The sequence below is a fragment of the Malus sylvestris genome, chromosome 11 (assembly GCF_916048215.2).
Source record: "Malus sylvestris chromosome 11, drMalSylv7.2, whole genome shotgun sequence".
Classification (NCBI taxonomy): domain Eukaryota; kingdom Viridiplantae; phylum Streptophyta; class Magnoliopsida; order Rosales; family Rosaceae; genus Malus; species Malus sylvestris.
The window spans coordinates 21,110,998-21,183,086 of NC_062270.1; the positions used below are offsets into that span (position 1 = coordinate 21,110,998).

Consider the following 72,089-nt stretch of genomic DNA (forward strand, 5'->3'; position numbering starts at 1 on the left):
CAACTTACATGTCTTGTGATTAGTAGTTTTACACATATATTATCAAGACTATCTTAATAATGGTTTCGGAAACCCATATTATGTCAAAACATTGAATCACCATTTAGTTGTAGCTAGCAATCTTCGAATTAATTGAAACTAAGACTACGTAAAAAATGGTTCCTTTAAAGTCAACCATTCTCTTTGATTGTAGTCACCTTAAGCTACCAATTAGCTTTGAAGGTTTCATTATTTCGAGTCAAATGGTACTTTACCATTTCCTTGAGTATATATCGTATATGCACTCAATGTAGTCATAAGGATTTTCATTCTTATTTCTTTCGAATTAAGAGGTGCAACTCTATGACATAGTCATAAAGTTCAAAACCATTCAACTGAGACGGTTTATAAATCCTTATCGACTACCTTGGAGCTTGTGGTATAGGAACTAGGTTGTTATATTTGTTGATTACTTTCTTGTCTCTCAAAGAACCCATTCTTTGAGTTCTATCTCTCGTTCATTTGCTTTTAGGCAAATCACATTGTAGAATTACAACGAACTACCCAACAAAACAACATTTGTTAGTTGGTTTATAGAAGCGATATCCAAAAGTTATTTTAAGGATATCCTACAAGATTATTATCAAACAAATATTGCTTGTTAGCACACAACCCCAAATCTTTAACATGCTTAAGATTTGTCTTTCTTTCCAACTACATCTTATGGAGTCATGAAAATATTGGAAGATCTTCTCATTGACAATCATATTGTTTTTAGAAGTATATATCATATATATGTAACATCTAACGAACTAAATCTTATTCAAGTTCGTTCTTCTCCTAATGGAGAAATACATTATCTTATGATGCTATTTTCCTTGATATCTTTCAAGGAAACTTATCTAAAGTGTTACCTTTCCTTGGATCAAATCTAAGGAGGTAAATACTTTAGATGTCTTACTCATCAACTTACATTACTTGAATTCTTTGAAACATTTTGCAAAGTATTCGGACTTGTGTTTATTCAAAATAAACTATAGTCCAACCGAGAGTGATCTTCGGTGAATGTTATCCAACATGAGTAGTATTATGTTTGTGGACAAGTGCCACTAACATCTAAGTGAATTAACCTCAACAACTTTGTGATTCTTTCTTCTTCCAAAAGAATAAAGATTCGAACATTTCGCCTCCATACAATTTTAACAAGAAGGTATTGGATCCGGACCTTACGATCCAAAGCGTCCATCTATGACCAACTCGTAATTTATGTTTTAGAGGTATCACAACTTTAGTTGGGATTAGTCACTACCTTGCAACCTTTTGGGTTTTAAGCATCATTATTTTCTAAACAGTTAACACTACCATATCATCTCTACTATAGAGATAATTAATTAGATTACCATAATCCAATCATTGATTAATAAAGAACATTGTTTTGTCAAACAAAACATTTATCCATTTCACATAGTGACGGAATTTAGTTCCTTAAAATTGGAATATAAAGACAATCTATGTTTTTCCAATTTCTTTGGTAGTTCATATGAGGAAGTAAGTACCATCTGCTTTCGCAGAGATCTACATTTGATTCACGCTTCGAATGTGAAGTACTTTCTCTTCTCTCATTAATCTTCTACTTCTTATTAGCCACACTTTTACAACGATTGTAAAACATAGTCACTAATACGGAATCATGCATTCAAGTAGAAGAACCAACTGTTTTGAACTATTCAAGAACAATTTACAACACCTTCGAAAGGTGTGTCCTTGACACTTGCAAGACATTTCTTGCAAATACCCCTTCCAATATCCATCCTTTCATAAAGAAAGTTTGTTCCTTTGGAGTTATTTATCTTCTTTATTTGACTTTCACCTTTGACTACATTAGTCATGGTCCCTAAACTCCCACTATCTCTCTTGAAACCTTTTTCAATTGTGTTATACACATCAAACAATTTTGGAGAGCATGTGGTTTTTTTTTTTTGTTCACTACATAGTTTACAATAAACTTAGTGAACGATTAGGATAGGGAAACAAAGGTGAAGTCCTTGCCTAGTTTCCGTCTCGTTAAGTGGTTTATCACTTCAACACTTAATGATTCAAAATCATCATAAGTCCATGTTAATGGACTATTTTTGTCATCCAACCATTATGTTCTAAACATAATTACAAACTTTAAAGAGTTGTACAAGGCAACTCTCATTTCTTCATACAACAATTGTAAATGAAGAATCATGGCACATTTAAGTGTTCATGGCTTTGTGCTTTCTTCTCAAGTTCCTTGTTCATTTAACAAAGAAACAAGCACTAAGTGTTTGCATTGACTAAGGGTTGTTCAAAGCAACTCCTATTTCTTCATACAACAATTTGTAATTGAAGAATTATGACATTAAAAGTGTTGTCCTCTTTATGATAGACCTTTTCTAACATATTCTTCTAATGATACATTATCATTAGGAAGATTGTGAGGATGAGACTACTTTGGTACTTTTACAAGCCATTAAAGACAATCTATGGTTTTGTAGTACCAAGTCCGTAAACTAAACGTTCGGTTTTGTCAAGTGTTGGATAGCGTTTGCAAATATATTGGTAAACAAATACATAACGAATATAAATTGATTGATTTTAAGCCATTTGATTCGGGTCTTTAAATCAAAATAGCACCACCCACTATTTTTGGCAAATTCCATATCCCTCATAGGAATTCGAGAGTTTTGGATGAAACTCCTAGTAGGTTATGGGAGGCTCACTATTACCAAGCCCACCTCACGATGATACGATATATGGCTAGCAACAATAATAATGAGAGAGTACGCTTACTCATTTGCAACTCATGCAAGTACCCATCTTATTTGGCCTCTAGAGAATGTAACCTCACAATGATATGATATTGGTTCCATTGCACTTAGTTAAGTTCTTCCCACCATGCTTAGTGTGTGAAGGGGTTCAAGAATAGCCTCACGATGATACGATATATAGCTATCCTCGTTGCCTACACTCACCTCATCATATGTATATGGATTCCTCCTGAGTATAAGCATGCACTGTGTACTCCCCCATGATAGGGTGAAGCCGGTGTACAAGTCATAAACGATTGGATCCCACCACGGTGGAAGGCCACGAAGAGATATTCTAAACATCTCTCGCTTATCAACTTAATATTGGTTTGGTTGAGGGTTTTAGGTCTCATCACATATAAACATACATTTTAATCTCTATTAAAACTATTTTGGTCCTATAACAACTATTGGTCCATCTCATTGTTTTAGTTGTACATAATACTCCCACTATGCTTTTAAAACGATTTTTAAAGCAAGAGTATATGATACTACTAACATAAACTTTGCATTCATTTGATGGACTACATAGTTGCCTTAGGGCCTAAGGATGATTATGAACCTTTGTTTAGATTCAACACGAGCCTTGTGTTGAACCTCAGTCTAGGAATGAAGATTGATTTTAGTTACGCGTTTAATCACATTAAGGCGTGTTGTCTTATGGGCGTTGGACCCAACTACTTCATTTTCATGCATATCGTATAAAGCAAGAAAGAAGTACTTCAAAGTAAAGGTGAGCTTATGCTCATTACAACATTTGCATATAACAAATTACTTTAAAGTAAAGAAGAGCTTAAGCCCTTTTACAACATTTGATCAAATCAAATTACAACCAAAATCTAATCTACACATTCCCATGGTTCAAACAAATTTGAAACGCCTTTCACATAGCTCAATTATATTAGGCTTAGGTTCACAATCACCCTTTAATTAATTAACACTTTAACTAATTAATGAATGCAACATTTTCATTTGGTTTTTGTATCCATAAGATTGATTTAAATGGAGCTAAACAAAATGAAAATCCAATTCTCATTTAAAGAGACAAAACAATTTTGTTCCCATCCTATTTGGGCCATCATGCAATTAACCTCAACTTTTGGGCCATATTGCAATAACAAAAACTTTTGGGGTCACTTTGTATAATACACAAAAGTCACAACTTCATGTAAATACAACTAGAACCCAAACTTTTAATAATGCAAAAACATCATTAAAGGATCAAAACAATTTGTCCTTTAGCGTTTTTGGACCTAAACGTAAAAACGTAAACTTTTAGGCCAAAGTGCAAATACACAAAAGTATCAAAACTTTATGTAATTGCATAAAAGCCCCAAAAGTACTCCCTTTGAGGGAGTGGCCGGTTTTAGGGGAAGATAAGGTGGGAGTGTGTGTTGATTTGTGAGTTTTGTAAAAAACAATCATGCAAGTATATGTAAGATAAGTTTTTGAAATAATTCAATCACAATTATTTCAATCATCATTTATACAAATATCTAACACTTTAAATACATAATAAATCATTTAAAAACATATCACATATACTTTATGAAATAAATCAAAACTTTGAATCAAAACACCAAACCTTTTTGTTCTTGACAAGAACATCAAGAACAATGAAGAACATCCATGAAAAACCCAAATTTTTCCATGAACTTTTTCCACCCAAAAACATTCCAAAACCATTCTTACTTAAGGGAAATAACATCTAACCAAACTAGGGTACTTAGGGGTTCCAAAGAACACATTAAAACACTTTTAACAAGTCAAACAAGAACCCAAAAATTCACCCTTTGATTTTGGCCGAATTTTCCCAAAAGCATGGCACCAAATTTTAGCTCCAATATTCATGCTCATATGAACAACATCTACAACATTTGAGATAGCAAATTTTCCAACAAAATTTACTTTCAAAGAAGCAAGAATAAAGCTTGTAACAATTACAACTTTTAGATCACATATTATGAACTACAAAACCCAAAAGGATTCACCAACTACTAGACCTAGGCTCTGATACCACTTGAAGGAATTATTTTGAAAAACATGTTCATTTGAGCAACATCATATAGCATGCAATTAACAATTAAAAGGCGGAATCATGCTTGTATGTACTCAAAAACAAAACATGACCATGAAATTCAAAGCCTAGTAGATTGGTGAACCAATAATCAACTCAAAAATAAGTGAGTTGAAATTAATACCTTTGTAGATTCCTCTTTGCATAAGCAAAGGCTAATCACCCAAAGAGATAGGGCCTTCATTCCTTGCTTCTTAGATCCATGGATTTGGATGGAAGAATAGGTTCTCCAAGTTCCCAAAATTGAGAACCTCTAAGTCTCTACACCAAGGAGAGATTGGATGATGAATGAGTGACCTTGGAGGATTAGATGACTAGCTAATCACCTCCAAGGTGTTGGCCTCTTTAGAGAGAAAATGGAGAGACAATTCTCACCCATTTTCCCCAAAAATAAACCCTTATTTCACTTAATGAATATTTGGCTATAAAGTCATTTATATAGTCACTTCTTTAAGTGACCTAAATAACCAAAACCCTAATTCATTCCTTATGGCCGGCCATTTAGGGATTTTTGGGCTTTTGGGCTTTAATGAATCTTTATTCATTAAATTGTCATACAACTTAAGTTAATGGGCTTGACGTTCGAAGCCCATTGGGCCTTAAGGTCCAAAACTATCCCGTGGTCTTTAACGAACTTATTCGTTTGATTAATTAACATATTAATTAATCCTTGCCATAAATAATTAAACCATTCAATTAATCTTACTCATTTCATTTATTTCGTCCATCTCTACCTTACACGGTGTACGATCCATTAGGTTCCTTTTAACGAGGTAGTGGGCGATTAAAACCATTTTACATCGATTGTGAATTGAAACTATTTTCAATTCTCCCTTTAGTGATTACACACGTTTAGGGCTTCCACAAACCATGAGTGACACCTAGCCGTATGTCATGGTTACCCAAGCTAATCAGAAGAGGTGGAGAACCTATTCAGTCTGGGATTACAAATGCAATACGGTCTTTCTCTAATCTAATACTCTTGACCACATTGTTTGGTTTGATAGTTTATTTTCTCATGTCTACTATCCAATGTGTGTCTTGTGCTTATATGATTACCTTGAATGTGATTAGGAACACATTCCCAAATCTCATTCATACTCTGGCCAGAGATTCAAATCATATCAGAGAGTATTCTCCCTCAAACAGTTTGAAGGTTAGAGATCCCTTGTTGCGCATTCACTTGTCTCCATAGCTAAGCGGCTTGACCCCAACGATGCCGTGGACACCCTCCTGGTGGGATGACTTTGACATAATCAAAGATCAAGGTCTTAACCACAAGACAACTATGATGCCTCAGGTCAAAGGACTACTTTGCATTATCCCAACCATGAGTTCTCATGTGACATGGAATATGAGAACTCTTCGTTGATCGCGTTCAGTGAACTCATTCTCTATTGAGCACCTACCGCACTTGTCTTGATGTCACACACACCAATGATTCGAGACTAATCACTCTCCCTGAGAGAAGACATAGTACGTACCGATCTTGACGGACTGTCAATGCCCAATTGGCAATCCTATGATCAGGAACGTTTAGGATGTGTCTACGAAAGAATGGTCTCAAGAATCTAACTTCATTAGATTACATTCTCCCAATCACAAATTCCTTGGACTTTATTGTTTAAGCATATAACATTTATATGAGACGGCTCAAACAATAATGTATGCCCTTTATATGTAAAACTAGATTAGTTTAACATGTGAAATGTCCGTAAAGTATCATCACATGATTGGCTTTAGGGCACATTTCCAACAATTTTAGCTCCAATATTCATGCTCATATGAACAACATCTACAACATTTGAGATAGCAAATTTTCCAACAAAATTTACTTTCAAAGAAGCAAGAATAAAGCTTGTAACAATTACAACTTTTAGATCACAAACTTATGAACTACAAAACACAAAAGGATTCACCAACTACTAGACCTAGGCTCTGATACCACTTGAAGGAATTATTTTGAAAAACATGTTCATTTGAGCAACATCATATAGCATGCAATTAACAATTAAAGGCGGAATCATGCTTACATGCACTCAAATACAAAACATTTACCCATGAAATTCAAAGCCTAGTAGATTGGTGAACCAATAATCAACTCAAAAATAAGTGAGTTGAAATTAATACCTTTGTAGATTCCTCTTTGCATAAGCAAAGGCTAATCACCCAAAGAGATAGGGCCTTCATTCCTTGCTTCTTAGATCCATAGATTTGGATGGAAGAATAGGTTCTCCAAGTTCCCAAAATTGAGAACCTCTAAGTCTCTACACCAAGGAGAGATTGGATGATGAATGAGTGACCTTGGAGGATTAGATGACTAGCTAATCACCTCCAAGGTGTTGGCCTCTTTAGAGAGAAAATGGAGAGACAATTCTCACCCATTTTCCCCAAAAATAATCCCTTATTTCACTTAATGAATATTTGGCTATAAAGTCATTTATATAGTCACTTCTTTAAGTGACCTAAATAACCAAAACCCTAATTCATTCCTTATGGCCAGCCATTTAGGGATTTTTGGGCTTTTGGGCTTTAATGAATCTTTATTCATTAAATTGTCATACAACTTAAGTTAATGGGCTTGACGTTCGAAGCCCATTGGGCCTTAAGGTCCAAAACTATCCCGTGGTCTTTAACGAACTTATTCGTTTGATTAATTAACATATTAATTAATCCTTGCCATAAATAATTAAACCATTCAATTAATCTTACTCATTTCATTTATTTCGTCCATCTCTACCTTACACGGTGTACGATCCATTAGGTTCCTTTTAGCGAGGTAGTGGGCGATTAAAACCATTTTACATCGATTGTGAATTGAAACTATTTTCAATTCTCCCTTTAGTGATTACACACGTTTAGGGCTTCCACAAACCATGAGTGACACCTAGCCGTATGTCATGGTTACCCAAGCTAATCAGAAGAGGTGGATAACCTATTCAGTCTGGGATTACAAATGCAATACGGTCCTTCTCTAATCTAATACTCTTGACCACATTGTTTGGTTTGATAGTCTATTTTCTCATGTCTACTATCCAATGTGTGTCTTGTGCTTATATGATTACCTTGAATGTGATTAGGAACGCATTCCCAAATCTCATTCATACTCTGGCCAGAGATTCAAATCATATCAGAGAGTATTCTCCTTCAAACGGTTTGAAGGTTAGAGATCCCTTGTTGCGCATTCACTTGTCTCCATAGCTAAGCGGCTTGACCCCAACGATGCCGTGGACACCCTCCTGGTGGGATGACTTTGACATAATCAAAGATCAAGGTCTTAACCACAAGACAACTATGATGCCTCAGGTCAAAGGACTACTTTGCATTATCCCAACCATGAGTTCTCATGTGACATGGAATATGAGAACTCTTCGTTGATCGCGTTCAGTGAACTCATTCTCTATTGAGCACCTACCGCACTTGTCTTGATGTCACACACACCAATGATTCGAGACTAATCACTCTCTGATGTGTAAAATAAGTTAACACACAAAATTAAACCCTCTTTTTGACAATTGTAGTATAGATGTAAGTAGGGTATCGTTCTAGGCCGGGGATTAGGAGGGATTGCTAATCTATTGTAAATTAATTTAAAAATATTAAATAAGACTCAAGGACACAAAACTAGGCTAAAAACTCTAATAACTCGAAACACACTTAAAATGACTCAAAATAATGAAAACAATTAAATTAAACACTAGGAACTGAAATGGACGGAAATTAAATTAAAAGACTAACAATAAAGAAAACTAACTAAATAATATAATTTAATAATGGGTGTTTGGTTTTGATGAAAAGTAAATTAAACTTAATTAAATTACAGAATTGACAAAAACATAAAATTAAGGTAAAATGATAAATGACGGACTAGCTAGGGGGTTCTTCTCCACACATGACACACTTGTACATGAATTGATTTCCAATTGCTTTTCAATAGATTATGAAACTCAACACCCCAGATTAACCGTGATGCACTAATTAATCCTCAGATTTTCCTTGATTTATTGAATTGGATGAATGCATACGACAATTCAAATTATTCTCCAAAAGTCCTCTACATGAATGCATAATAGAGATACAATCAAAGATCATTACGTTCTATGAAAATCATAAGTGTTAACGAGGCATTCGTAACTATGAATGCATGATACGTTTGCCAAGAATTCAATTAACGCGATTGTGACTAGCAACCTTCACTACCAATGAATATAAACTTGTAACGATTAGGTGAAACTCATTTATATCCTAGCATCAAATTCATGCATGAAAATTAAGTATGCATCCTTAATCAACATACAAGAATTAGTTTTGAAGAAAGTAGTTAATTGAATTGCATTCACAACTTATTAAATCACAACTGAAGGTAATCAATTCATATTACAAATATATTCATGGTTTCGAATTAACCTCTAGCCAAAATAAAATTAATTACACATTATTAAAACACAAATAAAATATGAGTTCGGAAAGATTAAACCGAAAGAGGATCTGCTGCGTTCGTGCCCACTTCTCTCTCCCCCTGCTCGCGTCAGACTTCCTTGCGTCAGTCTCAGCTGCAAGGGCAGCTTCCCCCGTGCTCACCTCTCTCCATACTCACCATGCCGTGCTCTCCTTTGGACTCTCCCCGCTTCACTCTTCTGACCGTCCTTCCTTCACGCTGCCCAAAGGCAGCTCTCTGCCTCCTGCTCTATTTGCGCTGCCTTGTTTCCGCTCCAAGACCTGCGTCTCTGCGAGCTGCCCAAAGGGCAGCTCCCCCCCGCTCAGCTGCCTGTCTTTCCTTCTGCTTTTATTCTTTTTTCTACGCCAGGCAGCCAAATGCTGCTTTTCCTCCACTAGCTGCTGCGCTGGCCTGACTTCTTCTTTCCCGCAGCTTCACGCTGCTCCCGTCTCACCCCTTCTGCTTTCCACGCTAGTCCCCACCTGCCTTCAATTTCCTTTCCGCCTTTTCTATTCTTTTATTCTTTCTTTTCTGCTGTCCTCCTGCCTTTCTTCTTATTTTATATTTTCTTTTCCTTGCTGGTTTCATGCTTTGCAAACATCATAATAATGAGAGGGACAAACATTGTTTATAAAATGTAAATTAGTATTATCATGTGACAATAAAAGGTAAATTTGCATAACAGATCCTATAAACACAAAAATAACGTAAATAGCTCAAAAATATAAGGAACTAACTAAGAAAAGACGAGTGAATTCAAAGTAAAAATATATATAAATATGATCCGATCACTCTCCCTGAGAGAAGACATAGTACGTACTGATCTTAACGGACTGTCAACGCCCAATTGGCAATCCTATGATCAGGAACGTTTAGGATGTGTCTACGAAAGAATGGTCTCATGAATCTAACTTCATTAGATTACATTCTCCCAATCACATATTCCTTGGACTTTATCGTTTAAGCATATAACATTTATATGAGACGGCTCAAACAATAATTTATGCCCTTTATATGTTAAACTAGATTAGTTTAACATGTGAAATGTCCGTAAAGTATCATCACATGATTGGCTTTAGGGCACATTTCCAACAGCTTGACCCGTGAAGAGGAAGGTTGGAGCGGGCTATTTGGTGAACATGTCTCTCTTTTACATATGAAATCATTGCAGTATCGTTCCTAAAGAGTATTATGTCATCTACATACAATACAAAGAACATCACTGCACTCCTGACGACCTTTTGATAAACACAATTATCGTCTTCATTTTCTGTGAAACCAAATGCTTTGATTTCAGTGTCAAAATGAATATTCCAATTCCTAGAAGCTTGCTTAATAAATGGATATCTGAAGCTTGAACACCTTAGTCTTTTCAAACTTGGACACGAAGCCTTCGGGGTTAAGCCATATCAAGCTTTTCTTCTATGTGGCCATTTAGAAAGGTTGTCTTCACATCCATTTGCCAAATCTCAAAATCAATAGTACGCAGCTATATCAAGCAAAATCCTAATGGACTTAACCATGGCTACATGAAAAAAGGTTTCTTCATAGTCAATCCCTTCTCGTTGTCTATTACCATTGGCTACTAATCTAGCCTTTTAAGTTTCCACGTTTCCATTAGCACATATCTTTCTCTTAAAAACCAATTTGTTCCCACTAGTACTATACCATCTGGAGGGTCTACAAAAGTCTATACTTGATTTTCATACATGGAATCCATCTTGGATTTCATGGCTTCTTACCATTTCTTTGAATCAATGTCTGACATTGCTTCATTGTAGCTCGCAAGGTCGTCTTTTGTGTCATTGTCAGCTAGAATGTGAATTATCCAAATTTGTCATCCATGGCATACCTCTGAGGTCCCTTGTTGACCTTTTCAGATCTACGTGGAGCTTGGGGCTCAAGTTGTCTATCTATTGAGTACTGGTTTATGGTTCATCAAGGATTTCCTTGAGTTCTATCGTCTTTTCATTTATAACATCTAGAATGAACTCTTCTTCTAGAAATGTTGCATTTCTGGTAATAAAAACTTTCTGGTCATCAGGGTAATAGAAATAGTATCACAAACTTTCTTTGGGATACCCCACAAAGTAGCAGTTTACAGATCTCGCATCAAGCTTGTTGCTTTCAAGCTTCTTAACATATGTTGGACAACCTCGAATCTTAAGATAATTAAGACTTGTCTTTCTATTGTTCTTTATCTCATATGGTGTTTTCGTAACAGATTTGGAAGACACTCTGTTTAGTATATAAACAGTGGTAAGAAGTGCATATCCCCAAAAAGATATAGGTAAATCAGCGAAACTCATCATAGAACAAACCACGTTCATTAAGGTTTGGTTCCTCATCTCTGAAACTTCATTAAGTTGAAGAGTTCCAGGTAGAATCCATTGTGACACAATTCTACACTCCTTGAGGTAATCTACAAACTCGTTACTGATAGTAACCGCTCAATCTGATCTTAGAATCTTTATCTATTTTCCAATTTGTTTCTCTACTTCATTGTTAAATTTTTTGAGCTTTTCAAATGACTCAGACTTGTATTTCATTAAATACACATAGCCTAACCAAGAGTGATCATCGATGAATGTGATAAAGTAGGAGAAGCCTCTTCTCGACATAGTGGACATGGGTCCCCATACATCAGTGTGGATTAACCCTAGTAACTTCGTGATAAGGCTCGTTCTCCTTTCCCAGCAAATGAAATTTAGACATCTTACCCTTTAGATGAGGCTTGCATGTAAGCATTAGGTCATTACCTAATGACTCAAAGTATCCATCTTTGGACATCTTATGAATCTTATCTTGGTTTATATGTCCAAGTTTAAGGTGACATAGTGTTACTTTGTTAACACTTCCTTGTAACCTTTTGGGTTTTAAGGTACCTCCGCTAGTCATATAGTTTAAACTACCATTCATATTGAGATGAAAAAGTCTTTTGATCATACTACCATAAGATATAACATGACTGTTCAAAGATAAAGTACAACTCAGGTTGTCAAACAAGGCTGAGTGTCCATCTCTCAAAAGCTTAGAGATGGTGATTAAGTTCTTTATGCATGAAGGAAAGTAAAGACAATCTTTAAGTTCCAAGATTTCTCCATAGGTGCCTATTACTTTTGCAAAGATCATTGTGCCATTTCTAACTGCACAACCATCTTTCTCTTGAGTAGTGTCCTCCTTTTTAGTATTCCCTGTAATGAATTGCAGATATGTTGACTAGCGCTGAAATAAAAAATATCCAGGCTAAAGAGCTAATTGTAAAAGCACTCTCAGAAATAATTCCTTCATAAGTTAAATTTGCAAAGCTTGCAAGGCTACCCTGTATTTTCTCTTCCAATGATCATCCATTCGACAATGAAAGCATGTCCTTTTGGAGTATCTTGCTTTTTTATCATGCGACCTTTTCCTTACTATTTCATTCTCGCTCCCACTGTTTCTTTTGAAAACTTTGTTCAAACTCATAGCACATATCAATCATCTCTAAAAGAGTATGATTGAATTTATTCATTTTATAATTTACTATAGACGAATTGAAATCATCCGAGATAGATGCAAGAAAAAAGTCTCAGGCTATTTTCCCATCGATGACTGATGCGCAAATTAACTTAACACACAAATTAAACCCTCTTGTTGACAATTGTAGTATGGATAAGTAAGGATCGTTCTGGACCGGGGATTAGGAGGGCTTGCTAATAACCTCTAAACTGACTCAAAAACACTTAAAAACACTTAACTAGACTCTAATGACTCAAAACAAACTTAAAAGACTCAAAACAACTAAATAGACTCAAACTAGACACTAGGAATGACTTTGGATGAAAATTGATTTTAACTTGACTCAAAACACTTAAAAACACAAACTAAGACATATTCTAACCTAATTAACACTTAAAACAAAGGGGGGGGGGGTTTTGGTTTTGATGAATTTGAACTAAAACAAGACAGAAACTAAACTAGATAAAGTTTGGTACGAATTTGGTGATTTGAATGGATGATGGGCTAGCTAGAGGATTCTTCTCCACACATGACACACTTGTACATGAATTGATTTCCAATTGCTTTTCAATAAATTATGAAGCTCAACACCCCAGATTAACGGTGATGCACAAATTAACCCTAAGATTTTCCTTTACTCATTGAATTGGATGAATGCATGCAACAACCCAAATCATTCTCCAAAGGTCCTCTACATGAATGCATAATAGAGATACAATCAGAGATCATTACGTTCCATGAAAATCATAAGTGTTGACGAGACATTTGTAACTATGAATGCATGATACGTTTGACAAGAATTCAATTAACGTGATTGTGACTAGCAACCTTCACTACTCATGAATATAAATTTGTAACGATTAGGTGAAACTCATTTATATTCTAGCATCAAATTCATGCATGAAAACTAAGTATGCATCCTTAATCAACATACAAGAATCAGTTTTGAAGAAAACAGTTAATTGAATTGCATTCACAACTTATCAAATCACAATTGGAAGAAATCAATTCATATTGCAAATATGATCATGGTTTCGAATTTCCCCCTAGCTAAAAGGGGTTTAGTTCCTCATGTTCGCAAAACAAAGATACATAAACTTAAACATTGAAAACAAAGAATGAAAACACCTAAGAATGCTCCAGCAATCCAACTTGAATGGCAAGTTCAACTCCAAGCAATCCTCCTTCTTCTTCTTTGTAGCGGCACAAGGTGTGGGATGATGGATGAGTGGTAAGTTATGGTGGTGGATGGATATAGGTGAGTTATGGTGAAGGGTGGATGGGTATCTGGCAAGGAAAGAAGAATGGCTGGAATTGTGTATGGGAGTGAATGGATGTGTAGAATGGTGAATGATCAATGAAATGCATGGCAATGGTATTTATAGGGAAAGGATGGATTAGGTGAGTTAGGTGAGTGCACATTCCATTCAATTTAGGTGGGTTAAATGAGTGCACCAACAACTCAAATTTTGGTAGGTTAAATGAGTGCACCATCCATTCAATTTCTGGTAGGTTAAATGAGTGCACCAACAACTCAAATTTTGGTAAGTTAAATAAGTGCACCATCCATTCAATTTCTGGTAGGTTAAATGAGTGCACCAACAATTCAATTTCTGGTAGGTTAGATGAGTGCACCAACCATTCTTGCAACTTGCATTTGTTTCTCCAGATTTTTAGCATGTTCCTAGCCTCATTTAAACACCAAAAACGTCCATCCAACTTTCTCCATATGCATGCACTCCAATTCAGCCCAAAACTGCACTAAAATGCACCAAAATGCACTTTCTTGCCAACTTTGTCATTTGAACCTATAAACACACAAATTTAGCTTAAATCACCATAATAAGTAGAAACTAACTAAATAAATGCCAAGAAACAAGCTAACTAAGTCGCATAAATATGCTCCTATCAATGACATGTGGCACAAATCAAGCAAAGGAAGCTTAAAACTTCCCAAAATTCAGCCAAAGAGAGAACACCTCACTTTAAGAAAATGGCAAGGGTTCAAAGTGTTCTCAAAATTGGAAAGAAAGTTAAGGCATCTTCATAAAACAAGCAAGAATTGAAGATTGCTCACAAAATAGGCAACAAAGGCCCTATAATTCAACCAAGGGAGTAAAGATGGCTGAAATTAACACACAAAACATCCCTAAATTCTCCCATGGACGAATTAGAACATAAATCAAAGACAAATCCACCCAAAGGCAAGCTTTGAAAAGCCTATAAATACAAGGTCCTCCCGCAGGTATAGGGGTGGGAAAATCTCTACGCAGAAGAACCTCTGCCAAACCTTTGAAGACTAATACGCTACCAAAGCTCTCTTCGAAGAACATTCAACCAAAGCCAAAGCTTTCTCTCGACCAAAGCGAAAGCACTCCTTTGAAAAATCAACAAGCGCTCGTACCGACTCCTTCAAGACTTTGTTGCAAACTTATAAACTTGTAGCAACGTTTGTTTCAAGATCAAGTTGCCAAGACCCTTGAAGCAACGAAATCCTGCATCAAACACTACCTTTGCCGCACCCTTGAGGTGAAGATCTTCCACGCGTTCTTTTCCAGCTCAAAACTTGAAGCAATCGTTCAACCATTCGTCCAAGATCAAGTCATCGCGACCCTTGAATCAACAATCACACATCTACATCAAATTTGAAGACTAAATCAAAGGGAAAGTTGTAAACAGAGATTGTAACCTACAAATTCAAATCAATACAAATCTACTTTGTACACGTATATTGTTTCATTCGATATAGAATTTTCGTGTTTACAAATTTGGCATACCTAGTGGGACATCTTTGTCTTTAAATCCACGCAAAAAAACAAATGGCACCAAGAAATGATCAAGCTGTTCCCTGCTACCAATGCGAAGGACAAGGGCCTCCTTGCAGCAAGTGGTGACACTTTGGGCGTCACAACCAGAAGCAAGGCAAAAACTATCTCTATCGTGCCTTCCACCCCTCCATCAACTCTGCCGAAGGAGCATGAGCACCTCAGGCACGAACCTGTGATCACCCTGGCCTCACTAAGGGCGCCAAGGGAAGAAAGTTCGAGGAAATACTTTGAGTCTTTGCCCCAAAATTTGATGTGAAATATTCTAACACACAAATTAAGCCCTCTTATTAATAATTGTAGTATATATGCAAGTAGGGATCGTTCTAGGCCAGGGATTAGGAGGGATTGCTAATCTACTCTAAACTGACTCAAAAACTCAAAAACAAACTTAAAAACACTTAACTAGACTCAAAGAACTCAAAACAAACTGAAAATACTCAAAACTAACTAGAATGACTCAAAACAGCTTAAAACAACTAAATAGACTCGAATTAGACACTAGGGATTACTTTGAACGAATTCTAAGTTTAATTTGACTCAAAACAATAAAAAACACAAACTAAGACAAATTTTAACTAATTTGACACTCTAAAGTAAAGGGGATTGGGTTTTGGACGAATTTTAAGTAAAACCAAGTAATAAAAGACTTTAACAAAGTTGAACGAATTTGGTGAATTAAATGGATGATGGGCTAGCTAGAGGGTCCTTCTCCACACATGACACACTTGCATACAAACCAATTTCCAGTTATTATTCCTTTAAACCATGAATGACAACACCCCAAGTTAACCGTGACAACACAAATTAACCATCAGATTTTCCTTATTTCATTGAATTGGACAGGATACGCATCACAACCAAATTAACCTTCTCAAGTCCCCTAACTATGAAAAGCAAGATTGAAAACATATCAAAGGTCATTAAGTTCTTTGAAAATCATAAGCATTGACGAGGCATTCGTAACTATGAAAAGCATGATACTTCTGCCAAGGATTTACTTAACACGATCGTGACTAGCAGCCTTCACTACTTGTGAATATAAGTTCATAACGATTAGGTGAAACTCCCTTATACTCTAGCATCAAGTTCATGCATGCAAACTAAGTATGCATCCTCAATCAACACACATAAACAAGTTTTGATAACTCAGATAAGCAAATCACATTCAAGACTCAAGAAACAATAACTGGATGTAATCAATTCATATAAAACATATAATCATGGCTTCGAATTCACCTCTAACCAAAAATAAATTAGTTCCTTATGTCTTTGAAAACATAAAACCAAATTAAAAGCAACATTGAAACAAATCTAAGGATAAAATGCACCTAGAAACGCTCCAGCAATGGCAGATTCGACTCCAAGGGTCTCCTCTCCTTTCTTCCTTGCAAATCTGCGCACAAGTATGTATTTTCTGATGTTTTGGCTCTTGTATGTGTGGTGCACGAAATTGAGGTGGATGGTGTGGTGATTTGATGGTAGATGATAGAAGCATATTTATGCGACTGAGTTAGCTTGTTCTCATGCATTTATGTTGTTATTTCTTAGTTAATTATGTATTTTAAGCTATTTTCGTGTGTTTGTAGGTCCAAAGGGTTAATGTGGCAAAGAAGTGCATTTTGGAGCATTTTGGAGCATTTTTGGGCATGGAATGGATAACTTATGCTCGGAGCAAAAGGAATGGATGAAATTTGAAGTTTGTGCATCATCATCTCCCTATAAATAACCATTTTAGCACACTCATTTCACCCAACACATCCACTCATTTCTACCACCCAACACATTCACCTACCACTACATCCACTCATTTCACCCAACACATTCACCTACCACTACATCCACTCATTTCACCCAACACATCCACTCATTTCAACCACCCAACACATTCACCTACCACTACATCCACTCATTACCACCACCCACTACATCCTCTTCCTAGTTTATAAATACATTCATCCACCCTTCATCAAAGAGGGAGATCAATCCAAAACACACACACATCATCTACATAATTCTCCACTCTTTGCCGCATTCAATACAACCTTCATCTAAACACATCCATTCATCTTCACATCCATTCCTCCATACAAACAAACCTTCAAACACTTACCAACACCTTGTGTTGTAGCAAAGGAAGGGAAGGAAAGTGCTTGGACGTACTTGCTGTCCAACTTGATCGTTGGAGCGTTTAGGTGTTTTCTTTTTTTTGTTTCTAATGTTTAAATTCATTTCCTTTTGTTTTGTTGTAAATATGAGTGGCTAAAACCCTCTTGGCTAGGGGTGATTTCAAAGCCTTGATTATGTGTGCAATATAATTTGATAAATTCCAGTTATGAACTCTTGAATCGTGAATGCAATTGGCTTAACTATTTGATTGATAACTTATTTGTATTTGTTAATTAAGGGCCGACACTTAATTGGCATGCATAAATCCGTTGCTAGAATATAAGGAAGTTTCACATAATCGTTACAAAGTTATATTCACATGTAGTGAAGGTCGCTTATAAACGATCGCGTTAAGTTCAATTCCTAGCATGAGTGACATGATGTCATAGTTGCAAGTGCTTTGTCAATGCTTATGATTTTCATTAAACGTAATGATCTTTGATTGTATCTCTATTATGATGTCATGTAGGGAACTTTTGAAGAATGTTTTGGGTTGTCGAATGATGTCATCCAATCCAATAAAACAAGGAAAATCTGAGAGTTAATTAGTGATGTCACGGTTAATTTGGAGCATTGTCATTCATAATTCAATGAAGTAGTAACTGGAAATTAAGTTATTTGCATACATGTCATGTGTGGAGAAAAAGCCTCTAGCTATCCCATCCATCATCTTATTTCTCAAATTTGTTTTACAATCTGTCTAGTTTTTCGTACTTACTTGTTTGTTTGTTTCAACTTCATCCAAAACTCAATCCCCCTTTACTTTATTGTGTCTAATTAGTTAGAATCTGTTTTAATTTGTGTTTTTAAATGTTTTGATTCAAGTAAAAGTCAATTTTCGTCCAAAGTCATTCCTAGTGTCTAGTTTAAGTTTATTTAGTTGTTTTAAGCTGTTTTGAGTATTTTAAGTTTTCTTTGAGTCTTGTGAGTCTTGTTAAGTATTTTTAAGTTTAGTTTTATGTTTATGAGTCAGCGTAGAGGTTATTAGCAAGCCCTCCTAATCCCCAGTCCAGAACGATCCCTACTTACATTCTTTACTACAATTGATAAAAAAGGGTTAAATTTGTGTGTTAAGATAATTTTCGCATCAAGTTTTTGGCGCCGTTGCTGGGGATTAGCAAATTTGCTAATCCTTTATTATTTCTTTTTGTTTATTTTCATGTGTTTTTGTTCCTAGTTGCTGATTTTACTTGTTTTCTTGTTTTTGGTGGTTTATGACTTGAAGTTCTCAACCTGTTCATAAGAACATCTTTGACTTTGACGACGATTTTGAACGAACTTTGAGACGAGCAAGGAATCAACAAGATCCTCAACCATCTCAACCTGCACCAGATCTTGAAGAAGACAAAGTAGAAGAGCAAGAGGAGGCCACGGCAAGGACTTTTGAAGAAGTCCAAGATATGGCAGTAGACAATCGAACAATCAAGGAGCTTTCCGCTTCGGGATTGGACAATGCTCTGCCTTTATGCATTCAATATCCAAGGGCGGCCCAAAACAAGACCGAGGAGTTCGAATTAAAGTCCAGTTTATTGCATCATATTCCTAAGTTCCATGGGTTGTCCATGGAAGATCCTAATAAACATTTGAAGGAGTTCGAGGTTGTTTGTTCGAGCATGACCCCTGTGAATGTTGATGGGAGCATTCTGAAAATGAAGGCTTTTCCCTTTTCTCTCTTGGAAAAGGCTAAAGATTGGTTGTACGAGCTAGCCCCCGGAACTGTCACATCATGGGAGAGTATGAAACGGGCATTTTTGGAGAAGTTTTTCCCAACTTCTCGAGTCATTCTACTACGCAAAAGGATTAGTGGCATTCAACAAAACCAAGGTGAATCCTTTCCCACTTACTATGAGTATTTTAAAACCCTTGTTGCTTCATGTCCACAGCACCAGATGAAGGAAGAGCTTATTCTTCAATATTTCTACAAAGGGCTTCTACCAATTGAACGCCAAATGTTAGACGCCTTAGCGGGAGGAGCTTTGGTGGACAAAACACCCATGGATGCCAAGACCTTAATTGCTAATCGAGCATTGAATGCCCAACAATATGAAGGCGTTGGTCAAAGAGACAACCCACGGCAGCAACAAGTTAATGAGGTAAGTGCTATTTCCGAACTTCAAAATCAAATGGCTAATCTTACTACTCTTCTTTCACAGGTGGTTGAAAAACCAAAAGAACAAAGTGTAGCTGCTTGTGGCGTGTGCTCAATGAATGGACATCTTACGGATAAGTGCCCTCAATTGATTGAGAACGGAGGGTGGGAATCTGCCAATGCCGTGGGTTGTGGGAGTTAAAACTAACCAAGGAATGATCCGTTCTCGAATACATACAATCCAGGTTGGAGAGATCATCCAAATTTCAAATGGAGGGAGCCCCAACAAACCCAACAACAAAGTGCATTCAGACAACAACCTCCGGGATTCTATCAAAAGCCGTATGCACTCACACAACCCCAAACACAACCTGCCCAAAATAACTCAGGTTCATCTTTTGATAATGCTCAAGTTATTCAGTTACTAACTACGTTGGCAAAGGGTCAAGAAAATCAAGCCAAAGATATGCATAATTACACCAAGGAAGTGCAAAATTAAGCTCGAGAGGTGACTGAATTGAAGAGACAGATGGGACAAATGGCTGAGTTCATGGGGCAATTTAGTAGAGAGCCAGGTAAGTTACCTAGTTCGACGAATGTGAATCCAAAGGGAGGCTTCGAATCTGCCAAAGCCATCACCTTGCGAAGTGGACAAGAAGTTGGATCTGATCCCAGCCCATCTAAATCCAATCAAAAGAAGGATGAAAAGATGCAATCTGAGGAGAAAGAGCAAGGCCTGCCCTAGACAAAGATTGAGAAATCTTTGCCGCAACCACTTACACACCCTAATTCGACCACCAAAGGTAAGTTGGGTTCAAATTCAATGACTTCTAATTCCATTCCAACCAATGCACCCTTTCCTAGCAGGCTTATGCAATCAAAGAAGGATGAGAGTGACAAAGACATCCTTGGCACATTTAGAAAGGTGCAAGTCAACATTCCACTTCTAGAAGCAATTAAACAAGTCCCCAAGTATGCTAAGTTCCTGAAGGAGTTGTGCACTACAAGGAAGAGGGCTTCAAACAAAGAGGTGGTAAGGGTAAGTGAGAATGTCTCAGCTGTGTTGTAATGAAAACTACCTCCCAAGTGCAAAGATCCAGGCAATTTTACAATTCCTTGTGTTATAGGAAATACTCGTTTTGAATTTGCCATGTTAGATCTAGGTGCATCAATAAATGTCATGCCTTATTCAATATATGCATCTATGAACTTGGGAGAATTAAAAAATGATGGAGTGATCATTCAACTGGCTGATAGATCTAATGCGTATCCAAAAGGTGTTTTGGAAGATGTTTTAGTGCAGGTGAATCACCTAGTCTTTCCGGCGGACTTCTACGTGCTTGAAATGGAAGACTCGAACCATTCCTCTCAATTACCAATATTACTTGGCCGACCATTCATGAAGACTACCCGTACAAAGATAGATGTATTCAAGGGAACATTGACCATGGAATTTGATGGGGAAGTTATTGATTTCAATATTACTGATGCTATGAGATATCCTCATGATGGTCACTCTTGTTTCTCTATTAATGTGATTGACTCTTGGGCGCAGGAATTCCTTGATGATTTGAATGAGGATGCACTTGAAAAGACTCTCACATAAAGCATTGGACTAAAAAACGAAGGGTTAGCACTTAGGCATGCACACGGCAACAACAAGGAACATATTACCGTGCCTATTCAAGAAGAATTGGTGGAGATGGTTGCTGCCCTAAAGTCAAATCCAAGGCATATTGGTAAGTCTCCTAACCTAATTTCAATTCCCATTTCGACTAACAAGTTGCTTCCTTCTGTAATCCAGCCCCCTTCCCTAGAGCTTAAACCATTGCCTAGCCATTTGAAATATGTGTTTTTGGGAGAGCAAGAGACGCTGCCCGTCATCATCTCTTCTTCACTCACTGCACAAGAGGAGGACAAGTTGGTGAGGGTGCTTCGGGAATACAGAACTGCCATTGGGTGGACATTGGCCGATATCAAGGGAATTAGCCCTACCACTTGCATGCATCGAATACTCTTGGAAGAAGGAGCCAAACCATCTAGAAAAGCACAACGCCGGCTCAATCCACCTATGATGGACGTTGTGAAGAAGGAAATCATCAAGCTACTAGATTGTAGAGTGATTTACCCAATTTCTGATAGACATTGGGTCTTGCCGGTCCAAGTTGTTCCTAAGAAGTCTGGAGTCACTGTGGTAAAAAATGAAGATAATGAGCTTGTGCCCACCCGAATCCAAACCGGATGGAGAGTTTGTATTGACTATCGGAAGCTCAACGCTACGATAAGAAAAATCACTTCCCGCTGCCCTTTATTGATCAAATGTTGGAAAGGTTAGTCGGTCATTCATTTTATTATTTTCTTGATGGCTATTCGGGTTATAATCAGATTGTGATAGCTCCCGATGACCAAGAAAAGACTACCTTCACATGTCCCTTTGGTTCCTTTGCTTATCGACGAATGCCATTTGGGCTATGCAACGCACCAGCCACATTTCAAAGGTGTATGGTAAGTATTTTCTCAGAATTTGTGGAAAAGATCATTGAAGTGTTTATGGATGACTTTAGTGTCTTTGGTGACTCATTTGATGCATGCTTGAATAATCTTACTTTGATCTTACAACGATGCATCGAAACTAATCTTGTCTTGAATTGGGAAAAGTGCCATTTTATGGTAAAACAAGGTATAGTTTTGGGGCATATCATATTAGAAAAAGGGATTGAGGTTGATAAATCTAAAATAGATCTTGTACGTCACTTACCCTCTCCCACTTCGGTGAGGGAGGTTCGTTCTTTTCTCGGCCATGCAGGATTTTATAGGAGATTCATCAAGGATTTCTCAAAAATCGCCCAACCCCTTTGCCGTTTACTCCAAAAGGAAGTAGCCTTCGAGTTCAATGATAGGAGCATATTTATGCGACTTAATTGGCTTGTTCTCGTGCATATATGTTATGTTTCGTTAGCTATTTTAGTGTTTAAAGTTACTTTTGTGTGTTTTCAGATTCTAAAGGCAAAGTATGCATTTTGGAGCCTTTTGGAGCAAAATGGAGCTTGGAATGATTATCACATGCTTGGAGCAAAATGAATGGATGAATTGAAGACTTGAAGAAATTAGGATTCCTAATCAACGAAGGATTCCTAATTGACGAAGGATTCCTAATTGAAGAAGGATTCCTAATTAAAGATGGATTCCTAATCACATGAGGATTCCTACTCCAACACGGATTCCTACTTGAAGTAGGAAAGTTAAGCCAAGGTTTCTTATTTTGGTTTGACCTTTCCTAATCCTAATTATCCCTATGTTCCAGCAACTTTGAAGGCCTTTTAAGCATTCTAGGACACAAATTACACATTCCTTGCATAGTCCTCATTCTTGCCGCACCTTTCCCACCTTCCCTCTTCCTTGCCGTGCAAGGGAGGGAGTTATTTCCTATTTCCTTGCTTGTAAACACCTTCCTAATCTGTTTTAGGTTAGTGCCGCACCTTTTGGCTAATTTCCCTTAAGTTTCTGATTTAATTTCTTATTTCTAGAAGCTTTTGACTTAATTTCTGTTTACCAAAATAGTCTAGGGTTTTTAATTTCCTAATCCCTTTAAATAAACATCCTTGTGCAGCCACAAACATCCCCATTCATCCAGAAAATAACCATTCACGCCAGAAACCATTCTCCATCTTCAACAGCCCCATTCCTTCATCATTCACCCAAATTTCTGCCACAAAACCACCCTAGCGGCACCACCCATCAACCCTAAACACTTCCATACATCCTCCATCCATTCTACATCATTCAAATACCCAAGAACCTACCCATAGTCCCTGTGCCGCAGCAAAGGAGAGGAAGAAGAAGTACTTGAAGTTTTTAGCCGTTCAACATCGAATCATTGGAATATTTAGGTGTTCTCTTTCTTATATTTAGAATGTATGAATATGTTTTCCTTTGTTTTGTGAACATGAGGAACTAAGCCTTTTGGCTAGGGGGTTATTCAATACCATGATTATGCTTGCAAGATGAATTGATTACGTCTAATTGTTATTTCATGAATTGTGAATGCAATTTGCTTAACCGATTGATTGATGACTTATTTTTGTGTGTTAATTAAGATGGCCAACTTAGTTTTCATGCAGGAATTTGAAGCAAAAACATAAGGAAGTTTCACCTAATAGTTACAACTTTATGTTTGCAAGTAGTGAAGGTCGCTTATAAAAGATCGTGTTAAGTGAATTCTTGGCGAACGTTTCATGCTTTTCATAGTAACAATTGCCTCGTCAATGCTTATAGTTTTCATGAAGCTTAATGATCTTTGATTGTATCTTTATTGTGCTTTTTACGTAAGGAACTTTTAGAGAATGTTTTGAGTTGTTGCATGTGCATTCCCATCCAATTCACTAATTTTAGGAAAACTTGAAGGTTAAAAAAGTGCTATCACAGTTAACCTAGGGCGTTGAGATTCATAATTCATTGAAAGAAACAATTGGAAATCAAAGTTGAATGCAAGTATATCATGTGTGGAGAAGAACCCTCTAGTTAATCTATCACCCATCAATTTACTTAACTTTGTCTTAAAATCTGTTTACTTTGTTCTTTCTTTGTTTTAATTAATTTCGTCCAAAATCAAACCCACCTTATTTCTTTGAGTCATATTACTTAGAACTTGTCTTAGAATATGTTTTTAGGTGTTTTAGGTCATTAGGAAACCAAAATTCGTCCAAGTTGTGGTAGAGTCCCAAAACTGCCCAGAAAGTGGTTTTTAGGCAGTTTTGAGTGTTTGGTTGCTGTTTTGATTCTTTTGGTTCGTTTTAGTGTTTTAGAGTTTAGTTTTGCATTCTTTGAGTCTAGTTTCGTATTTTAAACTTTGTTTTACAGATTTGAGTCAGTTTAGAGTGTTTTAGCAATCCCTCCTAATCCCCGGTTTAAGAACGATCCCTACTTATCCATACTACAATTGTCAACAAGAGGGTTAATTTGTGTGTTTAGTTAATTTACGTATCATTCAACAAGGAGTGTGAGACCACTTTCAAAACCCTCAAGGACATGTTTACTTCGGCCCCCATCATCATGTCACCAGATTAGAGTCTTCCATTTGAGCTAATGTGTGATGCATCCGATTATGCCATTGGTGCTGTTTTAGGCCAAATAAGGAACAAACAGCCCCACGTCATCCACTACGCTTCCCGGACACTAAATGATGCTCAATTGAATTATTCTACCACTGAAAAAGAACTTCTTGCAGTTGTATTTGCTTTAGATAAATTTCGTTCATACTTACTTGGCACTAACGTGATTGTATATTCTGACCATGCAGCGTTGAAGTACCTCCTCAACAAGAAGGAGGCCAAACCAAGGCTGATTCGTTGGATGCTCTTACTTCAAGAGTTCAACATTGAAATAAAAGACAAAAAGGGGAGTGAAAACGTGGTGGCTGACCACCTCAGCCGTTTGGTGCATGAGGAGGACTCCTTACCCATTCTAGAGACCTTCCCTGACGAGCAATTGATGTCCCTAGAGGTAAGTGAGCCCTGGTATGCTGATTTGGTCAATTATTTGGTCACAAAACAAGTTCTTAGCACTCTAGATAAGTATAGGCATGATAAACTTAGAAATGATGCACGATTTTATGTGTGGGATGATCCATATTTGTAGAAGCATTGTCCTAATCAGATTATTCGTAGATGTGTGCACAATTCTGAGTTTAATTCAATTCTTTCATTTTTCCATAGTTATGTATGTAGGGGTCATTTTAGCACCCAAAGGACAACCCTTAAGGTTTTAGAGAGTGGTTTCTATTGGCCTACATTGTTTAAGGATGCTAGAACATTTTGTATAATTTGTGATAGATGCCAAAGAACAGGTACAATCGGTGCCAAAGACCAAATGCCGCAAATCCCTATCTTTAATGTGGAGATCTTTGATGTATGGGGTATGGATTTCATGGGACCCTTTCCGCCCTCATATGGTTTTACTTATATTTTGCTAGCCGTTGATTATGTGTCGAAATGGGTGGAAGCCAAAGCCACCCATACTAACGATTCTAGAGTGGTGGCAGATTTTATCAAGGCTAACATCTTTTCCAGATTTGGCATGCCGAGGGTGTTCATAAGCGATGGAAGCTCCCACTTTTGCAATCGCACCATTGAGGCGCTGTTTAAAAAGTACAATGTGAAGCATCGGGTTTCCATGCCATACCACCCTCAAACAAGTGGCCAAGCTGAAGTCTCGAATAGAGAAATCAAGCAAATCTTGGAAAAGATTGTTAGGCCAAACCGGAAGGATTGGAGCTTGCGTTTAGATGATGCACTATGGGCATATCGCATTGCCTACAAAACACCTCTAGGGATGTCTCCATTTCGACTAATCTACAGCAAGCCATGTCACCTACCTGTGGAACTGGAGCACAAAGCGCACTGGGCTGTGAAAACATTCAATTTGGACTTAGATGCTGCTGGAATGAATATGAAGCTTCAACTGAATGAACTTGAGGAGATACGGAATGAAGCCTATGAGAATGCACGAATTTACAAGGAGAAAACAAAGGCGTTTCATGACAAAATGATTCGGGGAAAAACATTCTCAATTGGACAGAAAGTGCTACTATTCAATTCTCATCTACGATTGTTCCCTGGTAAGTTACGGTCTAAGTGGATTGGGCTATTTGTTGTCACTAATGTTTTTCCCCATGGTGCAGTCCAAGTTAAAAGCCTAAGGAATGGCGATGAATTCAAAGTGAACGGGCATCGTCTGAAGCTATACTGTGAGAGTGATTTGGGGCAGACTGTGGAAGAAATCCCACTCAGTGCCGTGGGCCCTATTCAAGCTTAGAAGGAAGTTTCATCCGGTTGCAAGACGTTAAAGCAAGCGCTTCTTGGGAGGCAACCCATGTTTTGCATTCCTAAAAACCTTCCCTTTTCTGCAATTTTATTTTGCCATAATTGTCATTTTTATTTGTTGCTTGTTTAATTGTTTTTGGTGTGAGTTTATTTTTGAAACATTGACAGATATGCAAGGTATTTTACATTAAAATTCGTTGAAAATGAACAGGAGGTAGAAAAATACAAGAGGGAGCCTTTACAAAGGCTGCTTAAGAGAAGTCTCAGTAGTCGACGGAGCATCAGCAGTCGTCAGAGCCACAGAAGGAGGAGGTATCAGAGGTTGATCATTTGGAGCTTCACTACGTGGTACAGCCTCAGAAGACGAAGGCAAATGTTGTTGGAACAAACCCACAAACCTCTGATGATCAAGTAAAATCTGACCATCAGATTCCTGCATCTGGTCAATCTTCCTCTTCATGTTTGTAGCATAGTTATGTGCAAGCTTGTGCAACTGTTTATTCTCATGCTTGAGCCCTCTAATCTCCTGTTTGAGACTCATCACTTCAGCCGCCAATGATTCAACTTGACGGGTTCGAGCAAATAGACGTTGGGCCATATTGGACACAGAACCTACACACTGCACACTGAGAGCCAAAGAATCCTTAACAGCCAACTCATCAAATCGTTTGGAAAAAAGTCTGTTATCTTTGGGAGTGACAAGGTTCCGGGCGACCATCGCGGCGGTCATATCATTTTTCATCACCGAATCCCCAACGGTAAGAGGACCAGTAAGGGATATGAAGGATGGGCGCCATATGTTGTCTAGAAAAGGCGGGACTGCCTCTTCACCAAGGTTCAAGTCAAAACGACGGTCGGAAGGGCAAGACATTTTTAGAGGTGTTAAAGAAAGAAGAGGTCGGACAAGTCAAGATCGTAGAAGTGCAAGAAGGGAGTTTCTACAGGCAAAAATTCAAGTGTGCTTTGAACATCCTGCATACCTCTATAAAAATCAGCACTCGACGGGATTTCAAAGATCGAAGAGGCGAGCTTAGAAATCGAAGAGGCCAACTCAAAAATCAAAGAGGCGCTAGCTTTCTCAAAAGCTAGGCTTGCTCAGATATCGAAGAGGCATCTGCTTTTCCAGACGTGTCAGTATCTGTCACATGCAGAGTCAGCTTTGCAGAAATCACGGGCAATTTGTCAAAGCGCCGATTCCAGATATCGAAGAGGCACTTGCTTTTCCAGACATGTCAGCGCCTGTCACATGCACACTTAGCCTTGCAAAAATTACAGGCAATCTGTTGAAGATTTCTGGTGACGTAGAAAGCACGTGAAGAATTACTATTCAATCATCCAACGGTTGCCGACAAGAGTGAAAGAATAATACCGGTTATTAATTCATATAAATGTTAACCTTCACCCTCCCTTGCAATGCAGACATACATAACCCTTCTTCTCCGAGAATGCCTTCCCAACAAAGCCTCTCGAGTCACTCAGTGTTCCTTATTCCCTCGGATACCTCTGCAAACAACTCATTCAAAGCAAAAGTATTTCATATCATGAAGGTTGAAAGCAAGAGTATCTCATATCATGCTTTCTCCTTGTCCTTCTCCTTGTCGTTGTTTTGGGACAAGGAGAAAGAGAGCAATCAGCCATCACTTGGTATCAATCTTCCGATCTGGAACTGACTGCCTGGAACCCCTTCCTGATTGCTTACCTAGCCTTGCTCTCGAGTACTCATCTTCATCATTTTATGCTTCCTCTTCGTCTACCACATCTGCCTGGGGAACAGATAAGGGAAGTGAAAATGATACCTCGAAGCATGTGGAGACAATTTGCCAATTCATCCTCAGCTAGGGACAAGGAGAAAGAAAGCAAGAGGTGGGCACTTGGAAAGATTGAAGAAAGAAACAGACCATCACCTCTACCTCGTGCCTACCTGCCGTGCAGAAGAAACAGCAGAGAAGAATGCAGACTGCACAACCAAGGAACTCTAATATTCCTTGCTCAGAATTCCAAACCAGTTCAAGATCAACGCTGTGGAAAGTCAACAAGATCATCTATCTCCAAAACCAGATTTGCGTTCTTAAACTCTACTCTGTCTGGTTTTTACTTTGCTATACTTGCAATGTTTATTCGTTGTTTGTTTGTTTGCTTGTTTTTGTGTGAGTTTATGCTTAAAACATTGATGACAATGTTTGATTTAAGTGTGGGGGGGGGGGGGTAGCTATTGTTTTGCATGAAATTCGTAGGAGTTTATCACCCATTACTTCTAGTGTTGTTCCTTGCTATTTTTAAGTGTTTTTAAATTGTTTTGGAGTGTTTTACTGTGTTTTGACATAAAAATCCGAAAATCTCATAAAAATTTGAAAAATTGTTTTGAAAAACCTAAAAAGAGTTGTTTTTGTGTGTCTATTTGTGTCTTAGGGTACCTTCCAACACAATGATGAGGATTTGGTTTTTAATTACATGACTGTTAAAGAGAATTATAAACATGGATAAAAATTTGATTTACTCTTTGGTGTATGCTTGGTTGTGGTTATAATTTATGAATTCACATGCAATCATAAAGAAAAAAAAAATCAGTTTTTGTAACATGCTTGAAAGAAGGAACTTAAATGAACGCTACAACCTTGTGAGACTTGAGCCTAAACGTTTATTTGGAGAGTTAATAATCTGTGCATCATTGTTTTCTAAAGTCATTGCATGATCTCATTATTCTTTGCTTGGTTGCTACTTAGAAGGCGTTTCATCATTTAGTTCCAAATGCTAGAACTCATGCCTATTTCATTCAAAGCATGCTATTGATTTGCATAACACATATTCAAGATGAAGTTGTGTAGTGACCACCAAAGCCAAATTGCCGTGCCCTTATTTCTTTATGTGTTTAAGTTTAACCCCGTTGAGCCTTGTTAAGCCTATGTTCTTTGTTAATCCACACTATCATCCATACCCTTGTTCTAGGACCATCCATACCCTTGTTCTTAAAGCATAGTAAAGCATGACTTAAAATGAACTTTTTATTTTTAATTTTTTTTTATTTTTTTTATCAATGTATTGCAGAAAGCAAGTGTGGGGGAAGTGATTCTTGTGTGTGTATGTGTGTGCCAAAGTCCTTAATAAGGCACGGGTAAAAAAAAAAAAAAAAAAAAGAGTGAAAAAAAAAAAAAAAGTTTGTTAAAAAAAAAAGGGGTCCAAAACATTGAATTTGGACCTAAGTGTTGCATGAATCTTCCCTTTGTATTTAAAAGTTGATTTCTGCATTCTAAAGTGAATTCTAAGTTTCAATTTCATTACTTTGCTTGCTATTGCTTTAAGAACGTTTGTTATCCCTATCATTTCTTTGTTAGCCATTACCTTTAGCCCCGTTACAACCTTTGACTTCTATCTTGAGTGTTATGTGTTTCAATTTGTGGAGTTTGAAGTTGGTATGAGCATATGGTGTCACTGGTTCTCGCATCTAAGTAGTAGCATTCCATTCATGAGATCATTACTAAACATGCTTAATAACTCCAAAAAATTGCTTTCTTTGTTTTAACACATGTGAGTCCTAGTCTTTCATGTTTACATTAATCTTCTCACATGTGTAGGGTGTGTAGTCAGAAAATGTGTGAGAAAATAGAGAGTATCTTGTAAGAAATTGAGCAAATTCTCTAAGGCATGTTACTACATTCAAAACATCGTTTTAATTGGTTAATTGTGAACTAGTAAGTGGTGACTGTGATTAAGTATGTGCTCAAGTGTAAAGATGACCAAAATCTGTGGGAATGATGATTTTTAACATGCATGTTTCATTAAAAATCCCTGAGTCAAATGTTGGAAGGTCTAGGTTGTGTTTTGTTTGTTTCGTTTGTTTTTTTTTGCTCGAGGACTAGCAAAAGTTAAGTGTGGGGGAATTTGATAGAAGCATATTTATGCGACTGAGTTAGCTTGTTCTCATGCATTTATGTTGTTATTTCTTAGTTAATTATGTATTTTAAGCTATTTTCGTGTGTTTGTAGGTCCAAAGGGTTAATGTGGCAAAGAAGTGCATTTTGGAGCATTTTTGGGCATGGAATGGATAGCTTATGCTTGGAGCAAAAGGAATGGATGAAATTTGAAGTTTGTGCATCATCATCTCCCTATAAATAACCATTTTAGCACACTCATTTCACCCAACACATCCACTCATTTCTACCACCCAACACATTCACCTACCACTACATCCACTCATCTCACCCAACACATTCACCTACCACTACATCCACTCATTTCACCCAACACATCCACTCATTTCAACCACCCAACACATTCACCTACCACTACATCCACTCATTACCACCACCCACTACATCCTCTTCCTAGTCTATAAATACATTCATCCACCCTTCATCAAAGAGGGAGATCAATCCAAAACACACACACATCATCTACATAATTCTCCACTCTTTGCCGCATTCAATACAACCTTCATCTAAACACATCCATTCATCTTCACATTCATTCCTCTATACAAACAAACCTTCAAACACTTACCAACACCTTGTGTTGTAGCAAAGGAAGGGAAGGAAAGTGCTTGGACGTACTTGCTGTCCAACTTGATCGTTGGAGCGTTTAGGTGTTTTCTTTCTTTTGTTTCTAATGTTTAAATTCATTTCCTTTTGTTTTGTTGTAAATATGAGTGGCTAAACCCCTCTTGGCTAGGGGGGATTTCAAAGCCATGATTATGTGTGCAATATAATTTGATAAATTCCAGTTATGAACTCTTGAATCGTGAATGCAATTGGCTTAACTATTTGATTGATAACTTATTTGTATTTGTTAATTAAGGGTCGACACTTAATTGGCATGCATAAATCCGTTGCTAGAATATAAGGAAGTTTCACATAATTGTTACAAAGTTATATTCACATGTAGTGAAGGTCGCTTATAAACGATCGCGTTAAGTTCAATTCCTAGCATGAGTGACATGATGTCATAGTTGCAAGTGCTTTGTCAATGCTTATGATTTTCATTAAACGTAATGATCTTTGATTGTATCTCTATTATGATGTCATGTAGGGAACTTTTGAAGAATGTTTTGGGTTGTCGAATGATGTCATCCAATCCAATAAAACAAGGAAAATCTGAGAGTTAATTAGTGATGTCACGGTTAATTTGGAGCATTGTCATTCATAATTCAATGAAGTAGTAACTGGAAATTAAGTTATTTGCATACATGTCATGTGTGGAGAAAAAGCCTCTAGCTATCCCATCCATTATCTTATTTCTCAAATTTGTTTTACAATCTGTCTAGTTTTTCATACTTACTTGTTTGTTTGTTTCAACTTCATCCAAAACTCAGTCCCCCTTTACTTTATTGTGTCTAATTAGTTAGAATCTGTTTTTATTTGTGTTTTTAAATGTTTTGATTCAAGTAAAAGTCAATTTTCGTCCAAAGTCATTCCTAGTGTCTAGTTTAAGTTTATTTAGTTGTTTTAAGCTATTTTGAGTATTTTAAGTTTGCTTTGAGTTTTGTGTGTCTTGTTAAGTATTTTTAAGTTTAGTTTTATGTTTATGAGTCAGCGTAGAGGTTATTAGCAAGCCCTCCTAATCCTCGGTCCAGAACGATCCCTACTTACATTCTTTACTACAATTGATAAAAGAAGTTAAATTTGTGTGTTAAGATAATTTTCGCATCAGTAGAGGGCGGTGGATCTGAAATAGGCGCATAATGATGTATTTATAGGGCTAGGTGAAGGAAAAATTTTGTCCTAGCTAAGAACATGTGAGAATATTTGAACACATATGCAAACTATTAACACATTAAAGTAGGCATGCATTCAAAAACAATTCTAAAACCCATGACTTTCAAAGCTTAGTGAATGGTGAACCACAAGACTCTTTAACAACATTAAAGAGAAAGAAGGTTTTAGAGATTCATTACCCTTGAAGCTCATCCTTGTTTACACAAGGGATTCACCCAAGTGGAGGGCCTTCAAGTCACCTCCTAGCTCCTTGGATCTTCCTTGTGATTTTCTTCCTTTTGATGCTCCTTTGCTCCTTGAGGATGTGAGGAAAGGATCTCCAAAAACACCAAGGATTTGGTGTCTCTAAGTCTCCACACCAAGGATGAGGTGTGAAGATGAAATGGATGACTTAGAGAAGAAAAGATTGCTAGCTATATCTTCTCTAAGTGGCCGGCCTCCTTTAGAGAAAAAGAGAGAAAATGTTTCTCATCTTTGCCTCAAGAAAACCCTAATGAGGTAAAAGCTATAAAGATGCTTTTATATCTCTTTTCTTAGGTGAGTGGCAAACTTGCAATTAAGCAAAAGTTACCACTCCCTCACTATGGCCGGCCTCTTTTAAGTGATTGGGCTATTTGCCCATATTTGTTTTAGTTGTCATACAACTTAAACATAATGGGCCTAGTGGACCAAACCCGTTTGGACCCCGAAGCCCAAAGCTAACTTAAAAGCCCAATACGAACCTTTCGTATAATTAATCAACTAATTAATTAACCTTGACCATATTTCAATTAAACCATTTAATTACTTATCCATTTCATTTATATTTCTTCACTTTCATCCTTACTCGGTGTACGATCCATTAGGTTCTAATTAGCGAGGCAGTGGGCGATTGTTACTCTTAACGATCGATTGTGAATTGAAACTACATTTCAATTCTCCCTTTGATTAAGATTAGTGTTTGTTAATTTTCAGGGCTTCCACAAACCTTGAGTGACACCTAGCAGCATGTCATGGCTACCCAAGCTAAATAGAATTGGTTGGAGAACCTATCCAGTTACAATTACAATGCAATACGGTCCTTCTTTAATACAATACTCTTAATCACATTGTTTGAGTGATAGTTTGTATCATGTCTACTATCCAATGTGATACTTCTCTATATGATTCAATTGAATATGATTTGGAACATACTTCCTAAGTCATATTTGTATGCTTTGGCCAAAGACTCCCGAATCATATCTTAGAGTATTCTCCTTCCACCATGGAAGGTTAGAGATTCCTTGTTGTGCATTCATATGCCTACATGACTAGATAGCTTGACCCCAACAATGCCGTGGACACTCTCGATGGAATGCCTTTGACATGATCAAAGATCAAGGACCTAACCATTAGACATTTATGATACCTCAGGTCAAAGGACTACTTTGTATATTGCAACTTACGAGTTCTTACATGACATGTATGTTCGAACTCTCTTTTGATCGTTGTTCAGTGTACTCAATTACTCTTTCAATCACCTATGTGTTTGTCTTAGTGTCCAACACTAAATGACTTGAGACTAGTCATACTCACGCTTGAGTTGACATAACACATACTAACCTTACCGGATTGTCAATGCCCAATTGGCAATCCTATGGCTAGGAACGTTTTAGGAATGAACATAAGAGAAAGGTCTCGTTAATCTAACTTAAATAAATCACTTCTCTCTTAGATCAAATACATTCCTTGGATTCCCTTATTGCTTAAACACATGATACAATAAATAGTGATTAACAATAAGCTTTGCCCTTCATTAAACATATAATAGTTTAATATAATAAGTATTCCAAAAGCTATTACATCAAATGAGTGGCTTTGTGGGCATACTTCCAACACTAGGTGCGGCACAATCCCTAAGGATTAGGATAGGTTCCTGAAATCAAAGTGGGACAAGGTTTATGTAACCAAAACCCAAGTGGAATGGGTTAAAACAATCAGAAACCAAAAAGGATTAGGTTAGAAAGGTGCGGCACAAATTCCTGCAAGGAAAGGCATAAATTTGGCCTAATTCAAGAGGGAAAAGGATTAGGGTTGTAGGTTCTAGAGCTTCTAGAAGAGGGGGAGGCGCCAGATTTGTAGGGACTTCTAGAAAGGATGTTTCAGCACCAATTTAGGGGTTCTAGAAGGATAAGGGTGCAGCATAAATGTAGGGAAAGGATAAGCCTTCTAGAAATCAGATATTTAGGTCATCTTGCAGCTAGATTTAAGGCACAAACTGATTTAGATAAGATAAGATAGGATAAGACTAGATTAGGAGAGGATAAGATAAGATTGGATAAGGTTTTGGATAATGTTCCTTCTTTTTAGCTGATTCCTTATCTTCTTTGTCTTGGAATTATTTTCTTCATATTTTCAGCACATTCCTAGCCTCTTGAACTTCAAATTCGTCCATCCATCTTGCTCTATTCATAAGCTATCCATTTGATGCCCAAAACTGCCTCAAAATGCTCCAAATTGCACTTTCTTGCCAACTTTGTCAATTGGACCTACAAACACACGAAATTAGCTTAAAACACTATAATAAGTACAAACTAATTATGAAAATGCAAGAAAACAAGCTAACTAAGTCGCATAAATATGCTCCTATCAACTTCTAATGCCAACTCAAGCAACTCATGTCCCGCAGCCATGTAAGTCATGACTACTGGCTCGACTTCCAATGAAGAGCAGCTGGCTCAAATAAGTGAAGCAATTGCAAGGCTAACAAGAATTGTTGAAGAAAAGGACTTGCAAATTGTTACGCTCGTTAATCGTCTGAAGATGCAACATGATGACAAAGCTGACCCAAAGGTTGATCCACCAAAGGAGGAAACCGACGAAAAGGAAGAACCTCTGGTGGAGAAAGCGGAGAAGAAGCTGGACTAAGTAACAACGCTCATGGGATCTCTCTCTATCCAGCAGCTACAGGAGATAATCACTAGCACTATCAAGGCGCAATACCAAGAAAGCCCGCATGACTCCGTGCTGCACTCAAAGCCCTACTTCAAGAAGATTGACACCTTGAGGATGCCAAGGGGTTATCAGCCACCAAAGTTTATGCAATTCGATAGAAAGGGCAATCTAAAACAACATATTGCTTATTTCATCGAAACTTACAACAACGCTGGGACAGAGGGAGACTACCTCGTCAAGCAGTTCATGCACTCGCTGAAAGGTAATGCCTTTGACTGGTACACCGACCTTGAGCTCGAATCTATCAACAGTTGGGATTAGCTTGAAAAGGAATTCCTTAACCGCTTCTACAGCACTTACTGCACCGTAAGCATGCTGGAGTTGATAAGTACAAAGCAATGGAAGGATGAACCTATCGTCGACTATATCAATAGATGGCGTTCATTAAATCTGGACTGTAAGGATCAACTTTCTAAAACCTCCGCCATTGAGATGTGCGTTCAAGACATGCACTGGGGGCTACACTACATCCTCCAAGGCATAAAGCCAAGGACATTTGAGGAACTGGTGACTTGTTCTCATGACATGGAGCTGAGTATCGCCAACCATGGAAAAAATGAGCCAATCACTGACTTCAAGAAGGACAAGGTGTTCACTTCGAATATAGATAAAACTGGGAAGAAGCCAGCCAATGAAGCTTTCGCCATTAACACTACCCCCATCAAGATCTCCACTGGGCCCGTAAAGATCTCCTCCAAGAATAAAGCGAAGGAGATAAAAAGAAGTGAGCATTCTCGCACCCAAGATAGGTACAAAAACACCTTAAGGGAGCTGGAGCAAAAGACGTACCCTTTTCTGGACTCTAAAATAGCCGCAATGCTAGACGACCTGTTAGAGAAAAAGGTGGTCGAGCTACCTAAGTGCAAACTCCCCGAAGAGATGAATCGAGTTAATGATCCTATATATTGTAAATACCATCGTATCGTAAGCTATCATATTGGCAAGTGCTTCATCCTCAAGGAGCTCATCATAAAGCTGGTAAAACAAGGGCAAATTGAACTTAACCTTGAAGACACAACCACAACACACCCTCTCTAAGTGACGCATGGCAACTCCTCTCCCTGCTCAAGCTGCACCACACCTTCTACACAGCCATCGCTGGGGGCAAGTGACCAAAATGCACTTACCGATGATGAAGAAAGATGGACACTGGTGACCTATAAAAAGACAAGGAAGCCAAGACCCCAAGCCACAAAGCCAAGGGTGGAACAAGGGAGAAAGCACCACCGCCACAACAATAGGAAGCTTAAAAGAAACGTAAGAGCAGCTAAGCCGACGCATGCTAGGGAACCTATGGAGCAAGAACTGCGCATTCCGTTTCCTTGCACGAGTACTTCCCTAAGGATTTCTTCCAACAGTGCACTATTATTGCCAATCATATGCTTGAAGCAGAGATAGAAGAGCCTTCAAAAGGCAAAGCTATCGCCGTCAAGGAAGAGAAAACTCCTACGCCTAAAGAAAGCTTGGCATCATATTTTAGAATCGAAAAGGCACTGCAATTGCCCAAAGAGATGTGAAGAGCACTAATAGCAGTCTTAGCGAGTCTCGACGTCCACGAAGCGCAAGAAAGCAAGGATGAAACCTTGAAGCTTCAGCCACATGAATACGCCATATGATGTGCCGCCCATGACGTAACTACCTTCATTGACAAAGACTTGCTGCTAGGGTCAAAGCCTCACAACTGTTATCTCTTCATCTCTGTGTATGTGAGGGAGCACAAAGTAAACTGCATGATTGTGGATGGATGTTCAGCCATAAACATCATGCCAAAGTCAACAATGACTACAATCGGCATCAAGGTAGATGAACCATCCCGAAGCCGTCTTTTAATCCAAGGTTTTAACCAAGGAGGACAAAAAGCGATGTGCATGGTCCGAGTCGAAATGACCATTGGCAAACTCAAGTCAAGCACGCTATTCCACGTGATTGATGCGAGAACTTCCTACAGCTTGCTCTTGGGAAGGCATTGGATCCACAAGAATGGGGTAGTACCATCAACCCTCCACCAATGCCTAAAGTTCTACCGAGAAGGAATGAAGGTGATACAAGGCGACACCAAGCCGTTCATTGAAGCCGAATCACACTTCGCAGATGCTAAGTTCTACATGGATGAAGAAATGATGCCCAAAGCTTTTCTAAAAGAAATCAAATCCATAAGCAAAGCCGCACCTAAGAAAAAAGAATGGCAAGCTATGCCCAAGAAATGAGAAGGGGAAGTCGTGCCATCTTCAAGCAAAAATGACGATGAGCCTGCTAAGCCCACAACAATCAAATGGAGTGTGACGCCCTCAAATGAACCAAACACACATGTATTCCAATACATCCCAATGTCAAGAAGAAGGAATGGGCAATCCTTATTAGAAAATGGAACAAGCAAAGCCGACACACAACTGCACAAAGACAATGTAAAACTACTCAAGACGAATGTCGTTTTACCCCTGACCCAGCTAGGCGATGCTAAAGTTTCAAAACCACAGCAAGGTTTCGTAAAACCCCTGCGAAAGGGGGCGGGACCTATCTCTCTTCCAACCAAGAGGACTGAAGAAGGTTTCGACCCAAACGCCTACAAACTCATGTCAAAGGCCAGGTATGATTTCACCTCATCTTCAAATCTTGGAAAGAAGGAATGTAACACCATTAACGACAAAGAACGTGACCTCATGGAAACTCAAAAGAAGTTGAAGGAGCATGGTTAGGGAGTTGACAACAACAAAGCTGGACTTAGCTTCACACCAAATACACCCATGAAGATTTCAAGAAAAGAGAAAAACCCCAGCACTTAACACATCAGCGTGAACGTTGAAAAAACTCAAGGTGAGCCTAAAACCGCCCCTCAAACGTCAGTCTTCGATCGACTAAACCGTTCAAAACCTAGAATTTCAGCACTTGATCGCATTGATGGTTAAGATCGAACCTCCGTCTTCAAAATGATTAACACGCTAACACCCCAAAGCTCTATTTTTTAAAGGTTGTCAAAACCCAAGAAATAACGTAACACGGCTAGCTTCCCTCTAGGACGATCGGCCTTAGAAAGACTCGAAGAAACCAAGAAGCCTTCTAGAAAGAATAAGACAATGCCAAACGAAGAAAAGCTCGACGGTCTAGCAGAAAAAGAAGATGTTCGAAGCTCGATTCCTTCAAGGATGAAACGCCAAGCAACCTTGGAGGTGGACACAAAAGGACCACTGACGATAAGGAGGCGCACCACGATCCAAACCAGCCAATCTTCACGCCAACAATCCTAAGAGAACGGCATTGAAGAGGAAGTCCAAGACATCTTCCACATCACAATTCAAGAATATGAAGAAGATGAAATTCGTGAGGAAGACGTCACTACTGCATCATCACAACTCGAGGATGGGGGGTAAGCCACGATTGATGACCTCAAGGAGCTCAACTTAGGCACAAGCGAAGAGTGATAGGAGCATATTTATGAGACTTAGTTAGCTTGTTTTGTGCATTTATGTTGTTATTTCTTAGTTAATTTAGTATTTCAAGCTATTTTCGTGTGTTTGTAGGTTCAAATGGTCAAAGTAGCAAGAAAGTGCATTTTAGAGCATTTTGGAGCAGTTTTGGGCATGGAATGGATATCACATGCTTGGAGCAAGGGAGATGGAAGAAATTGAAGACCTAAATATGCAAGGAATCCTAATTGAAGATGGATTCCTAGAAGAATGAGGATTCCTACTTACACAAGGATTCCCACAAGAAGAATGAATGTTAAGCCAAGGTTTCCTACTTTGGTTTTAACCTTTCCTAATCCTAAAAGTCCCTAAAGTTCCAGCAACAAAGAAGACTCCTAATCATATTAAGACACTAAATAAGAACTTCTAGAAGACCTAAATCCTAGCCCTATGCCGCACCTCTCATTTCCCTTTCTTTTCCTTGCTGTGCAAGGGAGAGCTTTTCTTTCCAATTTCCTGCACCAAATCACATTCCCTTTTCAATTAAATGCCTTTCCCTTTCCTTGCCGCATATCCCTTTCCTTTTCTCTTTAATTTCTGACTTTTAATTCTTGTAGGACAAATTAGCTAAGTTCTAAACCTTTCCTATTATTTTCTGAGTACCCTAGCCCTATAAATAAAACACCCAGCCGCACCGTTATAGAGGATACCATCTACCATTCAATCCATCACGTCATACACCAACCATTCATCCATACATCCATCTCTACACATCCAGCTGCATCCATCCTACACTATTCTTACCATCCAACACACATCTATAGATCAACCTAAGTCTCTGCCGTACCTTCTACACAACCTTAAGCCATTCTTCCGTACAAATAACCATCCAAACCATCACCCATCCCTTGTGCCGCAGTAAAGGAGAAGGAAGGAGACTCTTGGACGTGCTTGCTATTCAAGTTGGATCACTGGAACGTTTCTTAGGTGTTTTCAATGTTTATGTTTAATAATCTTTGTTCTGTGAACATGAGTGGCTAAACCCGTTTTTGCTAGAGGGAATTCAAAGCCATGAACATATTTACAATATGAATTTATTACTTTCAGTTGTGATTTCATAAACCTTGAATGCAATTTACTTAACAGTTTGATTGATAACTTATTCTTGTATGTTGATTGAGGGTCGACACTTAGTTTGCATGCATGAATTTGATGCTAGAATATAAGGGAGTTTTACCTAATCGTTATGAACTTATATTCACGAGTAGTGGAGATTGTTGGTCACAATCGTGTTAAGTAAATTCTTGGCAGAAGTATCATGCAATTCATAGTTACAAGTGCCTTGTCAATACTTATGATTTTCATAGAACTTAATGATCTTTGCTCGTATCTCTATTATGCAATTCATGTAGGGAACTTGTGAGGAATAATTTGGTTGTCGGCGCAAAGTCCAATTCAATGAAACTAGGAAAATCTAAAGGTTAATTAGTGCAATTCATGGTTAATCTGGGGCTTTGAGGTTTATGGTTTATCGAAAGAACAACTGAACATCAATTTGTATGCAAGTATGTCACGTGCGAGGAATAATTTACTTGTTTTACTTTCAGTTTCGTCAAAACCAATTCCCCCTTTACTTTTTTGAGTCATATTAGTTAGAAACTATTTTAGTTTGTGTTTTTAAGTGTTTTAAGTCAAGTTAAATCCAATTTTCGTCCAAATTCACTCTTAGTGTCTGTTTTGAGTCAATTAACGTGTTTTGTGTTGTTTTGAGTTATTTGAGTTGTTTTAGTGTATTAGAGTCTAGTTTTGCATTCTTTGAGTCTAGTTTAGTGTTTCAAACTTAGTTTTACGTTTTCGAGTCAGTTTCAAGTGTTTAGCAATCCCTCCTAATCCCCGGTCTAGAACGATCCCTACTTATACATATACTACATTTGTCAAAAGAGGGTTTAATTTGTGTGCTTATATATTTCGCATCAAGGAGCTGAAGCCTATCTTTGTAAGCGCACTACTAAGCACGGACGAGGTCGAAGAGTACTACCAACTACTTTTGGAGTACAAAGACGTCTTTGCTTGGACTTACAAAGAAATGCCCGGCCTTGACCCTATCATTGTCATGCATCGCCTTGCAGTCAAGCCCGAAACGTGGCCGATAAATCAAACTCAAAGACGCTATCGATCCGAGCTCATCCCATAAATTGAGGTTGAGATTGATAAGTTGATCGAAACAAACTTCATTCGAGAGGTGCAATATCCTAAATGGATCTCCAACATCGTCATTATCCTTAACGATGCTTGCTCGAAAGATGACTTTCCCTTGCCAATCATCAAAATCATGGTGGACGCAACCATTGGCCATGAGGCACTATCATTCATGGACGGCTCCTCTAGGTACAATCAAATCCGCATGGCTCCCGAAGATGGGGAATTAACAACCTTCCGCACTCCAAAAAGTATCTATTGTTACAAGGTAATGCCCTTTGGCTTGAAGAATACTAGAGCTACATATCAACGCGCAATGCAGAAGATCTTCAACGACAAGCTACACAAAAACATAGAATATTACGTAGATGATGTAGTTGTCAAGACCAAGAAGAGATCCGATCACTTAAAGGATTTGTGAATAGTGTTCGACAAACTACGACACTACAACCTCAAAATGAACCCGTTGAAGTGAGCATTTGGTGTCACTTCTAGGAAGTTCCTCGGCTTCATTTTCAAGCACCATGGCATTGAAGTGGACTAATTAAAGATCAAGGCCATTCAAAGCATGCCCGAGCCAAGGAATCTACATGAGCTAAAAAGTCTATAAGGATGGCTAACCATTATCAGGTGCTTCATCTCTAACCTTGCTGGACGTTATCAACTCTTCAATCGACTCTTGAAGAAAGACGCTCTATTTATATGGGATGACGTCTGCCGCAATGCCTTTGAAAGCATAGAAAGGTACCTGGCAAGACCACCTGTCTTAGGAGTTCGCCTGGAAAGCCGCTCATCCTATACATTGTTGCATAAAAAGGTTCCATTGGAGCACTCTTAGCATAAGAAAATAAAAACCATAAGGAAATAGCCTTCTACTACCTAAGTAGAACTCTCACTAGTGCCGAGCTCAACTACTCACCAATCGAGAAAAGGTGCCTTGCCTTAGTCTTTGTTGTCCAAAAGCTAAGACACTACAGGCATGCTTACACCATCCACTTGGTTGCTAAAGCCAACCCAGTCAAGTACATTATGTCCAAACCCGTTCTTACAGGACGACTAGCTAAATGGGCATTGCTTCTCAATCAATATGAGATCATTTACATCCCAGACAAAGCCTTAATGGGACAAGCCCTAGCAGACTTCCTTGCCGCATATCCCAGTCGATTAGAAAATCTTAGATGACATGCTTGACGATGAGGTGTTCTACATCGACATCTTCCCGACATGGACAATGTTCTTCAACGGATCTGCATGAGCAGACGGAGTGGGGGTAAGAGTAGTATTCATGTCACCACAATGACAAGCACTACCCTATTCCTTCTGACTAAGCGAGCTATGCTCCAACAATGTCGCTGAGTACCAAACACTAATTATCGGACTCTAAATGCCGATCAACATGGAAATTACAACGTTAGAAATGTATGGTGACTCTAAGCTCATAATCAATCAACTCTTGACTGAATATGATGTGAGGAAAGATGATCTCGTCCCATACTTCTGGCTAGCAACTCAACTGTTACGAATGTTCAAGGCCGTGACGCTAGAACATGTGCCAAGAAAAGAAAATCAAATGGTAGACGCTCTCGTTAACTTAGCCACAAGTATGGTGCTAAGAGAAGACGAAGTTGCAGACGTGCCAATTTGCCAAAGATAGGTGGTCCTGCTCATCACTGAAACGCTACTAGATGATACAAACGTCATCTCATTACTTGCAATCCACACTGAAGAGTGGAGATAGCCGTTGATCGACTACTTGGAGTATGGAAAACTTCCGAATGATCCTAGACGCCATTCTGAAGTACGTCGACAAGCACCTTGCTTCCTCTACTACAAATGAACACTCTACCGACGCTCTTTTGAATGAGTACTTCTAAGATGCCTAGGTGAGGAAGAAGCCAATTAAGCCATGGAAGAATCACACTCAGACATATGCGGAGCGCACTAGTCTGGTCCAAAGCTGGACTTCCAGCTCAAAAAGATGGGTTACTACTGGCCAAACATGGTAAAGGATTGCCTGGAATACACCAAAAGGTGCCAAGACTGCCAGTTCCACGCTAACTTCATACATCAATTGTCTGAGCCATTACACCCTACGGTTGCTTCATGGCCATTTGATGCATGGAGATTGGACGTCGTGGGACTAGTCGCACCAAAATCATCTGCTAGAGAGGCCTATATCCTAGCCGCAACAGATTACTTCTCCAAGTGAGCTGAAGCCGTACCCTTAAGGGAAGTTAAGAAGGAAACTATCATCCGCTTCATCAAGGAGCATATCATCTATTAATATGGTGTACCTCGCTGCATCATCACTTACAATGAAAAACAATTCTCCAACCGACTTGTTGACGAGCTCTGCGAAAAATACAAGTTGAAGTTGCACAGATCTTCTATGTATCATGTTCGAGCCAACGGTCTTGCAGAAGCATTCAACAAAACATTGTGCAAGCTCTTGAATAACGTGATCGGTCGAACAAAGAGAGACTGGCATGAAAGAATAAACGAAGCACTATGGGCATATAGGACAACACATATAACTCCTACCCAAGCTACACCTTATTCTCTCGTATATGGCATGGAAGCTATTATGCCACTCGAAAGTCAAATTTCCTCACTAAGAATGGCTATACAATAAGACTTGACTGAAGAGGAAAACGCAAAGCTACAACTTCAAAAGTTGGAAGCACTTGACGAAAGGAGGCTCAAAGCTTAACAACACTTGGAATGCTACCAAGCACGGCTATCTAAGGCATTCAACAAGAAGGTCTACCCAAGGTCTTTCCAAACTAGAGATCTTGTCTTGGCATTACGAAGGCCCATCATCATAACTCACAAAACAAAAGGCAAGTTCACATTAAAGTGGGATGGACCTTACGTAATACAAGACGTCTACACCAACGGTGCCTACCTAATCATGGCAGAAAATGACTTGAAGATTGGCCCTATCAATGACAGATTCTTGAAGCACTATTACCCCTAAAACAAACACTCAATGCTATTTGCCTGCATGAGCCTAAACTGCACACGACACAATGCTCCTCACTTGCATGAGCCTAAAATGCACACCGCACAAAGCTCCTCACCTGCACGAGCCTAAACTGCACACGGCAACAATGCTCCTTCTTCGCATGAGCATAAAAGGCAACACCTAATGCTCATTCTTCACACGAGCTTAAAAGGCGACACTCAACACTCCTGTCCCGCAAGAGCATAAACTGTGTACAACAAAATCACCATAAAAAAAACCCAGCACTCCCCTGAACTACATGATGAACAAAAACATAAACACTTTGAAGACTGAGCAAATTCAAGAATGTGAATACTTTATTTATTTAAAGGAAGAATTCAGCTACAAGGCCGTATTACAAAATGAGCAAAAAACCAAAGGCGGCTTCTCCAGTAGTTGACAATGTGCTATTCCAAGTGTTGGAAATGTGCCATAAAGCCAATCATATGATGATACTTTACAGACATTTCACATGTTAAACTAATCTAGTTTAATATAAATGACAAAGATTATTGTTTAAAGTCGTCTCATATAAATATTATATGTTTAAACGATAAGTCCAAGGAATATGTAATTGGGAGAATGTGATCTAAAAAAGTTAGATTCATGAGATCATTCTCTTTCGTATAAATCCTAAACGCTCTTGATCATAGGATTGCCAATTGGGCATTGAAAGTTGGTGAAGATCTTAGAAAGAGTGACTGGTCTTGAGTCATTGGTGTGACTGACACCAAGACAAGCATGTAGGTGCTTAATAAATAATGAGTCCACTGAACGCAATCAACAAGGAGTTCTCATACTCAGGTCACATGAAAACTCATGGTTAGGATAATGCAAAGTAGTTCTTTGACCTGAGGCATCATAGTTGTCTTATGGTTAGGTCCTTGTTCTTTGACTATGTCAAAGTCACTTCGTCAAAAGGTGTCCACGATATAGTTGGGGTTAAGCTACTTAGCCATGGAGGCAAATGAATGCACAACAAGGGATCTCTAACCTTCAAACCGTTTGAGGGAGAATACTCTATGATATGATTAAGAATCTTTGGCCAGAATATGAATGAGATTTAGGAATTCGTTCCAAATCACATTCCAAGTAATCATATAAGTAAGAGAATCACACTGGATAGTAGACATGAATAAACTATCAAATCAAACAATGCGGTCTATTAGAGAAATGTCGTATTAAATTGTAATCCCAAACTAAATAGGTTCTCTACTTCTTCTGTTAGCTTGGGTAGCCATGACATACTGCTAGGTGTCACTCATGGTTTGTGGAAACCTGAAAGGTGTATAATCACTAAAGGGAGAATTGAAAAGTAAGTTTCAATTCATAATCGATTTGAAGAGTTCTAATCGCCCATTGCCTCGCTAAAAGGAACCTAATGGATCGTACACCGTGTAAGGTAGAGATTGAAGAAACAACAGAGATGAGTAAGGATAATTAAAGGTTTAATTATTTATGGCTATGATTAATTAATATGTTAATTAATCAAACGAATAAGTTCGTTTTAGACCTCGGATTAGTTTTGGGCCTCAAGGCCCAATGGGCTTGGAATGCCAAGTCTAATAACTCCAGTTGTATGACAACTTGAAAACACAAAGGACATGAAAGCCCAATGAACACACATGGCCGGCCATAGAGAGTGTGAGGGAGAATTCGTTTTAATTTCAATTATGCCACTCAATGTAAGTGGCTATGGAAAGGAAATTATAACCCATGCCCTCATTATGGGGTTTTCTAGAGAGAAAGGAGAAATACACAAAAAGCTCTCCCTTTTCTTAGGAGGTTGGCCACCCTAGGAAGAATGGACTAGCATCCATCTCTTCCTAGGTCACTCATCTCTTCCTCAATGCTTTCCTTGGTGTGGAAACTTAGAGGATCCCTTTCTTGGGAACTTGGAGAATCCATTCCTTCATCCAAATCCAAGAAGTCATGGAGCCTAGAAGCAAAGTTCCTCCATCCGCATCCATGGAGCCAAGGAGCAAGGAGACTAAGGAAAGAAAGCCCTTACATAGGTGAATATCCTTTGCTAAGCAAAGAGGTGCTTCAAAGGTATAAAAGTTTCTCAACTCTTTTCTTTAAGGTTTGAGTTGAGTCTTGGTTCACCACAACTACCAGGCCTTGAATTTCATGGGTAAAGTTTTGTTTTTGAATGCATACAAGCATGATTCCGCCTTTAATTGTTAATTGCATGTATAGCTCAAATGAACTTGTTTTCACAAATTTTTCCTTCCCCAAGTCATAGCTCCGCTACGGATGTGATCACCAAGAAGCTAAAACAAAGCCGGTGGATTGTCACGAACATGGTACGAAGGATTCAAAATAAGAATCCTCGACATGCACGCCTTCTTCTTCGTATCCGAACAACCAAAATATGTCATCTCCCAAGACACTTCAGAAGACCACGACTTGATATGCATCAAGTTCTCTTTTGCAAGAAGAACAAGCGCCTTAGGGCCAGTCAACGACACGCTACAGTAGCAAAGAAAACCAAAACACCACTTAATCGCACTATGTAACCCTACAGCGATTACACAAATAGTTTCTTGCACTGCTCGGTGAAGAGGGCAACTATAGGAAAGAAAACCAAAACACCACGCAATCGCACTATGTAACCCCGCAGTGATTACGCAAGCAGTTTCTTGCACTGCACGACAACGTCACCACTGAGGAAAACTGTGACTAAAAAACACTACACAGCATAAACTCGCTGCAGTCTTTTGCATAGCTCCGCACGGTAAAAGTGTTGCACCGCAACAAGCTTGAAGCAACTGCAACTTGCACCAAACAGCAGCAAAAAGGGCACAGCAGCAGCATCAACAAATGCACACGGCAACATCACTACCAAGGGAATACTATGACCAAAAGGCATTACACAGCATAAACACACTGCAGTCTTTTGCACAGCACCATGTGGTAAGCAATAAAGATTCTAGACGAATTAGCTTGTTAAAATAACTTAACACACAAATTAAACCCTCTTGTTGACAATTGTAGTATATGTATAAGTAGGGATCGTTCTGGACCAGGGATTAGGAGGGCTTGCTAAAACCTCTAAACTGACTTAGATAGATAAAACTAAGCTTTAAAACACTTAACTAGACTCAAAAGACTCAAAACAAACTCAAGAGACTTAAAACAAGCTAAAAACACTTAAAACTACCTAAAAACACAAACTGGGCAGTTTTTGAACTCTAACACTAATTTGGACGAAATTGAGTTATAACTTGAACCAAAACACTTAAAAACACAAACTAAAGTAATTTCTAACTAATAAGACTCAATAAAGTCAAGAGGGTTTTGATTTTGGACGAAATTAAACTTGCAAAACAGATTGTAAATTGAAAACAGATTCTAGACGAATTTGGATCAAACTATGGATGATGGGCTAGCTAGAGGGTTCTTCTCCACACATGACACACTTGCATACAAACCAATTTTTAGTTGTTCGTTCAATAAATCATGAAACTCAACACCCCAGGTTAATTAGGTCCGCTTAAATTAACCTTCAAGTTCTCCTTAAGTTATTGAATTGGATGGGAAAGCGCATACAACAACTCAACACATTCTTCAAAAGTCCTTTACGTGAAAAGCACAATAAAGATACAATCAAAGATCATTAAGCAACATGAGAACTATAAGTATTGACGAGGCACTCGTTACTATGATGAGCATGAAACTTATGCCAAGAATTCATTTAACACGATCGTTTATAAGCGACCTCCACTACTTGTGAATATAAGTTTGTAACTATTAGGTGAAACTCCCTTATATTCTAGCATCATATTCATGCATGAAAACTAAGCGTGCACTCTTAACAAACATACACGAATACATTATCAATCAAGCAGTTAAACGAATTGAATTCATAACTTATGAAATCACAACCAAAAGTAATCAATTCATATTGCAAGCATGAACATGGTTTTGAATTACCCCCTAACTAAGAAGGGCTTAGTTCCTCATAAACGCAAAACAAAGATACATAAATTTAGACATTGAAAACAAAGAATGAAAACACCTAGAAACGCTCCAACAATCCAACGTCTTGAATGGCAAGCACGTCCAAGGGTCTCCTTCTTTCTTCTTTGCTGCGACACAAGGGTGTTTGGTGATGATTTGTGGTGAATTATGGTGGTGGATGGATGTAGGTAGGTTATGGTGAAGGGTGGAGTGCTTAGAATGGTCAGAAAGGGGTCTTATTTATAGGGAAAGGAAGGGCTACGAATTTATTAAATTTGGAATCAGAAATCAATGGAAAATAGGCAAGAAAGGTGTAGGAATTAAAGAGAATAGGAAAGGAAATTCGGAAGAGAGTGTAGGGCAGATTTTAGGAATGTGTTTTGGGTCAGAAAATAGGCAAGAAAGGATATAAGGTGCGGCATAGGTTAAGGGAGAAAGGGAAAGGAGATTTGGGACACAAAATAGGGAAGAAAACAATCCCCTTGCACGGCAAGGCATTGGACAAAAATAGGAATGTGTTTAATTGCAGGAACTAGGAAAACAAGAAAGGGAAACAAGGAAGGTAAAGTAGGAAAAAAGGAAGGTGGGTGCGGCAAAGATATTTAGGTCATCTAAGAGCATTTATTTAGTGTCCTAAGATGTTTAGGAAACTCCTTTGTAGCTGAAATATAGGTGAATTAGGATTAGGAAAGTTTAGAGCCAAAGATGGAAACCTTCACAAATGGAAACCTCCAAGAATAGAAACTTCCAACTTTAGAAACTTTGGCTTCCAATTCTGAACTCTTTGTTCTTCATTTCATTATTCATTCCTAGCCTCCTTTGATCTTCAATTTCGTCCATCCACCTTGCTCCAAGCATAAGCTATCCATTCCATGCCCAAAACTTCTCCAAAAGGCTCCAAAATGCACATGTTTGCATACTTTGTCCTTAAAACCTGAAATTGCACGAAAATAGCTTAAAATACTAAAATTACTAAGTACTAGCAACGTAAATGCAAGGAAACAAGCTAATTAAGTTGCATAAATATGCTCCTATCAACAGCACCATGTGTTAAGCAATGACACATTGCAACAAGCTCCAAGTAGCAGTAACAAGCAAAACCTACGGCAAAAGCTCCAAGCAAGCCCACGGCAAGAATTGTGCGTTGTGAAAAAAATGCACACCCAATTGTCCTATAAATAGGGGTCAATTACTTCCTAATGCTATAAGGGAAATACATACCCAAATAGCAAAAGAATAATCAAAACAAGGAAGCACATTCCAACCAAAAGAATGAAGCAAATTAAAAAAAAATGGCAAGTTTAAGCCAATCTGCGCAAGCAAGACGTTTTTGGTGATAATTCAACTTTCCAAAGGAGTTTTGATGCAAGGCCAATTGGAGAAGAAGCTAAGTGGCTGAGGATCATTGTGTCCAAATTTCATAATTTTCCCTAAAGCCAAATGTTCCAGTTTTCAAAGTTATTCCCGCAGAAGTTGTTTTCCCATCAGGACTGCGCAGCTATAAGAAAATGCAAAGTTCAAGGCTTTCCTGATTTTTCATAGTGGCATGCGATATATGCCCGAAAAGATAAGGGATAAGGCTACGTTTCCCATATTTTTACAAAATTGTCCAGAAGAAAAATCAACCTCAAACTGGGCGTGCAATTCAGATGACATGTTTCCCAAAAAAACAAAAAACAAAAACAAAAACAAGGAAAGGAAAAATACCTCCTTGTCGTGAGGAATCAAAAGACAAAAAAAATACCCCTCCTTGCTATAGCAAATCAAAAGGGAAAGAAGAACTCATTTCTTTTTATGGGAATAAAAAAGAGGAAATAAAGTTGTCCTTCTTGCCATGGAAATCAAAACAAGAAACAAACAAAACACCCTCCTTGCTGTAGGAAATCAAAAGGGGAAAGAAAAACTCCTCATTGCTGGGGGAAAAGAAAAAAAAAAGGAAAGTGAAAAAAATGCACATCCTACTTACCTTTCCAAAACCTTGAAGGAAGTCACAAAAGTTTTCCAACACTTTGAAGGAAGTCATTCTTGTTCCCAAAATTGAAGAGGATTCCAACCACAAGGAAAAACAGTTGTTTCCTACACCCACAAGGAAAAGAAAATCAAGTCCCAAAATACACCAAATGTATTTTGCCAAAGATTATGGGAAATCAAATACACACAATAAGTATGTGCCGATTCATCCATTTTCAAAATTTCTTTCAAGATTGAGCCTTTACGGCCCTTGAAAAAAAGAAATTTTCATTTCATTCAAGATCAAGCCTTACGGCCCTTGAGGAAAATTTCCGTTTAATTCAAAACCAAGCCTCAATGGCCCTTGAAGAAATATTTCGTTCAAGAAATACACCTTAACGGCCCTTGACGAAATTCATCACTTCATTCAAGATCAAGCCTCTACCTTGAAGAAAACTTTCATTTCAACTCAAGACCAAGCCTCAACGGCCCTTGAAGAAATGTTTCGTTCAAGAAATACGCCTCAACAGCCTTTGACAAAATTCATCACCCCAATTAAAGACCAAGCCTTAACGGCCCTAAAAGAAATGTTTGGTTCAAGAAATACGCCTCAATGGCCCTTGACGAAATTCATCATGTCAATTCAAGAAATACGCCTCTATGGCCCTTAAAGAAGCAAACGAATTCAAGATTAAGTCTCGACAACCCTTGAGTTAGAACATTCACATTGCAGGACTTCAAAACACGTTTCCTACATGTGGCAAGCACATGCCTACAACGCGTCTTGAAGTTGGGGCATTTGAAGACATGTAAATTTCATTGCATACAAATGATGTATCGCAAGCTCCACGAGGCATATGACTTATCACAAATGGACAAGTCATCAATGACATGTGGCACAATCAAGCAAAGGAAGCTTAAAACTTCCCAAAATTCGGCCAAAGAGAGAAAACCTCTCTTAAAGAAAACGGCAAGGGTTCAAAGTGTTCTCAAAACTTCAAAGAAAGTTAAGGCATCTTCATAAAACAAGCAAGAATTGAAGATTGCTCAAAAAATAGGCAACAAAGGCCCTATGATTCGGCCAAGGGAGTAAAGATGGCTGAAATTAAGACACAAAACATCCCTAAATTCTCCCATGGATGAATTAAGACATAAATCAAAGTCAAATCCACCCAAAGGCAAGCTTTTAAAAAGCTTATAAATACAAGGTCCTCCCACAAGCATAGGGGTGGGAAAATCTCTACACAAAAGAACCTCTGCCAAACCTTTGAAGACTAATACACTGCCAAAGCTCTCTTCGAAGAACATTCAACCAAAGCCGAAGTTTTCTCTCAACCAAAGTTGAAGCACTCCCTTGAAGAATCAACAAGCGCTCGTGCCGATTCCTTCAAGACTTTGTTGCAAGCTTATAAACCTGTAGCAATGTTAGTTTCAAGATCAAGTCGCCAAGACCCTTGAAGCAATGAAATCCCACATCAAACACTACCTTTGCCGTACCTTTGAGGTGAAGATCATCCATGCGTTGTTTTCAAGCTCAAAACTTGAAGCAATTGTTTAACCGTTCATCCAAGATCAAGTCATCGCGACCCTTGGATCAATAATCACGCATCTACATCAAATTTGAAGACTGAATCAGAGGAAAAGTTGTACACAGAGATTGTAACCTACAAATTCAAATCAATACAAATCCACTTTGTACACGTGTTCTCGTTTCATTCAATACAAAAATTTTGTGTTTACAGTGGGTTATTAGACATGTCAATATCTACATAACATAACATAAATCAAATTACATTGTTTGGTAAAACTAATTAATTTAGTGTCTTTAAATCAAATAGTATCCCCACTATTTTTGGCAAATTCCAAATCTCTCAATGGAATCCGAGAGTTATATATGGAACTCTTAGCGGAGTATGGAATGCTCATTATTACCAAGCCCACTGATGTGAAAATTAATTTGACACACAAATTAAACCCTATTGATGACAATTGTAGTAAAGATGTAAGTAGGGATCGTTCTAAACCGAGGACTAACTAGGGATGCTAATCAACATAAATAAGACTTTAAAACACTAAACTAGATTAAAAACACTCAAAACAGCAAAACTAGGTTAAAAAGACTCAAAACAGGTTCTAGGGACTATTTGGACGAATTTAACACTAGTGGGTCTTAAAACACTAAGTTAGACAGATTGAAACACCTTTTCAACTAATCTAAGACACTTAATTAAAAGGGGGATTGATTTGGACGAAAATTAACTCAACAAAACAAATTACAAAACAAAGTAAATTAGGTGATTTGAATGATGAAAACTTAGCCAGAGGATCCTTCTCCACACATGACATATGCATATAAACCAATTTCCAGTATTGTTCCCTTAAACCACGAATGACAACACTCTAAGTTAACCGTGACAGCACAAATGAACCATTAGATTTTCCTTATTTCGTTGAATTGGACGGGATACGCATCACCACCAAATTATCCTTCTCAAGTTCCCTAACTATGAAAAGCATGATAGAAAACATATCAAAGGTCATTAAGTTCTTTGAAAATCATAAGCATTGACGAGGCATTCATAACTATGAAAAGCATGATACTCCTGCCTAGGATTTACTTAACACGATTGTGACTAGCAACCTTTACTATTTGTGAATATAAGTTCATAACGATTAGGTGAAACTCCCTTATACTCTAGCATCAAATTCATGCATGCAAATGAACTGTCGACCCTCAATTAACACACATAAACAAGTTTTAATAACTCAGATAAGCAAACCACATTCAAGACTCAAGAAACAATAACTGAATGTAATCAATTCATATAAAACATATAATCATGGTTCGAATTCACCTCCAACTAAAAAGAGATTAGTTCCTCATGTCTTTAAAAACATAAAACCAAATTAAAAGCAACATTGAAACAAATCTAAGGATAGAAAGAACCAAGAACGTCCTAGCAGCTCCAATGGCAGATTTCGAACTCTCCCTTGGATTGCAAGCCACGGCACAAGCTTCTCCTCCTCCTTCCTCCACGCAAGTACACCTTTTGAACTCTCTGAAATCCTCTCAATTTTTCTTTGAATATATGTGGGTGCGTGAGTGATTTATTTGTGCAACAAAGATATGTATTTATAGGGCTGAGATGCGGCACAAAGGTAGCATAGAAGGATTGCACAATCCTTGAGGAAAAGGACTTGGGATTGGCAGAAATCCAAAAGGAAAATGATTAAAGGTTCCAGCAGATTCTAAGGCTTCTAGAACAAGGAAAAACGCCAGATTTATAGGGTCTTCTAGAAAGGTTGACACGGCACCAATTTAGGGGTGCGACATATATGTAGGGAAAGGATAAGCTTTCAAGAAATCAGATATTTAGGTCCTCTTGCAGCTGGATTTAAGGCACAAACTGATTTGGATAAGATAAGATAGGATAAAGCTAGATTAGGCAAGGATAAGATAAGATAAGGGTTGTTTGGATAAGATAAGGTTAGATAAGGTTTTGGATAATGTTTCTTCTTTTGAGCTAATTCGTTATCTTCTTTGTCTTGGATTTATTTTCTTCATCTTTTCAGCACATTCCTAGCCTCTTGAACTTCAAATTTGTCCATCCATCTTGCTCCCCTCATAAGCTATCCATTTGGTGCCCAAAATTGCTCCAAATTGCTCCAAATTGTACTTTCTTGCTAACTTTGTCAATTGAACCTACAAACATACGAAAATAGCTTAAAACACTATAATAAGTAGAAACTAGCTATGAAAATGCAAGAAAACAAGCTAACTAAGTTGCATAAACATGCTCCTATGACCCAACACATCATGTTTGATCATTGGCTAGCTAAAATAATAATTAGCAGAACAACTTTTTGCATCAACCCGTTCACATTTGATGTGATTACCCATCTAGTTTAGCATCTAGAGAATCTTTGCCTCAAAATATCTTCTTATTGGTACTTCATTCCCTTAGTTAAGTTATACCCATCATGCTTATTTGTATAGGGGTTCAAAATATCTTCTAATCGCCCACTGCCTCGCTAAAAGGAACCTAATGGATCGTACACCGTGTAAGGTAGAGATTGAAGAAACAATGGAGATGAGTAAGGATAATTAAATGGTTTAATTATTTATGGCTAGGATTAATTAATCAAACGAATAAGTTCGTATTAGACCTCGGGTCAGTTTTGGGCCTCAAGGTCCAATGGAATTTGAATGTTAAGTCCAATAATTCAAGTTGTATAACAACTTGAAAACACAAGGGGCTTGAAAGCCCAATAAACCCATCAGGGCTGGCAATAAGAGTGAGGGGTAGTTAACTTGGCTTAATTGCAAGTTTGCCACTCAAATGTGAGGTGGTAGAAATGCATCTTTATAGCCATTTCATCATTAGGGTTTTCTTTGAGGAAATTGGAGAGAACACAAGCTCTCCTTTTCTCTTTAAGAGGCCAGCCACCCTAGGGAGAAATTACTAGCATCTATTTCTTCCTAGGTCACTCATCTCTTCCTCAATGCTTTGCTTGGTGTGGAGACTCAGAGGTTCCCTATTTTAGGAACTTGGAGAATCCATTCGTCATCCATTCAAGAAGTCATAGAGCCAAGAAGAAAAGTTCCTACATCCACATCTACGGAGTCAAGTAGCAAGGAGACTAAGGAAAGAAGGCCCTCACATGGGTGAATATCCTTTGCTAAGCAAAGAGGTGCTTCAAAGGTATAAAAGTTTCTCTACTCCTTTCTTTAAGATTTGAGTTGAGTCTTGGTTCACCACAATTACTTGGCCTTGAATTTCATGGGTAAAGTTTTGTTTTTGAGTGCATACAAGCATGATTCTGCCTTTTAATTGTTAATTGCATGCATAGATGTTACTCAAATGAACTAGTTTTCACAAATATTTCACTTCAAGTGGTATTAGAGCCTAGGTCTAGTAGTTGGTGAATCCTTTTGGGTTGTGTAGTTCATAGTCTTTGATTTGAATGTTTTAATTGTTACAAGCTTTATTCCTGCTTTTTTTAATGTAAATTTTGCTTGAAAATTTGCCATCTCAAATGTTGTAGATGTAGTTCATATGAGCATGAATTTTGGAGCTAAAATTTGGTGCCATGTTTATGGGGAAATTTTGCCAAATCCAAGTGGTGGATTTTTGGGTTCATGTTTGTCTTGTTAAAAGTGTTTTAAAGTGACTTTTGTAACCCCCAAGTACCCTAGGATGTTAACCCTCTTTTGAGTAGTCAAAATTTGAGTTTTATTGAGTAAAAACATTCATGGAGCTCTTATGGGTTTTCATGGATGTTCTTCAATGTTCTTGCTTTGTTCTTGTTGTTCATACCAAGAACAAAAAGGTTTGTTGTTTTGATTCAAAAAGGTGTTTGGTTGTTTATTTGTTTTTGTTAGTGATGGATCGTATGAATTTTTTAAACATCACCCATACCTATTTTACTATTCACACCATACCAATCACTTACAACTTTCAATCACCCTTCAAACAAAAAAATCAACTCACACACATCATCACTCACACTACCTTGACCGGCCACCCCTATAATGGGGGTACTTTTGGGGATTTTATGCAATTACATAAAGTTTTGATATTTTTATGTATTTGCACTTTGGCCAGAAAGTTTACGTTTTTACGTAAAGGCCTAAAATCACTAAAGGACAAATTGTTTTGCTCCTTTAATGAAGTTTTTGCATTTGTTGAAATTTTTGGGTTCTAGTTGTAATTACATGAAGTAGTGGACTTTTGTGTTTTTACAAAGTGACCTCAAAAGTTTATGTTTGGCAATATACCCCAATAGTTGAGGTTACTGCATTTTGGCCCAAATTAGTTGAGAACAAAATAATTTTCTATCTTTAAATGAGAATTGGATTTTCATTTCATTTAGCTCCATCTAAATCAATTCTATGGATACAAAAACCAAATGACAATGTTGCATTCAAGTTTAATTAGTTAAAGCGTTAATTAATTAAAGAAAGGGTGATCATGAACCTAAGCCTACAATAATTGAGCTATGTGAAAAGCCATCTCTCAAATTTGTTTGAACCATGGGAATGTGTAGATTAGATTTTGGTTGTAATTTGATATGATCAAATGTTGTAAAAGAGCATAAGCTCTTCTTTACTTTAAAGTAATTTGTTTTGATCAAATGTTATAAAAGAGCATAAGCTCTTCTTTACTTTGAAGTACTCCTTTTTTGTTTTATTTGATATGCATGAAATTGGAGTAGTATGGTCTAACGCCCAATAAGAAAACACACCTTAATGTGATTAAATGTGTAACTAAAATCAATCACCATCCCTAGATCGAGATCCAACACTAGGATTATAATATCCCACATCGTCCAGGGGAATGGATCATTTAAGCCTTATATGTATATTCTCATCTCTACCTAGCACGAGGCCTTTTGGGAGCTCACTGGCTTTGGGTTCCATCGAAACTCCGAAGTTAAGTGAGTTCACATCCTAAGGCCCCAAAGTGAACAATATCGTTCTATGGCTGAGTCGAGCCCGGGATGTGGTGGGGGGCCTGGACCGGGATGTGATAATTTAGTATCTGAGCCAATCCCTGGTCGGAAGTGTGCTGACGAGGACGTCGGGCCCCTAAGGGGGGTGGATTGTAACATCCCACATCGCCCAGGGGAGTGGATCTTGTAATATATTCCCATCTCTACCTAGCACGAGGCTTTTTGGGAGCTCACTGGCTTTAGGTTCCATCGGAACTCCAAAGTTAAGTGAGTTCACATGAGAGCAATCCCATGATGGGTGACCCACTGGGAAGTTCTCGTGTGTGTTCCCAGAAACAAAACCGTGAGGATGTGGTCGGGGCCCAAAGCAGACAATATCATGCTACGACAAAGTTGAGCCTGGGATGGGGTGGGGGCCCGAGCCGGGATGTGACAAAGCTCATGTTGGATCAAACTAAAGGTTCATAGTATCCTAAGGCCCTAAGGCAACTATATAATCCATCAACGAATGCAAAGCTTATGTTAGTAGTACCATATACTCTTGCTTTAAAAACCGTTTTACAAGCATAATGAGAGTATCATATACTACTAAATCAATCACATGGACCAATAGTTGTAATAGAACCAAATTGTTTTAATAAGATAAAAATGCATGCTTATATATGATGAGACCTAAAAACCCTCAACCAAACCATTATTAAGTTGACAAGCGTCAAAGTGTTTTGAACACTCTTTTGTGGCCTTCCACCATAGTAAGCTCCAATCGTTTGTGACTCATACACCGAATTCCTATCATAAGGGAGTACAAAGTATGTGCTTACACTCAGGATGAGTTCTATATGCATACATGATGTTTTGAAGGTAGGCAACAAGAATGACCAACATCATATCATTGTGATCTTGTTCTTGAACCCCTACCTGAACTTGCATGGTGGGAATGACTTAACTAAGTGCAATGGAGCCAACATCATATCATTGTGAGGCATCATTCTCTAGAGGCCAAATAAGATGGATACTTACATAAGATGTAAATGAGTAAGCGTACGTTCTCATTATTATTGATGCTAGCCAACATCATTGTGAGGTGGGCTTGGTAATAGTGAACCTCCCATACCCTACTAAGAGTTTCCTCCAAAACTCTCGAATTCCAATGAGGGATTTGGAATTTGCCAAAAATAGTGGGTGCACTATTTGATTTAGAGACCCAGATCAAATAACTTAAAATCAATCAATTTATATTCGTTATGTATTTATTTACTAATATATTTGCAAACGCTATCCAAAACTTGACAAAGAAAATCCGAAGGCTTTAGTTTCCGGACTTGGTACCACAATCCCATAGATTGTCTTGAATGGATTGTATATGTACCTAAGTAGTCTCATCCTCACAATCTTCCTATTGACAATGTATCAATGGAAGGACATGTTAGATAAGTCTATCATAAAGAGGGCAACACAAACAACAAGTGCTTATTCCTTTGTCGCATGAACAAAGGAACTTGAGAAGATTAGCACAAAGACATGGACACTTTTAGTGTCATAATTCTTCCATTACAAATTGTTGTATGAAGAAATAAGAGTTTCTTTGAACAACTCTTAGTTAACGCAAACACCAGTGCTTGTTTCTTTGTTACATGAACAAGGAACTTGAGAAGTAAGCACAAGGGCATGGACACTTTATGTGCCATGATTCTTCATTTACAAATTGTTGTATGAAGAAATGAGAGTTGCTTTGAACAACTCTTGAAAATTTGTAATCATATTTAGAACATAATGGTTGATTGACAAAAATAGTCCATCAACATGGACTTATGATGATTTTGAATCATTGAGTGTAAACTATATAGTGAGCAAGGACTTCACCTTTGAGTCCCAATCCAAATGGTTCACTAAGTTTATTGTAAACTATATAGTGAACAATAACCGCACGCTCTCCAAATCGTTTGATCTGTATAATGCAATTGAAATAAGTTTCAAGAGAGATAGTGAGAGTTTAGGGACCAAGACTATTGTAGTCAAGGGAGAAATCAAATAAATAAAGCAAAATAACTCCAAGGGAATAAACTTTCTTTATGAAAGGATGGACATTGGAAGGGGTATTTGCAAGAAATGTCTTGCAAGTGTCAAGAACACACTTTTCAAAGGTGTTGTAAATTGTTCTTGAATAGTTCAAAATAGTTGGTTCTTCTACTTGAATGCTTGATTCTGTATTAGTAACTATGTTTTACAATCGTTGTAAAAGTGTGGCTAATCAGAAGTAGAAGATTAATAAGAGAAGAAAAAGTACTTCACATTTGGAACGTGAATAAAATATAGATCTTCTGTGAAAGCAGATAGTACTTATTTCCTCATATGAACTACCAAAGAAATTTGAAAAGGAAAGATTGTCTTTGCATTCCAATTTGAATAAGGAACTTAATTCCGTCACTATAATTTTAGAGATGATGAATGTTTTGTTTGACAAAACATTGTTCTTTATTAATAAATGATTGGATTATTGTAATCTAATTGATTGTCTCAATAGTAGAGATGATATGGTAGTGTTAACTGTTTAGAATATGACGATGCTTAAAACCCAAAAGCTTGCAAGGTAATGACTAATCCCACTGAGTTGTGACACCTCTAAAACATAAATTACAAGTTGGTCATAGATGGATGTTATGGATCATAAGATCCGGATCCAATGCCTTCTTGTTAAAATTGTATAGAGGTGAAATGTTCGAATCTTTATTCTTTTGAAAAGAAGAAAGAATCACAAAGTTGTTGAGGTTAATTCACTTAGATGTTAGTGGCACTTGTCCATAACATAATACTATTCATGTTGTATGACATTCACCGAAGATCACTCTCAGTTGGACTATCATTTATTTTGAATAAACACAAGTCCGAATACTTTGCAAAAGTTTTCAAAGAATTCAAGAATGTAAGTTGATGAGTAAGACGTCTAAAGTATTTACCTCCTTAGATTTGATCCAAGGAAAGATAACACTTTGGAAGAGTTTCCTTGAAAGATATCAAGGAAAGTAGCATCAAATACCCATATATAGGATATATACTTCTAAGACAATATGATTGTCAATTAGAAGATCTTCCAAAATTTCCATGACTCCATAGGATGTAGTTGGAAAGAAAGACAAGTCTTAAGTGTGTTAAGATTTGGGGTTGTGTGCTAATAAGCAATATTTGTTTGAGAACAATCTTGTCGGATATCCTTAAATTAACCTTTGGATATCACTTCTATAAACCAACTAACAAATGTTCTTTGTTGGGTAGTTCATTGTAATCCTACAATAGGATTTGCCTAAGATAGAGCAAATGAACGAGAGATAGAACTCAAAGAATGGGTTCTTTGAGAGACAAGATGATAATCAATAAATATAACAAGCTAGTTCCTACACCACTAGCTCCAAGGTAGTCGAGAAGGATCTATAAACCGTCTCAGTTGAATGGTTTGAACTTTATGACTATGTCACAAAGTTACACCTCTTAATTCAAAAGAAATAAGAATGAAAATCCTTATGACTACATCGAGTGTATATACGACATATACTCAAGTTAATGGTATAGTACCATTTGACCCGAAATAGTGAAACCTTCATAGCCAATTGATAGCTTAAGGTGACTACAATCAACGAGATTGGTTGACTTGGAAGAAACCATCTTTGATATAGTCTTGGTTTCTATTAATTTGAAGATTACTAGCTACAACTAAATGGTGATTCAATGTTTGGACATTATATGGGTTTCTGAAACCATTATCAAGATAGTCTTGATAAAATATGTCTAAGACTAGGAATCACAAGACGTGTAAGTTGTAGAGATCCATCCATCATGAATCTTAGCAAGCTAGTGGGAGCTATAAGCGTCTTATGAGAGAAAGATCAAATTGTTTGATTTCTCATAAAGATGTAAATGAATATTTTGTTAACTAGGTTTACAAAAAATTAGTGGGAGTTAATCGTATTCCTAAATTTGAACATATATATGATATATTAATTTTGGAAATGAAAGGAATTCTTCTTCGTTAAAGTTATGACTTTAAACATTCTATAACGATAGAATGTATATGGGAGACATAGTCTATATACATAGGAGGGAAATCTATAATGATAGATTTCAAGATATAATTGGATTATCTCAATCCCTATTGATAGATGATAGATGTAGGAAGTTTCTCGAATGATAAACTTCAAATGAAAGGACAATTCCAGTCAGATTGGGAGTTGCTCTTCTAAAAGGGAATGTACCTTTTGATACCCAAAGAAGCATAATGTGGAAATAGAATCCTTTATGCATACACAAAAAGGTGATTTACGTATTTCATATTGTATGAAAAATGTTGATATGAGATGTACCAAGATCGGTACAAGACGATATCAGTGCAGGCCCAGGATCAGAACCACGGCAACTGTTAAGTGAGTCCTTAAGTATTTAAGAAATACTAAAGGATAGATTCCTCAAGAATGAGGAAGAATTAGAGTAACGCAATGGAAGCGTAAAAGTATTAGATTATGAATCTAATATCGTATTGATAGGAGCATATTTATGCAACTTAGTTAGTTTGTTTCTTAGCATTTACTTAGTTTAATTCTAGTTATTTTAGTACTTTAAGCTATTTTCGTGTGTTTGTAGGTTCAAATAACAAAGTTAGCAACAAAGTGCTAGCATTTTGGAGCATTTTTGGGCCAAGATTGGATAATGCATGCATGGAGACATGAGGATGGACATTTTTGAAGATTTGAAGGCTAGAAATCAACATGTGTGTGTGCAAGTGTGTTGACCTACAACTCCAAACATTCATCCACTACACCCATTACATCCACTCATTACCAAACACTCATCCACTACACCCGTTACATCCACTCATTACCAAACATCCATCCACTACACCCATTACATCTACTCATTACCAAACACTCATCCACTACACCCATTACATCCACTCATTACCAAACATCAATCCACTACACCCATTACATCTACTCATTACTGATGCGAAATATATAAGCACACAAATTAAACCCTCTTTTTATCAATTGTAGTAAAGTATGTAAGTAGGGATCGTTCTAGGCCGGGGATTAGGAGGGATTGCTAAATCACTTGGAAACTGACTTGAAAACGTAAAAACAAAGTTTAAAACACTAACTAGACTCAAAGAATGCAAAACTATACTTTAAAACATTAAAACGAACCAAAAGACTCAAAACAGCCCCTAAACACTCAAAACTACCTTAAACACACAATCTGGGCAGTTTTGGGACTCTAACACAAAGAATGCAAAACTAAAGGTTAAAACACTTAAACAAACCTAAAACTCAAAACAGCAACCTAATGACTCAAAACTGCCTAAAAACCACTTTCTGGGCAGTTTTGAGAACCTAACAAGAACTTGGACGAATTTGAGTGAAAACTTGAATCAAAACACTTAGAAACACAAATCAAAACACTTTCTAACTAATCTAAGACTTCAAAATAAAGGGGGATTTGTTTTGGACGAAAATTGAAAACAAAACAGAAACTTAAAACTAAACAGATTGTAAAACGTTTTTGGATGAAAAGGATGGATAAAAGGCTAGTTAGGAGGTTCTTCTCCACACATGTCACACTTGCAAACAAAACGATTTTCAGTTGTTCTTTCAATAAATTATGAATACTCAACGCCCCAAATTAACCATGAATTGCACTAATTAACCCTCAGTTTTTCCACGAGTTATTGAGTTGGATGATTGCATACGACAACCCAAAACATTCCCTACAAGTTCCCTACATGAATTGCATAATAGAGATACAAGCAAGAATCATTACGTTCTATGAAAAACATAAGCATTGACGAAGCATTTGTTACTATGAATTGCATGAAACTTATGCCAAGAATTCATTCAACACGATCATTTTCAAGCGATCTTCACTACTTGTGATTATAAGATTGTAACTATTAGGTGAAACTCCCTCATAATCTAGCATCATATTCATGCATGAAAACTAAGCGTGCACTCTCAATCAACATACACAAATAAGTTATCAATCAAATAGATGAACGAATTGAATCCACAACTCATGAAATAACAACTGAATGTAATCAAATCATATTGCAAGCATGTACATGGTTTCGAATTACCCCCCAACTAAGGGGGTTTAGTTCCTCATACTCACAACACAAAGTTTATTGAATTGAAACATCGAAGACATAAGAAAGATTACACCTAAAACGCCCAACAATTCCACTTTGAATTTCTGCACGTCAAGCTCCTCTTTTCTTCTTCTCCTTGCTGCGGCATAGAGGATTTAGGGGATTTTTGGATGTGATTTTGGTTTAGGAAGGGAGTTAGGATGGTATGGTGGTGCAGCAAGGGGTATAGGTGGTGTATGGAGGTGTAGAATGGTGTATGGAGGTGTAGAATGGTGGCTGGAGTTGTAGAATGGCTGCGGCAAAGTGGGAAGTAGGGTTGGACAAATTTCTGAATTATGGAGAGGGTGATCCCCGCGGCATGGTGGTAAAACACATATATATAGGCAGCCAAACCCTAAAGAAATCAGGTTAGGCAAATAGGCTAGGGTTTGGGTGCGGCAAGGGGTTGGAAATCCACCAGAAAATAGGGTTTCTAGAACATTAGGTGCGGCATGGGCTTAGGGTAGATAGATTAGGGTTTAACTTGGCAGAAATTAAATGATTAGGCCCTAGGGTGTGGCTGATTAAGTGGGCTAGGATTAGGGTTTAGGTGCGGCATAGGCTTAGGGTCCACAAGGAGTTTAGGGTTTATGTCATCTAAAAGCCCAAAGCCAAGAATAGAAACTCACGAAAATGGAAACCTCCAAGAATAGAAACTTCCAACTTTAGAAACTTTGGTTGCCAATTCCGACTTCTTTGTTCTTCACTTCCATTTCTTCATTTCTTAAGCTCCTTTGACCTTCAAACTCGTCCATTCCTTGTGCTCCATTAGCATACACTCCATTCCAGCTCAATTTTGCTCTAAAATGCTCCATTTCGCACCTCTTTGCATACTTTGCCCTTAGAACCTGAAAACACATAAAACTAGCTTAAAAGACTACTTTACTAAGTAAAAACACTATAAATGCACAAGAACAAGCTAAACTAAGGCGCATAAATATGCTCCTATCAAATTCCCCCACACTTAGCTTTTGCTAGTCCTCGAGCAAAACAAAGAAACAAAACAAAACAAAAACACAATCTAAACCTTCCAACAATTGCCTCAGGGATTTCCAATGCACATGACGTATTAAAGATTGTTATCCCCACGGATTTGAGTCATCTTTACACATAAGCACATACTTTATTAAAGCCACAACTTACTAGTTCACAAGTAATCAATTAAAACAATGTTTTGAATGTAGTAACCTGCCTTAGAGAATTCCCTCAATTCCTTACAAGATATACACTCTATTTTCACTCAGATTTTCTAACTCCACACCCTATACTAGTCATATGTGAGAAGATTGATGTAGATATGAAAACTAATGCTCACATATATGTTTCACAAAGAACGCAATTTCTAGAGTTAAGAAGCATATTTCGATATGATCTCATGAATGGAATGCTACTACTTAGATGCGAGAACCAGTGACACCATATGCTCATACCAAATTCAAACTCCACAAATTGAAATACACAACACTCAAGATAGAAGTTAAGGGTTGTAACGGGGCTTGGGGTTTTGGTTAACAAAGAAAGGGTAGGGAAAACAAACGTTCTTCAAGCAATAGTAAGCAAAGCAATGAAATTGAGACTTAGAATTCACTTAGAGTGCAGAAGTTAACTTTAACACACAAGGGGGAGAATTGAACAACTCCTTAGGGCCGAATTCATTGTTTTGGACCCTCACTTCAACAAACAATACTTTGGAACTCTTTTTCTCAACTTTTCAACTCTTTTTCATACTTTTCATATTTTTTTCTTCATTTTTTCTTTTTCCACGAATTTTTTTTTTTATTTTATTTTCTTTTCTTTGCCGTGCTTATGGCACACAAAATCTCCAAAAGAAATACTTCCCCCACACTTGTTTTCTGCCAAGATAAACTAAAAGGAATTCAATTTGAATCATACTTTACTATGCTTTAAGAACAAGGGTATGGATGGTCCTAATCTAGGCTAGGTGAGGAAAACATGGGTTAACAAAGAATAGGCTAAACAAGGCTCAACGGGGTTAAAACCTACAAAACATAATGACATAGGGGATTCATGGTTTTTTTTGCTAAGGTGGTGGTAACTACACAACTTCATCTTGAATATGTGTTATGCAAATCAATAACATGCTTTGAATGAAACGGGCATGAGTTCTAGCATTTGGAACTAAATGATGAAACGCCTTCTAAATAGTAACCAAGCAAGGAATAATGAGATCATGCAACGACTTAGAAAACAAAGAATGCACAGATTTTAACTCTCCAAATAAACGTTTAGGCTCAAGTCTCACAAGGTTGTAGCGTTAGTTTGAGTTCCTTCCTTCAAGCATGTTACAAAAACTGATTTTTTCTTTTATGATTGCATGTGAATTCATAAGTTATAACCACAACCAAGCATAAACAAAGAGTAAATCAAACTTTCATCCATGTTAATCACTCTCTTTAACAGTCATGCAATTGAAAACCAAATCCTCATCATTGTGTTGGAAGGTACCCTAAGACACAACAAACACACAAAAACAACTCTTTTTGGGTTTTTAAAACAAATTTTTCAAATTTTTATGTGATTTTCGGATTTTTACTTCAAAACACACCAAAACTGCTCAAAAACACTTAAAAACAGCAAGGAACAAGTCTCCAAGTTAAGGGTGATAAAATCCCACGAATTTGCATCTAAAACACTTAGTTACCCCCCCACACTTAAATCAAACATTGTCCTCAATGTTTCAAGCATAAAATCACACTAAACAAAAAGAAACACACAAACAGCAACTAAAACAACTAAATAGGCAGATTCGAAATAAACAACAAAGTGAAGAGTTTAGGAACGCAAATCTGGAATTGGAGTAATTCTTTGGTCTTCCTTTGTTGAATTGCATGGGTTGCCTCCCAAGTAGCGCTTTCTTTTACGTCGTACAGCCGGACGAAAAGCCCATTCATTCTCCATTTGTGCACACGGCACCCAAAGAAATATCATCCACGGTTTGTTCAACAAAGTTCTCATAATATGGCTTCAAACGGTGTCCGTTCACTTGGAATTCATGACCTGTTTTGAGACTTTGAATATGGATGGCACCATAAGAAGATACGTTAATAATAACAAACGGTCCAATCCACTTAGAACGTAACTTACCGGGAAACAAACGTAAACGGGAATTGAACAATAGCACTTTCTGCCCAATTGAGAATGATTTCCCACGGATCATGTTGTCATGGAAAGCTTTGGTCTTTTGCTTGTAAATGCTTGCATTATCGTACGCCTCGTGCCGTATCTCATCAAGCTCATTCAATTGCAATCTCCTTTGACTTCCTGCTTCCTCGAGGTTCATGTTAAACTTCTTGATGGCCCAAAGTGCTTTGTGCTCCAATTCAACAGGAAGATGGCACGCCTTGCCATATACAAGTCGGAAGGGGGACATCCCAATGGGTGTTTTGTACGCCGTACGATACGCCCAAAGTGCGTCATCAAGTCATAGACTCCAATCCTTCCTCGTTGGCCCAACGGTCTTCTCTAAGATTTGCTTGATCTCACGGTTGGAAACCTCGGCTTGCCCATTAGTTTGAGGATGGTAAGGTGTAGAAACCTTATGGGTGACACTGTATTTCCTCAATAACGCTTCAATGGTCCGATTGCAAAAGTGTGACCCTCCGTCACTAATGATCACTCGTGGCATTCCGAACCTCGCAAAAATGTTAGTTCTAATAAAATCTGCAACCACTTTAGAATCATTAGTTCGGGTGGCTTTTGCTTCCACCCACTTCGACACATAATCAACCGCAAGCAAATTATATGGAAAACCATACGAAGAAGGAAAAGGACCCATAAAATCAATACCCCAAACATAAAAAATTTCAACATTTAGGACAGAAACCTGCGGCATTTGGTCCCTAGCACTAATACCACCCATTCGTTGGCATTTATCACATGTTAAGCAAAAAGTTTTAGCATCTTTGAAAATACTAGGCCAATAAAATCCACATTGTAACACCTTAAGGGCTGTGCGTTGTGTGCCAAAGTGCCCTCCACATGCATATGTGTGACAAAAACTCAAAATTGAATGACATTCAGAATCGTGCACACAACGACGTATAATCTGATCGGGGCAAAATTTCCATAAGTACGGATCATCCCACACATAAAACCGTGCATCATGCCTAAGTTTATCACGTTGGTGCCTAGTGAACTCACTTGGAATACGTTTTGACACCAAAAAATTAACAATATCGGCATACCAAGGTGCACTAACCTTAATGGACAGCAATTGTTCATCGGGGAATGTCTCCAAAATCGGCAAAGACTCCTCATTATGCACCATTCGGCTTAGGTGGTCAGCCACCACGTTTTCACTTCCCTTCTTGTCCCGAATCTCTATGTCGAACTCTTGAAGTAGCAATATCCATCGAATAAGCCGTGGCTTGGCCTCCTTTTTTGTGAGCAAATACTTCAGAGCTGCATGATCAGTGAAAACAATTACTTTAGTTCCAATTAGATATGATCGAAATTTATCTAAAGCAAAGACAACGGCAAGGAGTTCTTTTTCCGTAGTGGAGTAGTTCAATTGTGCATCGTTCAACGTCCGGGAGGCGTAGTAAATGACATGCGGCCTCTTGTCCTTTCTTTGTCCTAAAATAGCTCCTAAAGCATAGTCGGACGCGTCACACATGAGCTCGAAAGGTAGACTCCAATCCGGTGGAACAATGATGGGTGCCGTGGTCAACAACTCCTTGAGTTGGTTGAATGATGCTGTGCACTCCTTGGTGAATTCAAATGCCACTTCTTTTTGTAGGAGTCGGCAAAGAGGTTGTGCTATCTTCGAGAAATCTTTGATAAACCTACGATAAAATCCTGCATGGCCAAGAAACGAACGAACCTCTCTAACCGAAGTCGGAGAGGGTAAGTGACGTACAAGATCTATTTTCGACTTATCAACCTCAATACCCTTTTCAGAGATTATATGTCCTAAAACGATGCCTTGTTTAACCATAAAATGACACTTTTCCCAATTAAGAACAAGGTTAGTTTCAACGCAACGTTTTAAGATCAAACTTAGATTATGCAAGCAACTATCAAACGAATCACCAAAGACGCTAAAATCATCCATAAACACTTCAATTATCTTCTCTACATAATCAGAAAATATGCTCATCATGCATCTTTGAAATGTAGCAGGTGCATTACATAAACCAAAAGGCATGCGACGATATGCAAATGTACCAAACGGGCATGTAAAAGTGGTTTTTTCTTGGTCCTCGGGTGAAATGACAATTTGATTATAACCAGAATAACCGTCAAGAAAACAATAGAAAGCATAACCCGCTAACCTCTCAAGCATTTGGTCAATGAACGGCAATGGGAAGTGGTCCTTCCTCGTGGTGGTGTTTAGCTTCCTATAGTCAATGCACACCCTCCAACCGGTTTGAATACGTTGAGGGACAAGCTCATTCTCGGCATTAGCTACCACTGTCACTCCGGATTTCTTTGGTACGCATTGAACGGGCGAAACCCACCTACTATCCGAGATTGGATAGATAACCCCACAATCTAAAAGCTTTATGATCTCCTTTTTCACTACTTCCATCATCGGAGGGTTGAGACGGCGTTGAGCCTCTCTAGTTGGTTTGGCCCCCTCCTCAAGAAATATGTGATGCATACAAGTCGTAGGGCTTATACCTTTAATATCGGCCAATGTCCAACCTAGGGCAGATTTGAACTCCTTCAAAACTCGAAGCAATTTCTCCTCCTCTTGTGCCGTGAGGGACGAGGAAATGATGGCAGGTAGTGTTTCATTTTCTCCGAAGAAAATGTACTTCAAATGGCTTGGCAAAGGCTTGAGTTCAAGGATAGGTGCCTGAATTATGGATGGAAGCAATTTGTTAGTCGAAATGGGAATGGACTCACGGGTAGTATACTTACCATCAAGCTTAGGTGAGGACTCAAGGGCAGCCACAACTTCAATTAGATCCTCACTAGGGGGCACGACATGGCTTAGTCCATGTATGCCGTGGGTTACACTATAATCTGCCCCCTTGGTTTTGAATTCCATGCCTCGTGTAATGACTTTTTCAAGCACATCGTCATTCAAATCGTCGAGATATCCCTGCGCCAAAGAGTCAATTATATCAATAGAAAAGCATGAATGGTCCTCACTAGGGTATTTAATGGAATCAGAAAGATTAAAATTAACAACTTCCCCATCGAATTCCATGGACAAAGTTCCACTATACACGTCAATCTTCGTCCGGGCCGTCTTCATGAATGGCCTTCCAAGTAGAATGGGCAGCGAAGGAGCATGGTCCGATTCATCCATTTCGAGGACATAGAAATCCGCCGGGAAAACTAAATGATTAACCTGCACAAGAACATCTTCCAAAACTCCCTTTGGATAGGCGTTAGATCTATCGGCCAATTGTATTATTACCCCATCATTTTTCAATGCTCCTAAGTTCATAGATGCATAAATGGAATATGGCATAACATTTATAGAAGCACCTAAATCAAGCATGGCAGATTCAAATCTAATATTCCCAATGACACAAGGAATGGTAAAGCTACCTGGATCTTTGCATTTGGGAGGTAGTTTGCGTTGCAAGATGGCGGACACATTCTCACCTACCTTTACCACTTCCTTAGTTGACATCCTCTTCCTAGTGGTACACAACTCCTTCAAGAACTTAGCATACCTCGGAACTTGCTTGATTGCATCTAACAAAGGTATGTTAACTTGAACTTTCCTAAAGGTTTCAAGGATATCCTTTTCTGCCTCTTCTTTCTTCATTTGCATGAACCTACTAGGAAAAGGCACATTTGAAGGGAAAACATTAGTATGAACCGAATTTGACACATTCGTACCTTTGTGGGACAAATTGGGCAGATTTGGGGCCTTAGGGACTTGCGGCAAAGGTGGAACCACCTTTGCCGTGGGCAACCTTGATTCCTCCTCTTCCATTTGCAAAATTTCATCCTCGTTATGACCTGTTTTTGATGTAGGATCTGCCCCAACTTCCTTACCACTTCTTAGGGTGATTGCTTTTGCACTTTCGAAACCTCCCTTCGGATTTGGAATGGTGGAACTAGGAAGTTGTCCGGGATCTCGAAACTTACCTACAAACTCGGCAATCTGCCCAATTTGTTTCTCAAGTTGATCCACCCTTTTATCTTGGTTTTGCATAGCCTTAGCTTGATCTTCCTGCCCATTAGACAACTTAGTTAGTATCTTAAGAAGTGCATCATTGTCAAGAGACGTACCTGAGGCACTTGGGCCGGATTGGGCTTGATTTTGGGGTGGGCCGTAGGTTTTGGGAAAGAACCCCGGGGGTTATTGCCTAAAGCCTCCTTGGTTTTGAGGTTGTTGGGGATCCCTCCACTTGAAATTTGGGTGGTCTCGCCACCCCGGATTATGCGTGTTGGAGTATGGATCATGTCTTGACTGATTTTGGCTTTGAAACCCAATGGCATTCGCACTCTCCCATCCGCCATTCTCGATGAGTTGAGGACATTTTTCGGAGACATGTCCTTGGATAGAACATACGCCACATACCACAGGTCCTTGCATCTTCATTCCCTCGGCCATCTGTGAAACAATAGAAGTAAGGTTAGCCAATTGTGAATGAAGATCGGAAGTTGAACTTACCTCATGTACTTGGTGCCGTGAGGGTCCTCTTTGGCCTACACCCTCGTACTGTTGAGTGTTCAACGCTCTATTAGCAATCAAGACCTTGGCAGCCATGGGTGTTTTATCCACCAATGCTCCCCCCGCCGAAGCATCAAGCATTTGATGTTCTAGAGGTAGGAGGCCCTCGTAGAAATATTGTGAAGGGAAAATTATGAGATTCTAGAATGGGATTTCATAATGACTATCATGCATATACAAATCAAAATTTTAAATACGAAAGCAGCGGAAGCATTTATAACATATTATCAAAGCTATAGTCATGGAAATCCCCTTCAAGGTTCATAGGTTTATATATAATGCATCAAAACAATTTTTAGAATCAAGAACAAAGTGAAGGTTAGTCTTATACCTCTTGATCTAGACTTAAGACCAAGGATGGACCACCTCCAAGGCCTTTGCTCCTTGAAATCCTTGAGCCTAGCTTCCCTCCTTGCCTCCTCCACTTTGTTACAATGAGTGCTCCTAGGTTCTCTTCAAGTTCCCAAAGTAGGAAACCTCTAAAGATCCTCACCCACTAGTGTAGTGAGAAGGATGAAGGAATAACCAAAAGGGTGTAAGAGATGTTAGTAAAAACTCCCCTTTGGTGGCCGGCTTTTGTGGTTCAAGAGAGCTATTTTCTTTTGCCTCTTTTGTTGTTCAAAACTCACAAAAAACCCTAATGAACAATATCTTATAAAGTTCCTTATATAGACAAAAGAAACCTAGTCAACACTTGACTAAATATCTCTCCTTTCTTCACCTAAAGTGGCCGGCCCCTTTGTGTTGTTTTTGGGCTTTGGGCTTTTATTATTTCAAGTCATCCAATGCTTGAATAAAAGCCCAATGGGTTTAGGCCCAATGGGCCTAATTAAACCCGAACGTTTCTTTAAGCCCAAAACGATCTTTATCGCTTTTATGATTTCTTTAGACTTTTCTAAATTAATCACAACACATAATTAATCCAATTAATTGTTTCCATCATCCATTAGTTACTCACTACAATAGTGTATTGGTGAACAACCTTTTAGGTTCTAATTAGCAAGGCAGTGAGGTGATTGGCATCAATCCAATTGCTCATATTTAATTCAATCACTTAGTGAATTAAAACTTCATTTTAATTCACCTTTCTTCTTTGACGACTACATTTAATCATCTAGAAGAACTCACAAGCTATGAGTGACATCTAACCATATGTCATAGCTACCCAAGCTAATGTAGAAGTTTATTCGGAGAACCTAGTCAGTTGGAATTACAATGTAATTCAATCCTTCTCTAATACAATACTCTCAATCACATCATTAGGGTATGGATATATCATGTCAAACCCCTAATGTGATTATTCCTTCTTATATGATCCAATTGAGTCGTATAGGAACGCTTTCCTTTATTACGCTCGATACTTCGGCCGAAGATTCCCGAATCATATCTTAGAGTATTCTTCCTCTCTTATCGAGGATTAGAGATTCCTTGTTGCGCATACACTTGCCTTCATGACTAAGTGGCTTAACCCCAATTATGCTGTGGACACCCTCGAATGGGGAGACTTTGACATAATCAAAGATTAAGTACTTAACCACAAGACAACGACGATGCCTCAGGTTTAAGGATTACTTACATCTTTCCAACCATTAGAGTTACTTGCTTGACATGTGAGTAGACCTCCATGCAAGTACTCCCGTTTGATTGTGTTCAGTGAACTCATTCCCTTAATGAGCACCTACATACTTGTCTTAGTGTCACAACACGAATGGGATGAGACTTTCCATCCTTCCAATTGAAGTAGACATAGTATGTACCGGTCTCCGCATTGTCAGTATCCCTCCGACAATCCAACGATCAGGAACCTTTTTGGACATCTGGTTATATGAAGAAGGTCTCGGTAGTCTAACATCATTAGATTACTTCTTCAATC

At 38.1% G+C, this 72,089-nt stretch overlaps 1 long non-coding RNA gene across 1 annotated transcript; it reads right to left on the reverse strand.

The window, feature by feature from the left end:
- Positions 1–16,808: 16,808 nt before the first annotated feature.
- LOC126589435 (uncharacterized) lies at positions 16,809–52,992 on the reverse strand. The gene is made up of 2 exons (XR_007611833.1): positions 52,787–52,992; positions 16,809–16,890 (listed from the first exon to the last, which is right to left on the reverse strand). It is a non-coding gene; the product is annotated as an uncharacterized LOC126589435 (long non-coding RNA).
- Between the last annotated feature and the right edge of the window lie 19,097 nt (positions 52,993–72,089).